Source organism: Salvelinus namaycush, chromosome 5 (assembly GCF_016432855.1).
Source record: "Salvelinus namaycush isolate Seneca chromosome 5, SaNama_1.0, whole genome shotgun sequence".
Lineage (NCBI taxonomy): Eukaryota > Metazoa > Chordata > Actinopteri > Salmoniformes > Salmonidae > Salvelinus > Salvelinus namaycush.
Window position 1 is genome coordinate 70,040,366 of NC_052311.1, and position 72,089 is coordinate 70,112,454.

At 42.5% G+C, this 72,089-nt stretch overlaps 3 protein-coding genes across 3 annotated transcripts in view; 1 reads left to right on the top strand and 2 right to left on the bottom strand.

Moving 5' to 3' along the window:
• The first annotated feature begins 12,777 nt into the window (after positions 1–12,777).
• On the top strand, positions 12,778–14,670 carry sp8b (sp8 transcription factor b). The gene is made up of 2 exons (XM_038992844.1): positions 12,778–12,798; positions 13,333–14,670. Exons 1-2 carry the CDS (start codon positions 12,778–12,780, stop codon positions 14,668–14,670), a joined length of 1,359 nt encoding a protein of 452 aa, XP_038848772.1.
• Positions 14,671–18,624: 3,954 nt separating this feature from the next.
• Positions 18,625–47,813, bottom strand: LOC120047322 (ATP-dependent translocase ABCB1-like). The gene is made up of 30 exons (XM_038992846.1): positions 47,718–47,813; positions 46,665–46,757; positions 42,045–42,160; positions 41,906–41,951; positions 41,559–41,709; positions 37,912–37,968; positions 33,889–33,898; positions 30,736–30,927; positions 27,674–27,845; positions 27,255–27,379; positions 26,952–27,129; positions 26,675–26,788; positions 26,415–26,525; positions 26,089–26,214; positions 25,179–25,382; positions 24,730–24,900; positions 24,318–24,479; positions 23,820–24,050; positions 23,085–23,240; positions 22,752–22,856; positions 22,481–22,558; positions 22,059–22,142; positions 21,653–21,856; positions 21,277–21,377; positions 21,034–21,174; positions 20,419–20,575; positions 20,113–20,310; positions 19,403–19,609; positions 18,991–19,137; positions 18,625–18,822 (listed from the first exon to the last, which is right to left on the bottom strand). The coding sequence occupies exons 1-30, from the start codon at positions 47,811–47,813 to the stop codon at positions 18,625–18,627; spliced, it is 4,131 nt and encodes a 1,376-aa protein (XP_038848774.1).
• A 5,841-nt stretch (positions 47,814–53,654) lies between these two features.
• The window catches only part of LOC120047323 (ATP-dependent translocase ABCB1-like), a 21,786-nt gene continuing 3,351 nt past the window's right edge, over positions 53,655–72,089 (bottom strand). The window contains exons 4-26 of the mRNA XM_038992847.1: positions 64,825–65,101; positions 64,253–64,424; positions 63,835–63,959; positions 63,532–63,709; positions 63,261–63,374; positions 63,001–63,111; positions 62,676–62,801; positions 61,768–61,971; positions 61,319–61,489; positions 60,903–61,064; positions 60,405–60,635; positions 59,078–59,233; positions 58,745–58,849; positions 58,474–58,551; positions 57,946–58,029; positions 57,540–57,743; positions 57,164–57,264; positions 56,921–57,061; positions 55,929–56,085; positions 55,623–55,820; positions 54,433–54,639; positions 54,021–54,167; positions 53,655–53,852 (exon numbers count right to left, since the gene is read on the bottom strand). Coding sequence (XP_038848775.1) covers positions 53,655–53,852; positions 54,021–54,167; positions 54,433–54,639; positions 55,623–55,820; positions 55,929–56,085; positions 56,921–57,061; positions 57,164–57,264; positions 57,540–57,743; positions 57,946–58,029; positions 58,474–58,551; positions 58,745–58,849; positions 59,078–59,233; positions 60,405–60,635; positions 60,903–61,064; positions 61,319–61,489; positions 61,768–61,971; positions 62,676–62,801; positions 63,001–63,111; positions 63,261–63,374; positions 63,532–63,709; positions 63,835–63,959; positions 64,253–64,424; positions 64,825–65,101 — 3,647 coding nt within the window. The remainder of the gene's footprint in view (positions 53,853–54,020; positions 54,168–54,432; positions 54,640–55,622; positions 55,821–55,928; positions 56,086–56,920; positions 57,062–57,163; positions 57,265–57,539; positions 57,744–57,945; positions 58,030–58,473; positions 58,552–58,744; positions 58,850–59,077; positions 59,234–60,404; positions 60,636–60,902; positions 61,065–61,318; positions 61,490–61,767; positions 61,972–62,675; positions 62,802–63,000; positions 63,112–63,260; positions 63,375–63,531; positions 63,710–63,834; positions 63,960–64,252; positions 64,425–64,824; positions 65,102–72,089) is intronic.

Genomic DNA, 72,089 nt, shown 5'->3' on the forward strand with positions numbered 1-72,089 from the left:
GACCTTACCGTGAAATGCTGAATACAACAAGTGTAGACCTTACCGTGAAATGCTGAATACAACAGGTGTTGACCTTACCGTGAAATGCCGAATACAACAGGTGTAGACCTTACAGTTAAATGCTGAATACAACAGGTGTAGACCTTACCGTGAAATGCTGAATACAACAGGTGTAGACCTTACCGTGAAATGCTGAATACAACAGGTGTTGACCTTACCGTGAAATGCCGAATACAACAGGTGTAGACCTTACAGTTAAATGCTGAATACAACAGGTGTAGACCTTACCGTGAAATGCTGAATACAACAGGTGTAGACCTTACCATGAAATACTTACTGACAAGCCCTAAACCAACCGTGCAGTTAAAAAAATAAAAAGAGTTAAGACAAATATTTACTAGATAAACTAATGTAAAAACTAAAAGAGCAACAATAAAATAACAATAACGAGGCTATATACAGGGGGTACCGGTACCGAGTCAGTGTGCGGGGTAGAGGTTAGTAGAGGTAATTGAGGTAATATGTACATGTAGGTACAGTAGGGGTAAAGTGACTATGCATAGACAATAAAATAATAAACAGCGAGTAGCAGCAGCTTTAAAAGAAAAGGGGGGGTTAATGCATATAGTCCGGGTAGCCATTTGTTTATCTGTCCAGCAGTCTTATGGCTTGGGAGTTAAGAAGCCTTTTGGACCTAGTTTTGGCGCTCTGGTACCGCTTGCCATGCGGTAGCAGAGAGAACCGTCTATGACTGGGGTGGCTGGAGTCTTTGGCAATTTTTAGGGCCTTCCTCTGCCTTCCTTCCTCTGGTCCTGGATGGCAGGAAGCTTGGCCCCAGTGATGTACTGGGCCGGTACGCACTACCCTCTGTAGCACTTTGCGGTCGGAGGCCGAGCAGTTGCCATACCAGGCGGTGATGCAACCAGTCAGGATGCTCTCGATGGTGCAGCTGTATAACTTTTTGAGGATCTGAGGACCCATGCCAAATAATTTCAGTCTCGTGAGAGGGAATAGGTGTTGTCGTGCCCTCTTCACGACTGTCTTGGTGTGTTTGGACCATGATAGTTTGTTGGTGAAGTGGACACTCTCAACCTGCTCCACTACAGCCCCGTCGATGAGAATGGGGGCGTGGTCGGCCCTCCTTTTCCTGTAATCCACGATCATCTCCTTTGTCTTGATCACATTGAGGGAGAGGTTGTTGTCCTGGCACCACACTGCCAGGTCTGTGACCTCCTCCCTATAGGCTGTCTCATTGTTATTGGTGATCAGGCCCACCACTGTTGTGTCGTCTGCAAACTTAATGATGGTGTGATGACTCATGGCTATAATACTATCTCTGTCTTCTATACTGATATGCACTGCACTAAGTCATGTGTATTTCTGCACTAAGCTATGTGCATAACTGCACTAAGTCATGTGTATTTCTGCACTAAGCTATGTGCATAACTGCACTAAGTCATGTGTATTACTGCACTAAGTCATGTGTATTACTGCACTAAGTCATGTGTATTGCTTCACTAAGTCATGTGTATTGCTTCACTAAGTCATGTGTATTACTTCACTAAGTCATGTGTATTACTGGTCTAAGTCATGTGTATTACTGCACTAAGTCATATGTATTACTGCACTAAGTCATGTGTATTACTGCACTACATCATGTGTATTACCACACCAAGTCATATATATATTATTGCACTAAGTCGTGTATTACTGCACTAAGTCGTGTCGTATTACTGCCCAAATCATGTGTATGACTGCACTAAGTCATGTGTATTACTGCACTAAGTCATGTGTACTACTGCCATATACAGTATAAATACAGTTTCTGACATGTTATTCTGTAATGCTGCCGTCAGACACTAGTCTTTATCCCAGTAGTTGTCAACATTGATAACTGGGGGTTAGGTTGGTTTGGAGATTATACAGACTGTCACAAAGGGGGACGACGGGCAGCATCCTCATCCATACCCTCTGAGACTGTGGCTGCATGTGTCAACTGTTGCAAACGACCATGGGGAGCACCTCAGACACACACACACACCACATACACCTCAGACACACACACACACCACATACACCTCAGACACACACACACACCACATACACCTCAGACACACACACACACCACATACACCTCAGACACACACACACACACCACATACACCTCAGACACACACACACACACCACATACACCTCAGACACACACACACACCACATACACCTCAGACACACACACACACCACATACACCTCAGACACACACACACACACCACATACACCTCAGACACACACACACACCACATACACCTCAGACACACACACACACCACATACACCTCAGACACACACACACACACCACATACACCTCAGACACACACACACACCACATACACGCGCAAAACGTGTTGCGGGAAGAGACCGCAGCAGGCGTGATGACATGTTAAATTACCCCAGTGATGTATAGCTTAATGAACCCCTTGTGTTGATCAGGCTCCACATTAATCAACAGCCATGAACAGATTCCCTTATTTTCTCAACGCTGCCTTGATAAACTGCAATTTCATTTAACCTTGGACAGCAACTTTAATAGCTTCCACAGGACAACTGTCAATACTTTCCTGGGTGTACAGTGATTAAATTGCAGGGCGAGAAGTGGGTCCCAGCTTCCTCCTCATACTCATCCCTCTATCCTCTCCCCTTCCTCCTCTATCTCTCCCTCCCTCCCCACCCACCCCCCTTTACTTCAAATCACAGTTTGTACTTCCACACTTGCACAGTCTGCATGTGTAGGTGCCACGTGAAGTGAAAACAGAAAACAGACATTTCGTGAAATCATCAAAATAATCCAAAGAAATGCATTGTGGGTTTCTCTTTGACACATAGATGACGTTGTCATTCTAGCAACAATCCATGAACATTACATGAATGTATTGCGCCCAAAGGAGTGAAAGAAAGCCAGCGAAACCTGTTCATGTTTTGGCAACCCACAAGATTGTGTTGCTGGGGTTACAAACCAACCTCACAGTTTATGTTTCTCTCAGCAAAGCAAAACATTGCTCCAAAATACCCCACACCACTTTGCTATTCTTCAAAGACGAAACACCAGAGACGTATTGGTTGCCACGGCAACAAATATCCTTGTAGAGAAAATATAGATGTACACCAGGATATGCTGTTTAAAAAGCACTGAAGCCAAAGATATTGACACCAGTGGCCTCAGCCCTGTCATAGTGGTTTTCAGAGGTATCCACCACCCTTGTCAATTTAGCAGAAATGATCAGCCTGGAGAGGCATGCTAGCTGATTAAAACCAATTGTCAGGGAAGGACAAGGCAACCTCTTTACTGCATGATAAACTAACTTCATGGAAGCAGACAATCTCCCCCCTCAGGGAAATCGCTCCAGTTCTTAATTAAAGCATTGTGTTTTCGCTCAGCTTTCTGTATTATCTCCACGTGTACGTACTTGAGAGAAGAATAAGGACGTTACCAGGAAACTAAGACATCAGATGAAGAGAGATGACAGCAGAGGACCGGCCCTGTTGTCTGTCAACGTAGGATTATAGAGAGGTGAAATGTTTAGTACACATTCAGTAATTAAAACGGAATAATGTTCTCGAAACGTGATAATTGTGTCACTGCTAACTCCCTCATACTAGAATATGTTCACAGGTTGTAACAATTGATCCTCCGTCACAATAGAATATGTTCACAGATTGGAAACTTTGATCCAATGTTCTGGAAAGATTGACTTATCTGAAAGATGTGTGACGTGGCGTTTCACAAGTTTATTATCACGTCCACAACGTTGTCTCCCTGCCGTCCTGCAGCTCTAAAGTCACAACTAAGGCAATGTGAACATCATCGTTGATATCGATTCATTGGCTACAGTTCACAAGTATAAAGAAACTACCCATTGGGCAAAAACTGGGTGAATCAATGTTGTTTCCACATCATTTCAACACAAACATTTTATGTGATGACGAAAAAGTAATCAACGTAAGGTAATTTCGTATGTTTTTCACCCAACTTTTAACCTAAATCCAACGACGTGACATTTTTGGTTGTTTTCATGTTGAATTCACGTTAGTTGACAACTCAACCAAATGTAAATCAAAACTAAACGTTGAACTGATGTCTGTGCCCAGTGGGTAGCTAAGTACTTTCTAAGCTAGCCATACTTCAGCCCCCATCCGTTCCGTTCAGTGAACTAACAAAACAAAGTAATGTGTATCTATTGTGTTCCATGGGTGACGTAACAAGGAAAGCAAACATTTCTCTCCTCTCGCTCGCCTTCTCCACCCACACTTGAGAGGTGATGGGCGAACACACAGACTTCCATTATTATCCCACACGGCCAGAATGCCTGCAGGCGGATAATTAGAGAAACTTGAAGAGCCAGGGCTAATCCTAGGTACTTGACTCTGTATGCCTGCCTGCCTCCCTCTCCGCCAGCCCGCCTGTCTCTTAGGCTGCCGCTCACACAGACAAAGTGTAACGCTTCGGCTCGCTGAATGCCAATAAGAGGACCTCGTGGCCTGCAGATGCACTAGTCAAACCAAATGGCAGCACAATATACTGTAAACTGCCTTATTGCTGGACGTGCCTCAGACGCAGCAATCTATCGTACCAATCACACAGCTGCTAGACATAGAAAAGAGTGAACGAGGCGTTATCAGCTAGGCCAACTGTTAATCAGGACTCGCTATAGGGATAACGCAACCACTTTGTATCTATCGTAGATGGCCAGTCATTTGCGTGAATTGTGAAGCGTATGTCAAATCAGAAGAAAACAAGACCATCACACTGAACACACTACTGGAGAAGCTGTCTGAGTGTCTCCCAGCAGTGATACGTATTGATCCCACAGTGAGAGTCAAACACACAGGCAGCTTGGGGAACAACAGCGAGTGGCTTCATAGATAAGAATGTAATTATTATTATATCATATACTGTATGTATGGACCATACAGCCGACATTAAAGCCTAAATACGACCTAAAAGTAGCAACTAAACTTCCATAATGTCTCTTTTGTTCCTTCTGCTCCTTTTCCCTTGGTTCCTACAGTTGGATCTGGGCCTACATGCCTAACAGCCCAGGCAGCTGGAGACGTGCATCTAGGCTGATGTACATAGTCCCAGTGACAGACAGGTGTTAAGAGTGATCATTAGCACACCATCACTGCCATCATGGTCTTACAGCCTCCACCAGCCTTCACTTCAGCCTCTGGGGACATGTGTTGTTTAGCGTACAATTAGCTTGATATTATACATAGGACCAATTATGTCCATGTAAATTACCCAGTAGCTCTCTTGGTGTTGAATCTTTTCCCTGTAAACTTAGAAACGTACTGCGTTGCGTCAGCAACACCTGTGCAGGGAACAGAGAATAAGGTGATGTTGTGGCTTGTTAAAACTCTAAAATAGAACCATTGAGGTAACTAGGACATGGTCCGCAAGGAAGTAAAGCATTTATCAACTATATTCCATTACCTAACATTGCATTGCCATAGAAAAGCTATTTAAAAAAAAAAAATGAAACCTAAAACATTTTATGACACTATTTCCCTCCAAAAGACGCTAAGATAAAAGGGGGATAAAAAGCCTTTGGAGGCCCCAGCCCCAGTCCATTCATCCCTGAACCAAAGAGGTCCTGCTAGACAATACCGCCAGCAGCTGGCTGATCGATATGCCACAAAAGATCAGAGGTTAAGGCAGTCAAAAGATTGTTAACTAGCCATTTTATCTGCCAGACATTTATATCATTGTTTATGGTCCAGTGCTTCTCTTCAGTACAGGCCATGCTGCACACCTGTGCCTGGAACACTATGAGGGAACAGTATTTTCCCACTGTTGATGACCTCCTGGCCTGGCCCAGAAAAGCTGCCTGCCACACCACTCTCTCTCTGACTGAAGTGACATCCCCAGATAAAGTAGATTCCTTCAAAACGTGTACAAAATAAATAAGGAGAGCTGCACGCTCTATAAAATCTCCCAATACTGTAATGGATCAACACCAGAGTTTCAGCACACAGTGTCTTGTTCAGAGTTTGTTTACATGAAAACAAACATTTTGCATGTCTTTGAGAGCTTTTAAAAACAGAATCATTATGATAGCTTTGCTTGGTTTTTCAGAATGCTAGCTACAGTTTCAATGTTATTTCATAACAATGTCTTCAAGTTGTCTGATGTCTGTAATGGCTATACGTAGGTAAATCTAGCCAACTCACCGTGATAAGATATTTAGGAGCTTTGAAATCTCTTCTGAGCGGAGCACCACCCACTGATACTAATTTACTGATACAGAGTTGGATGTGATGTGAAAGGCACTGAAATAAGCTCAATTACACTGTATGTTGCATTGTTGCATGACACTGTGATTCTAAAGTATATTTACTCTCAATCAAAATATGGTCATCTTGGTCACCCATTGGGGTGTGTGTGTGTGTGTGTGTGTGTGTGTGTGTGTGTGTGTGTGTGTGTGTGTGTGTGTGTGTGTGTGTGTGTGTGTGTGTGTGTGTGTGTGTGTGTGTGTGTGTGTGTGTGTGTGTGTGTGTGATACTTGAGTGCAACCATCTATACATGCATGTGAGTATCTCTGTGCATGTGTGTATGTGTTTATATGTGTTTATGTGTGCATGCATCTCTGAACCACAACAGTATACTGTGGAACACATGGGTTGTTTGATGCCCCGAATGTGTCCCTGTCTCTCTGTGTCCCTGTCTCTCTGTGTCCCTGTCTCTCTGTGTCCCTGGCTCTCTGTGTCCCTGTCTCTCTGTGTCCCTGGCTCTCTGTGTCCCTGTCTCTCTGTGTCCCTGTCTCTCTGTGTCCCTGGCTCTCTGTGTCCCTGGCTCTCTGTGTCCCTGGCTCTCTGTGTCCCTGGCTCTCTGTGTCCCTGGCTCTCTGTGTCCCTGGCTCTCTGTGTCCCTGGCTCTCTGTGTCCCTGGCTCTCTGTGTCCCTGGCTCTCTGTGTCCCTGGCTCTCTGTGTCCCTGGCTCTCTGTGTCCCTGTCTCTCTGTGTCCCTGTCTCTCTGTGTCCCTGGCTCTCTGTGTCCCTGGCTCTCTGTGTCCCTGGCTCTCTGTGTCCCTGTCTCTCTGTGTCCCTGTCTCTCTGTGTCCCTGGCTCTCTGTGTCCCTGGCTCTCTGTGTCCCTGGCTCTCTGTGTCCCTGTCTCTCTGTGTCCCTGTCTCTCTGTGTCCCTGGCTCTCTGTGTCCCTAGCTCTCTGTGTCCCTGGCTCTCTGTGTCCCTGGCTCTCTGTGTCCCTGTCTCTCTGTGTCCCTGTCTCTCTGTGTCCCTGTCTCTCTGTGTCCCTGTCTCTCTGTGTCCCTGGCTCTCTGTGTCCCTGGCTCTCTGTGTCCCTGTCTCTCTGTGTCCCTGTCTCTCTGTGTCCCTGTCTCTCTGTGTCCCTGGCTCTCTGTGTCCCTGGCTCTCTGTGTCCCTGGCTCTCTGTGTCCCTGTCTCTCTGTGTCCCTGTCTCTCTGTGTCCCTGGCTCTCTGTGTCCCTGGCTCTCTGTGTCCCTGTCGCTCTGTGTCCCTGTCTCTCTGTGTCCCTGTCTCTCTGTGTCCCTGTCTCTCTGTGTCCCTGTCTCTCTGTGTCCCTGGCTCTCTGTGTCCCTGTCTCTCTGTGTCCCTGTCTCTCTGTGTCCCTGGCTCTCTGTGTCCCTGTCTCTCTGTGTCCCTGGCTCTCTGTGTCCCTGGCTCTCTGTGTCCCTGGCTCTGTCCCTCTGGATGCATTCCAAATGGCACCCTTTTCCCTATAGGGCTCTGGTCAAAAGTAGTGCACTATATAGGGAATAGGGTGCTATTTGGAACACACAACCTCTGTGTCCCTGCTGGCTTGCTGGGAGAGGGGAGGCCCTCAGTGAGTGTGGCTCACCCAGGCGGAGACAGGCTTCCTGCACATCCTTTGTCACACCATTTGGGCCCTTGTGTCTGTGGCTCCCCTGCTTCAGACCTACTTGGCAGCTCACATGGCAGACAGACATCTGCTCCTCCTAACCTCCTGCATGGTGAACAGAGAGAGAGGAGAGGAGAGGAGAGGAGAGGAGAGGAGAGGAGAGGAGAGGAGAGGAGAGGAGAGGAGAGGAGAGGAGAGGAGAGGACCACCACTAGCCCACACCAGCAGTCAGTCAGTCAAAAACACTTGTGTCCCCATATCCTGTTCTGTCACTTGAGTTAACACCATGCTCTAGATATGATCACATCTATGGGCAGAGTGAGTAACAATAGTGGAATAGTGGAGTCACTCAAAAACACTGTCCTGAAATCCTATTATATCACTTGAGATATATTGCATAAAACAACTTAGCATAGGCTAAGTATGATATGGTTGAAACATGGGTTTGATAAGCATCTGTAAGCTACCCTAGGACACTCAACTCTTTATTTCTCTTGTAACTTAATTTAACAGTCCGAAGTGGAATGAGGTGGTGCCCCTAAACCCACAAACAATGGTTTCGTTTTTGTTATTCTTCCAAGACAATTATTTGCATGGTTTTATGCAAAAATCTAATTTCACCATGATAGTGGACTAATTGCTGTGGCAAGCCTCAACCTGCAGGTTACTTCCGAGCATGGATCTTCAGCAGTAAGACCCCGAGATGAACGAGTTGCTTTGTAATCACCACATTTAGAGTAAAGTTCTCCATCCCTTTCATCCGGCTACTTCCCCCTCAGACTCTCCTTCCCTTCATTTTCTATGCAGAATAATTCTAAAGAAGACAATATTGAGCACATTTTGTTCGTGCTCAGCGGCCCTGAATAACGCGGTCATTATGGCGGTGAAAGCGACAGGTTTGGAGTTTGATTTCATGATGGTAATATAGTCCATGCGTGTAGGAGAAAGAACGCCCTGAATGGGGACATCTGTTCAATGTGACGTACAGTTAGTGGGGAGATAGGCGATCAGAAAGAACAACCTGCGCCCGGCCTCACCATGTGAACTCAGGCCAACCCACCCTCACTGTGACTGGAAGGTTTATGGGAGAGAGTCTGTGCCCGGCCTCACCATGTGAACTCAGGCCAACCCACCCTCACTGTGACTGGAAGGTTTATGGGAGAGAGTCTGTGCCCGGCCTCACCATGTGAACTCAGGCCAACCCACCCTCACTGTGACTGGAATGTTTATGGGAGAGAGTCTGTGCGCACAACTAGCCGACAAAGGGAATTGTATTAATTGTAAAATACGGATCGGTAAAACCACCCTAGTAAACATGTGAAAGTCAATTGACCATTTGGAAGTGTCCAATCTCTCTCTACCATCAATGATGTAGTTGTCCATCAGTGACATGTTGAAACATGTTGCATGGGGAACTGTTATCTTGCTGACCTATCAAATCAGTCTGCTTGATAATTCAACCCAGCAATTTGTCAATGTGACATACCATGGTTTCCACACATGGGGACTTGTTTAAAAAGATAACCTCTACATCTTCCCCCATCATAGCAAAACGCAGCATCACATTTCTGCATCCCTTATGTTAGCTCTCATACCTACCTGGGATATTTAGGTCAGCACATGTTAGCTCTCATACCTACCTGGGATATTTAGGTCAGCACATGTTAGCTCTCATACCTACCTGGGATATTTAGGTCAGCACATGTTAGCTCTCATACCTACCTGGGATATTTAGGTCAGCACATGTTAGCTCTCATACCTACCTGGGATATTTAGGTCAGCACATGTTAGCTCTCATACCTACCTGGGATATTTAGGTCAGCACATGTTAGCTCTCATACCTACCTGGGATATTTAGGTCAGCACATGTTAGCTCTCATACCTACCTGGGATATTTAGGTCAGCACATGTTAGCTCTCATACCTACCTGGGATATTTAGGTCAGCACATGTTAGCTCTCATACCTACCTGGGATATTTAGGTCAGCACATGTTAGCTCTCATACCTACCTGGGATATTTAGGTAAGCACATGACTGCGCAGCCTTGTCAGTTGGCTTGAACACATGTTGTGATTAGACCACCGGTGGACGAGCAAGCCTCTCTCTCCTCAGTTATTCCTAATTAAATGCAATTCCCAAAGTACCATTTATCTTGCAGGAGACAGGGTCTACTGTTGTACCGCCTGCGGGTGGAGGGGATGCAGCGCTGCGCTCAGCCTCGTGCACTACAGACAGAAACATCGAGGGTCAATCGATATCAATATGGCGCCGAGTGGAGCACGGTATGTAAGCCTCTATCTAGGCTACACATTGTATTTTTCAAATAATTTGGTGTATCTGTTTAACGTTTTTTGACTTTTTGTTGTTGTTGTTGTTGTCGTCATTTGACCTAAATTGTTTTAGGGAGAAATGACGTCAACTAATCAACTGATTGAGTTCTAGTATAGCGTGTACTTCTGTTCTTATGGAAACTCTGTATTTCTTTTTTATGGTTATCATAAATATTAAATAGCATATTAGTGAGTTTTAAGTTTAATATTGGAGACCCAGTTTTCTCGAAATTATAAGCTAAATGAATGGGTTGCATTAATTAAGCTACAGGCAAGTTTTACAAATGTAAAGTTTGATTTATTTTCAGAGAAGGTTTCTATTTCAATATTTGCAGAAATTACAGTCAATAATAACCAATGATAAAATGTAAAACTGAGATGTGAAGAACTCAAAAGAGAAATACAAAGTCGTTTTTTTAACATAGGATAACTACAATTGTTAAACTATTTCTACAGTTATTGCATGAACACGAGAAATGATTGTCAATATTAGACAGGTGCATAGACATGATACAACTGTTACTTAGGCGATATCAACTACATGTATAGTAATCATTCTTAGTCCAATGCTCTCTGTTACTTAGGCGATATCAACTACATGTATAGTAATCATTCTTAGTCCAATGCTCTCTGTTACTTAGGCGATATCAACTACATGTATAGTAATCATTCTTAGTCCAATGCTCTCTGTTACTTAGCCTAGATATTTATTTATTTCATATTTGTTTTTCCAGCACTATGGACACATTTTGACTGCACCTTGTTCGCTCTAGCAGCGTAAATTAAATCCAAAAAGCTGTTGTCCAATCGAAGAAACAGAGGAATTAATCAGATAGTCCATCTATCACACAGTGTAATAAAGGAAGCGACATGGGTTAGGCAGATGATGTGATGAATAATCCCTGGTCGTTTTAATTAACTTTTCGCTGTCTTGTAATGACCAAGCTGGTCAACAGACCCGGTCAATAAGCATGTTAATATCAAACATATAAAACTACGCATGATTAAAAACCTCCTGCGTTATTAAATTTGAAATTCAAATGAAATGTATGCTGCCAATGCACACTGCATGCTAATATAGCGAGGGGAAGAGAGAGAGAATGATAGAGAGAGAGAGTGAGAGAGAGAGAGAACGGCAGAGAAAAATGAGAGTCCCCGGGTTGTTAAGGCCTTCAAGTCCCTGTTATGTAACGAACGGAAGCTATTATTATTATTATTATGTACATGTACTTAGCTACATGGGCTCATAACAGTTGAGATGCGATGGAACATATTCGATATTATCAAAATAGCTTTTAATTTTATATTTGATCGAATGTGTAAGATCCGCATAGGCTGTACGAAAACAGACAGAAATGTGCATTGTATCGCTGTAATGCGCCTGTAGGCTACACTGTTTAATCTAAGATCACATTGAGTAATTATCAACGATATAATGAGGCTAACCAGATCTCACCTGGACACACAACACAGGGAAAGGTAAGAATTATTAAATTAAATGAAGTTCATTTCCTTTTATTTTAGATGTGGTCTGTTCTCCTTTATGCCTCCTCCATCTCTCTTTCTACACACACACACACACACACACACACACACACACACACACACACACACACACACACACACACACACACACACACACACACACACACACACACACACACACTGTAACTCCATGGACTGATGTACCAATGTAAACGAACTAGTTAAATTAAGTGTATAATTATTTTGTCATACTATGAAGTTAATGATAAAGTCAGTCATCTATTTTCTGGAATGCAGTGCATTGTAGTTTTAATCAAAATTGTCAAAATAATTGAATGCAATTACAGTAAAGTGACATTTTCAAAAAAGGTAATATTGGTCCTGCATGTGAAAACAGTGGAGTCTTTTGTAGGCTTCATAATCGTTGTTCGCATGAATTACTTAAAAGTAATGACAACAACATTAATGTAAAACTTCGAAGGGAAATACGCCACAGAAGGTTAGCTAAGACATTTATGGCCTCAATGTAACACTGGTAGAAAGTGAAGCAAAAGTTTTGAAAAAAGGGATTGAAAATCTCCTAAATAGTCATATACAAATGTTTGATACCACTGTAATAACACCAAACTATAAATAACAATAACAGCAACAACGAATAATAACCTAATAACAATAATTACGATAACAATAAATAATAGCACAAGTAGTCTCATTTTAATCGTAAATAAATACAATTCCCAAATGTCCTCTTTCAGATTTCAATAAGTAATTATTTTCACTCTCATTTAACTTTACCTTCTTCCGTTCTTTTATTATGAAGAGGGTGGTGAAGGGGTGGAGAGCTGTCTGAAGTAGTCTACTGATGACCTCACGTTAGAATGTGGCAGTGTGGTGGAACAGAGGCGCTGATTGGTCGCCCGTGTCACAGCGGTACTTCAAAGCCGGAGAGGACCTACAATTGTGGTGGAATGGGCGGAACACATCATTGTATTGCACACCTCTAAAAAAAACACTGCTGTGATTCATAAATATAAAAAGATCCTCTGAGGAGGGCACTTTTTGTGATGGCAACTTCACTTCTAGGGGTGAGTCTAAGGGGTTTCTTGCTGGTTTAATTAGTTATTTTATTGTCCAGCGGAGGGGATTAACATTGCTTCCGTCACACTAGGAAAGACAGTTCGTTGATTATGTTTTAAGCAAGTGGGTCACGAGTAAAAAGCTGAGATTCATTTCGCAACGACAGAGAGACGCGCCCGGGATATAACTTTCTACTGATGTGCACAAGACGCGCATGTTGTTGTGCATGTCATGTATAACGTCATTTAATAGTTTTGTTATAGCTACATTTTGGTGCGTTCTATTTCATCTCAGTCTACAGGTATGTTATGACTCTGTTATGACTTGGAAAAGATGCCTGTTTAAACTGTCCCGCTAGTTGGTCTATTGCAAATGGAAATAGTTTACAAAGTAGCTTTTGCATTAGCACGGAATGAACTTTTCACCGACCAAAACATCATTGTTATTGTAGCTTACTATAGGAAAGGCTATTAGGCACCAACTGACCAAGCAAACTGAAAGGTTCGTTATCGATATCAACATGTTGTTTCTTGTCATTTCAGGAGGAGCCGAGGCTAGGATCCACTCCTTTAGCCATGTTGGCTGCGACATGCAACAAGATAGGGAGTCCGAGCCCATCACCATCCTCCATTTCGGATAATTCTTCATCTTTTGGGAAAGGCTTCCACCCGTGGAAGCGAGCCACCGCCAGCAGCTGCAGCCTTGGGTCCGGCCTGTCCGGGTTTGGAGTGTCCCGTAACGGAGCTGGTCTATCGGACTCGTTTGGCACCAACAGCTCTCCCGGATCCAGTGCCTTCTCCCTAACGTCCGGCAACTCATCCACGCCCCACTTTGGAAACGACTATTCTGTATTTCAGGCCTCCGTTACAAACAGTTCTCAAGAACCCAGCCATCAGCCCGTCTTCATTTCCAAGGTGCACTCCTCAGTGGACAGTCTGCAAGGCATCTACCCGAGAATGAGCGTTGCACATCCGTACGAGTCCTGGTTCAAGTCGTCCCATCATGGTATCCCCACAGGAGAGGTTGGCACCACCGGCGCGTCTGCATGGTGGGATGTGGGAGCGGGTTGGATTGATGTTCAGAACCCGAGTGGAGCAGCTCTACAGTCCTCGCTGCACTCCGGTGGACTCCAGACGTCGTTACACTCTCCTTTAGGGGGCTACAATTCCGATTACTCCAGCCTAAGTCACTCAGCCTTCAGTACAAGTCCCTCTCCACACCTTTTGACAACCGGACAACACCTGATGGACGGTTACAAGCCGGTGTTATCCTCTTATCCAGACTCCAGTCCGTCTCCATTAGGCGGAGCAGGGGGGACTATGTTATCTGGGGGGCCAACGGCCTCTCTAGCGGGGTCTCCCCGGTCCTCCGCACGGCGCTACTCTGGCAGAGCCACCTGCGACTGTCCCAACTGTCAGGAGTCGGAGAGGCTGGGGCCGGCGGGAGCAAGTCTGCGGAGGAAAGGGCTCCATAGCTGTCACATTCCGGGCTGTGGTAAGGTTTACGGCAAAACGTCGCACCTCAAGGCGCACTTGAGGTGGCACACCGGAGAGAGACCGTTTGTGTGTAATTGGCTGTTTTGCGGGAAGAGGTTTACGCGCTCTGACGAGCTCCAGCGACACTTGCGCACGCACACCGGGGAGAAAAGATTCGCCTGTCCGGTCTGCAACAAGAGGTTTATGCGGAGCGACCATCTGAGTAAACACGTAAAGACTCACAGCGCCGGGGGCTCCGCCGGGTCTGGCTCTGGCAGCGGGGGAAAGAGGGGAAGCGATACCGACAGTGAGCACAGCGCCCCGGGGAGTCCTCGATGCCATTCCCCCGACCTGTTGCAAGCTCCCGAATCTACCCCGGGAACGGGAAACGAACGGCCTTTCTAAACTCTCTCGACTAAGTATAATATCTGAGAAAAACATATGATCTGAGGGAAATGACTAAACTACAGTGGACATACGTCGAGTATGCGTAATTATGCTAATGTGTGCAAGTTGAGTTAATCAAGTGATTTAGACTACTGATCAAATGATATCTCCTAGTAGCCTATTGATGACGTGGGGTGTACAGGTCAAATACAGTACTGGTAAAGTAATCCTGAAGGCACACTGGAACACTGGGGCACAATGTAAACACATCAATGTTCTTCTAACGCACAGACTGATCCAACCGGGGAGGCCTATACTTTGGTGTATGTACCCTTTTTGAGTGTTTTTACGCAACATGGTTATTACATGGCTATTACAATAAGCAAGAAATAGACAACGTTGTTCTATCACTTGGTGATAATATGTGTCCTGCAATATCGTGTTACTGCTGTGCTGACGTACTTTTATTCAAAACCAAACTGTGGCACTTTATTAGCCTGTTGAACAGTGAAATGATCAGTACGCGTCCTTTTCGACGGCTCCTTTGTAAGAACAAATCACTGTAGCTGTCTATGTGCGGTGATCCACGTTTTCTTTATGTCCTAATCTACCCTATCGAACACATCCCCAGTTTATTAATAATGGAGGAAAAGTTATGTCGCCCGTTGATTAAACGCTCCACGGAAACTATCAGAAAGAGCCTGACCAAGTTTGTAATAAATACTTACTTATTTCACGTCACTGCGAGGCTGTATATAATGAGAAATGTAATAGCCTAGAAAATGATTCCGCACCAATGTAAAGGTGAGTTATGTATTTGTCCATGAGACGATTTTGTATAGTCATTTCTAGTTGTACATTTGGCTCTAGTAAATATCTGAACATGTACGGAAGTGTATTTTGACATTATTGTTTTATTTTGTTTTGTTTGTTTGTCAGGCTATAAAAAATGTTATTGTGGGGAGTTATATTTAACCACAAGTTTTACTTGTATTTCTGAGTCTTTTAATAGACGCACTTTGAATTTATTTGTAAGATGATTTCGAAATCATTCACTGTTTATTATTCTCATCTTTTAATTTAAGTAAGCATGTTGTAAAGTGACGTTAAATTCACAAGCATCATTTCTCAGAGACTGGCTTTCTAATTTAAGCCACTCAATAAAGTCGGTATGGATTCAGAATCAATTCGTTTAGACTCCGTTTGTTTGCTTCCTAATTGAAATTGAACACGTCATTGGCACAGTCGACGAAGCTATTCTCTGCAATTTAGAAGTAGGCTAAAATTGTTACTGGTAGAGCCCACCTAAAATGTTGCTATGCTGTGGCAATTTCATATATAGTTGACATAGGCCGATGCTGCACATGACCTACATGTACAATTACAAGTTTCATTCAATCAAATTGTCTTTGATTCTCCGATCTGCTGCTTCTTAAACAAATAAGACCGTTCAAACAAACTATTTAATAGAACATTTTCTTTCATCAGAATTTCATAGCCTAAACCATAGGTTTAGTTTTTCTTAATAAATTAGTATTAGCGCTGAACTTCCTTTCTGTGACGTTTTACATCCAGATGTGCAAAACATTTTATATAAAAACAAATGAAAATCTATATTTGAATGTATGTAATGAAATTGTAATTGCAATTATAATAAAAGTATAGAGAGAAATGTGTCACGCAGGTGACGTTTCCACGCCAAGATACGTGTCTGGAAGTTTGGGTAATTTGAGTAAACGAACATCCACATTAAAAACAAACATTTTAGCTGGATTGCATGACCATGATTGAAAAATAAATACTGTAACTAATATTTTAAGTATTATAATTTTCTTGTGGTCCTATCTCATTTTCTGAACATAAAAGCTCGCGTCCAGAGAAAGAAACTGCTGCGTCCGTAAAACGTGTTCCATATTTGGTTGCGAATGTAAGGGTCACTTTTACAAATAGGCAGAAGTAGTTTTTCTTTCTACTATGTATAACTTTACAGCACTTGTTAATTTGCCATAAGGTAATATGTATAGGATGTTATTAATATCAGCATTATTTTTTAAAAACAACAAATATAAAATGGGCAAAAGTCGGATGAAAAAGTTGAGGGGCAAAACTTTTCTAGATCCGTCAAATAATTTCCATCATAATACTTATTATATTTATTGTAGTGCAAAACTATCGTGGTGCAAAACTTCTCTAGATTCACAAAATTATTCCCACGAAATAATATATTATATTTATTGCTTTAAAAAAACTATAGCTTGCCTTTAGTATATATTTGAGTAATCTCGGCAGTGGCACCCAGAACCAAATCAGCTACTGGATTTGGGAAACAGTGGAGCGGTGCATGTTTCACCTGCTGTGGGAAACTTACTTACAAATGTAGGCTAAGTTCATTTATAAAACTCTTAGAACTCTTAATAAATAAAACAAATATGTAACGAAGTGAATACATTGGCGAAGAATAATACATTTCTTCCTAAATGTTTTAGGTTGACTTGACTGAGAAGGGCATGTACGATAGGGATAACTGGTTCATCGCTTCATGTTGGGCCTTTTGAAATAGGCCCACCTCGTTTAACACCAAGCCTGGAACTATCGCGATTTTATTATTTTAAGATGAGATTTTGATGACAACAAAAATGTTTTAACGTGTTTTTAAAAATCATTCTCTTATGGCCAGCTGTAGACTATTATTTCGGATTGAATTCGGGAGGTTGAAATACAATTAATGTTGCCGGCGTGCAATATAAGAATGTTACCGTTACACCATTTTTTTAGAATGTAAACCAAATAAGATAATTTCCATAACACTAGACTAAAACGATGTGGTCATATATTTCTACAATTTATTTCGCATAGGCCTAACACAATTATGCCACCTAGTGTTATTTAAATCTTCTTTTACAGTTGGAAAACAAGTGGCATTTTTATCGAAGTTAGCCTTGGTTGGAGATAGGCTACATTTAGTGGCATTTGAAATAGGCCTCAATCGAATTGAAGTCGTTTGAAAGTTCTAATACCCCACTAACGTGTTTCATTGGCAACGGGCGCCATCTTGTGTCCATCAGCCCTCTGCAGACTTCAGTAGCCTATTTAGTCGCATTTAAAATGAACGAGTTCCAAGTTTATTTGAAAATGTATTGACATATTCCCCACAGATGAATAGATTACAGATGAATCATTATGTCACTTTAGAATCATGTTAAAAATAACATGTTATGGGATCTAATGTTTTATTTGAATGCATATTTACAAACAAGTAACAGCCTTACATAGTGTACTAATTTAAATATATAGATATTCTTCAAACGCATACTTTGTCTTCTAGAGCATAGTGTCCCTGTTTAAAATAATCAAAATATCACAGTATACAATAACATACAACAGTCTTCTGAACATCAACCTCTCATATTTACAGGTATACAACCTTTCCCAATCACTGCTTTTATCCAGTCATTTAACTGTGATAATGTGTCTTACTGTTTTTCTTATAGAAATACATACTGTACTTGTTGTCTTCAGACAATGAAAGGTGCCATGGTCAAGAACAGTTCATTCATTCGAGGCAGCTTATCAAGACTTATTTACGCTGATGTCCGTGCTCAAGCATTACGCTAAAGTGAGTCATACAGTGAGGAACCCAATAGCACAGGAACCCAATAGGCTACATTTCAGTTTACCACCTACATGTGATCAAACCAACTGACACTGAGACAGTTTGTATCATGCAATTGAACATCATTTTAGCAGTCCATTCAAAGTGAGTTATGGCTACCATACCATTATCCATATAGATTCCTTATTCTTTATACATTTTTATATATAACCTTTATTTAATCAGGAAGTCCCATTATGGACAGGAGACCTCTTTCTCAAGGGGGACCTGGCTAAGAAGTGCAGCTCAATTAAAAGAGCTCACAAAACAACATTCAACAGAACAGTACATACGCTGCAAAACATCAATCTGAATATGAGTTAGTGGGTGACCTGTGCGTTGACCAGGGCATAGTAAGCCCCCCCTTTAGCCATGAGGTCAGTATGTGTACCCTGCTCTGTCACCTGACCATACTGAATTACCGCTATCTGGTCTGCGTTCTGGATGGTAGACAGGCGGTGGGCGATCACGATGCAGGTGCGGCCCTGCCGGGCGGCGTCTAAAGCCTGTTGGACAATCTGGGGGAGGGAGGGATAGGGAGGGAGGAAACAGAGAGACAGAGAGGTTATTTGGGAAGGAGGGAGAGGACATACTGTGTGAAGATAAGCTTTTGTGTGTGACCAGGCCATTAATGAATTAATAGGTAGAAAATGAGATGGCCGACACTCAATGTCCATGTGACTTACCTTCTCACTCTCTGTGTCCAGGGCGGAAGTGGCTTCATCCAGCAGCAGTACTTTAGGCTGCCTGACCAGTGCTCTGGCAATGGCTATCCTCTGTTTCTGACCTCCAGACATCTGGGTCCCCTTGTCCCCAACCCTGGTATTGTATTTCTGACAAAACAACAACACAATTTATAGTGTTTGTCTATATTGAACACTTTTAAAATACAAATTAAAATATAAAGTCATAACAGCCTGTCTTGGGCTAGTCAATAGCTATTCTATATGAATATCTGTAGAGAGACATTAGTTTAAGTTCTACTGTGACCTCACCAGTGACATTTTTTGGATCGCCTTTGAGAAAACTTCAAATATCATCCTACAGCTACAGCCTATCATGTCTCCTCCCATCTCCCTCACTATACTGTTACTATACCTCTGGCAGGCCCATGATGAAGTCATGGATGTTGGCGTTCTTGGCTGCCTCCTCTATCTCATCCTGGGAGACCTCTCTGCTGTTGTCCCCGTACTGGATGTTCTCTGAGATGCTGCAGTCGAACAGGATGGGCTCCTGGGACACCAGGCCCAGCTGAGACCTCAGCCACGACAGGTTCAGGGTCTTAGTATCCAACCCATCCACTAACTGAGACACCACAATAATACCACAGAGTTAGGTCAACCCCTTCGTTAACTGAGACACCACAATAATACCACAGAGTTAGGTCAACCCATCCACTAACTGAGACACCACAATAATACCACAGAGTTAGGTCAACCCCTTCGTTAACTGAGACACCACAATAATACCACAGATTTAGGTCAACCCCTTCGTTAACTGAGACACCACAATAATACCACAGATTTAGGCCAACACCTTCACTAACTGAGACACCACAATGATACCACAGATTTAGGTTTAGAATGTTTAAAATGTTCAGATTAAAAATAAGTAACATCTTGGAATACCAAAGGAATTAATAATCCACCAATGTTACAAATATTACATATTAAAATGCTGAAAAGTGGCCTAACAGTTTTACTATATTTGTTGCATTCCAGTTCCCAGTATACTGGTTTAGCACTTTGAAATAGTTTTGAAAAGCGTGCTTTATATGACATGTATTATGAGATTATTTTGGGTCTCACCACTTCTCCTTCAGCAGGGCTATAGAAACGCTCCAGTAGTTGTATGGAGGTGCTTTTCCCACAGCCACTCTCCCCGACCAGGGCCAGGGTCTGACCAGGCCCCACTGACACGCTCAACCCCTGGAGAACCCTCACGTTCTGACGGGTCGGGTACGCAAAGTGGATCCCTCGGAACTCAATGTCCCCGACAAAGTCCGTCTGGAAAAGACAACATTTTTGTTCCAGATCATCGTCCCATAAAAAACACAATGTGATATCATTGTTTTTTTGTTTATATTGGAGTAAGACACATTATAGCTCACTCACTGGCTTCTCTCCCTCCTCACTGTAAATGTCAATCTCTGGTTTCTTCTCCAACAAGCCAAGAATTCTCCCAGCAGCTGCTTTCGCTTTGGCAAAGTCAGGAGCAAAAGATGCTGATTCTCCTATGTTCATGGCAGCAAATGTGATCACAGAAAACACACTGTGAAAGAAAAGGACCATGTTGTACTATCACTGCCACTATATTGGCAGACCCTGGTCATGACCCAGCTCAACGAGGGTGTCTCAGGGAGATTTGGAATGTGCAAAAAACACACTTCCAAATCACACATGTGCATTAATACACATGTGTACATGTGTGAAATAGGACAAATATAAGCACCCACCAAATTAATGTTATAATTATATTATTATGTTTATATTACCGTATAGTGACAATGTGGCAGCCAAGGGTTCTAGTCGGGGTTGGGGTACATTCCATTTCAGTCAATTCAAAACTCAATTCCACAGTTTCCTCATTGAAAAGCATTAAAGAGAACTGGAATTGGAATTTCAGTGTACTTCCTGAATTGACAGGAATTGAAATGGAATTGACCCCAACCCTGGTGTGAATGTATTCATTTTAGATGAGGATATAACAGTACCAGTATGTATACTCACAGGAAAACATTTTCATATTCTGTGTGGCAGTGAGCAATAAGCCAGGACCCAAAGCGGAAGATTGCAGCCTTGACCATGTAAGGGATTGCTTGGGCAACGGCAAATGTTAGTCCGTAGATGGGAGCCTTCACCAAACCGTTCCTGATGTATTCAATTGAAATGTAATCAGTACTTGATTGTAGGTTATAAGGTCAAACAATCCAAAAGCTGAGTCTATAACAAAGTGAATGACTGTACTCTTACTGGTATGGTCTTTCTAGACTGTCCATGAACTTGTGAAAGAAGACGTCCTCCCGTGTCAATCCAACAACTGTCTTGAAGTTTTCAACGGTCTCAGTAGATATCTACAAAAGATTAATAAAGATATATTAACGTTTTATTTGAACACATGGTATCACACACTGATATAACCCACTGTACCAAAGTGTATTGCAATTATGGTTGCATACTAGCAGTAACCTTCCTGAAATTCCCTGGTTATCCAGATATCCTGTTTTAAGGTTTCCCTGATTTTCCTGATTCCGTAAAACCTATAACCGGGATTACTGGAAAATCTGGGAATTTTGGGAATATTACCGGAATTTTGCAACCCCGATTGCAATAGAAAGTTGATGTTTACCTTCCCAGACTGCTCCAGGGCACCCTGGTCTTTGGAGGCGTGGCCTGCCATGGCCCTTCTCTGAATGATTTTGGCTCCAATGAGGAAGGGCACACAGGCGAGGATGACGAGGGTGAGCTGCCAGCTGTGGATGAAGGCCACCACAATGGCCATGGTGAGAGCACAGACTGTGTTGGTGGCCAGACCCAACCTAGACCCAGTCGCCTGGTGGTGAGGAGAGAGGAAACAAGTAGGTTCCATCCATTATCAGACATTGCAACTCTAAAGAATGCAACTGTAAATACATAGAAGCATATGTACAGGTAGACATTTTTAAAGATTTGTACAGTAGAATGATTCTGAATTGACATTGATGTGATAGATTTTGATCGCTTTCTCAATGTGTAAATCAGAGCATTGTGCTTACCCCTTTAACCAGAGATGCATCTGTGGCCAATCTGGTGGTTAGAACTCCCACTGCATTGTTGTTGTCATCAAACCATCCAATCTCCTGTAAGGAATGCATTTTAGCAAGGTTCTGAGGCAGAACACCACAAAGTGGCAGTTCAGAATTGTAATTTTAGCAAGGTTCTGAGGCAGAACACTGCAAAGTGGCAGTTCAGAATCGTAATTTTAGCAAGGTTCTGAGGCAAAACACCACAAAGTGGCAGTTCAGAATTGTAATTTTAGCAAGGTTCTGAGGCAGAACACTGCAAAGTGGCAGTTCAGAATCGTAATTTTGCTGGTATTATCAATACAGTAAAGTAAATTAGCAATGACAAGTCAGTCTTTTCGAATTTATGTACAATTGCTGAAGTATATATTTTCCCGCATGACAGTTTGTCCTACCTGTCTCATCATGGCATGGAATACCTGCCTCCTCAGCCTCATGGTAAGAAGCTCTCCTGATTTTCCAAACATGTAACCCTGAAACATAGAACATACAGCAGAAATTTACCCAACCAGGCATCCCCACAACATATTAAGGGTTTGAGATAGATACAGAATTGTACTTTAAAGTGCGTCCCAAATGGCACCCTATAGGCTCTGGTCCAAAGTAGTGCACTGTATAGGGCATAGGTTGCCATTTGACACAGTTTAGATCTATAAATTAGAAAACCTTTAGGAAGTAGGTGACAAAAGCCACTCCTCCGATGAGAAGGAAGAGCAGGGAAAACATCATGGTTTTCTGTCGTTTGACTTCCGGGTCAACCTCGGAAAACACCTAGAGAAGGTCACGGGGCGGAGAGAAACCCCCCCCAAAATAGATAACAACAGAAAATGAAAAGCCAAAACCCACCAACCAACGACCATCAACTAAATTATGTGGAAAAATAAGACCACCTCGTTTAAATCAAACTCAATCGAGACACCAAGGAAATGTGAGTAGTCTGCATTATTTAACAATTCTTCATATTATGAACACAAGGAGGTGGTCTTGTGAAACACTTACTCCAATGATCTTGGCGAAGATGATGGCGACACAGGGATAAACGGCTCCCCCCACCAAGCTAGACAGGGTTCCTACCAACATGTACGGCCACTCGGGCTTGTTCAAGGCCAGGATTCTGGTGAAGGGGATGTCTGGAGCTTCCTCTGGTTTCTTTTCCTTCTGTCATCAAACATTGTCATCAATGACAAAACTAAATGACCAAGGACCAACATGATGTAACAGATATTATTTCTGATGACAATGAACTATCACTATATACAGTAGGGTGGCAGGTTCGAATCCCCGACTAGGTGAAAAATCTGTCGATGTGCCCTTGAGCAAGGCACTTAAACCTAATTGCTTCTGTAAGTTGCTCAAGATAAGAGCTTCTGCTAAATTACTAAAATGTAAATGAATGCAACCATACATTATATACCTTACATTATATACCATACATTATATACCATTCATTATAAACCATTCATTATAAACCATTCATTATATACACCATTAATTATATATACCATTCATTATAAACCATTCATTATAAACCATACATTATATACCATTCATTATAAACCATTCATTATAAACCATACATTATATACCATTCATTATATACCATACATTATATACCATACATTATATAATAGGTACGATGATAATTCAGCAATAGCACTATAACAAAGCTATGTTCCTATATAACACATACAGGACGTCATATTGCGCCCTAAAGGAGGATCTATGTAATAGTACCTTCTTGTCTTTCTTGGACTTCTTAGATTTCCTCCTGGTCGGTTTCATTTCCACACGGCCACTGCTGATTGAGTTCCTTTCAAAGCCGCCGTTTTCTATTCCTTCCTCGTTTACCACTTCCAGCTCATCCATGTCAGATGAGTCATATAGGACATCATCTAGATCCTCATATTTAGGAGGGTTATCCTCTTCCACAGGGTCCTCTTCATCTTCCTCTAGCTTCCCTTGACTCTGAACAACAGACAAGGTGTGATAGTGGATTTGATCATGTTACACACAGAGCCTGTTTATTACTGATCATTATTCATATAGACACAGGCTTGATAGGGTATATTGCTCTGATACTGATGATATGCGTCTCTAAATATGACTGATCAACATGATTTAGACGTTGACTGATTCTACTGTTGAGGCAGAGTTGGGGCCCTGGTGGTCAAAAGTAGTGCACTATAAAGGGAATAGGGTGCCATTTGGGATGCAGTGAGCGTGATACAGTACCTGCTGCATGACCAGAGAGTAGTAGACCCCCTTCCTGGCCATGAGTTCCCTGTGTGTTCCCTGCTCCACCACCTCTCCGTTGCTGAAGCCAGCGATCACGTCAGCTGTTCTGATGGTGGACAGGCGGTGGGCGATCACTATCGTGGTGCGGCCCGCCCTGGCCTATGGGAATGGGAGGAGACAATATAGTAATTTATCCCAAATTATTATTTTTTATTACCTCTTCATTTTCGCTGAGATGGATTCCAACAGGATCTCATCGATTCACTCTGATTCTTGACGTTTGTCAACTGCTGCAAACGTGAACTTGCAAGGCTGCAGTCAAACAAATCGAATCAGGCTGTTAAGGTGCACAAAACCAGGTTTGAGAACAACCTTAACCATGGGTCTGGTCCTCAGGGAGGGTACTGACCTTATCCAGAGCGGCCTGGACGACCGACTCACTCTGGGTGTCCAGGGCGGAGGTGGCCTCGTCCAGCAGGAGGATCTTCGGGTTTTTGACCAGGGCCCGGGCGATAGCTATCCTCTGCTTCTGTCCTCCACTGAGCTGGGCTCCCCGTTCCCCCACCATGGTGTTCAGCTTCTGTTAACGCCACATGAAATGGGATGGAGATGAAATAATCATGTTTAAATTTGTCCATTTGGATAACATCATCACTATTTGGCCATTTCCTTACACTGTATACAATTTCAAAACAAAACAAAAAAACATTTCATTTCAACACAGTCGCCATAGAAACAACAGAATATCTGCTGTCATACTCCAAATCATTTGTACACCATAGATAATTTAATATATAGTACATGTGAAACAGTGAAGCCATTGTATGTACTCATTTGTCAGTAATCTATCCCACGTACATCGGGGAGTTTGGAGATGAAGTCGTATGCGTTGGCCTCTCTCACGGCCCGTTCGATGTCCTCATCTGTGGCATCCTCTCTGCCGTAGCGGATGTTTTCTGCGATGGTTGTTCCGAATAGCACAGGTTCCTGACTGACGATACCCATATTCTCCCTCAGCCACTTCACATTCAGGGTCCGGATGTCCCGACCATCCAGGGTAATCTGACAACAAACCAGGGTCATATTCATTAGGCATGCAAATTTCTCTGCTTTGCTGACGAGTATTTTCTATGCTCATACAGGAGTAATAAATGTGGGAATGTTGTTTATTATTATTGTTGTTATTTTATTTATTATTTTGATTTATAAGGGGGTGCTGCAGCAGCCTCAGCACCCCTACTTCCCTCGGCTATGCAACCCAGACCAACAGCGTTCCTGACAAATTATATATCAACCTTCCACAAGAGGGCACTATAATACTAATTTACTTTTAACTGAACTGAAGTCAACACTAAACCTGATAAGCCAGAACTTGGGAATGAGTGTACGTGAGTGAATGTTTGCGTGTACATTACAAGTGTGTGTGTGTGTACATTATACGTGTGTGTGTGTACATTATACGTGTGTGTGTGTGTGTGTACATTACATGTGTGTGTGTACATGTGAGTCTCTGTATGAACTATGAGTCAGTTGTTTGAACTTTAATGCACTCGTGTCCTGCATACTTCTCCTGAGGTTGGATCATAAAGCATGTGTCCTTCACTGGAGGCTGGTGGGTGGAGCTATTGGAGGACGGGCTCATTGTAATGGCTGGAATTTATTCCGTCCTCTTATAGCTCCACCCACCAGCCTCCTCTGGAGTCTTTACAGTGGGACATGTGTCTCTTCTTAATGACTTTGAATAAACCTTGATCAGATTTGTTCATACCTCTCCTGAGTCTGGATCATAAAAGCGCTGCAGCAGCTGAATGGTGGTGCTCTTCCCACATCCACTGGCTCCAACCAGAGCTATGGTCTTCCCACGAGGAACTGTCAGATTCACTCCCTGAAGAATCTACAGCGACAGGGAACACATCCCACAACGTATTTAACATGTATTTTTACCGTCATTTTACAATTGTACGGCTTGTCATTTTGTTTTTGCTATTCCAACTGGAAAACTGAAAATTCATCTTAGCTTCTTCCTTATTGTGCATTTTTCAAATCATTTGGAGACAGGTTAGTGTCTGAATCTGATTCAAATCCACTACTTACTTTGACATCTTTCCTGGAGGGGTAGCTGAAGTGGATGTTCTTGAATTCAATGTCTCCTTTCACACAGTCTGGTTTGTGACCTTCCTTTGAACTGCTGTCTATGGGCCGCGGCTATGACAAACAAATCAACTCATCAACCGCGGCAGTAGGACAAATGTCTAAATTGGACTTGAGATCATGTTGTTCTGAGTGAGTTAGAGTGAGTTCATACAGTTTCAATGCTATGGTGATTCAGGGGTTAAACTGAATACTTCCGGTACCTGGTCAATGGTATTGTAGACTTCATAGGCAGCACCCCGGGCTTTGGCGATGGCTTCCAAGTTAGGCGCACCCTGGCCCAAAGAGAACGACCCAATCATCACTGAGAAGAAGACCTAAAAATAGCAGCAACAAAGAATGTAATGAAGAAAGGAATTCTATTAATGCCAGACAGAGTTACAGGTGTGAAGACATTGCAGAGGCCTCTTCACAATAACATGTCAATGTATCTATTGGAAAATAGTACATTCTTACTTAAAATCTTCCATAAAAGCTTACTGTAATGGTTTTTCCAATGGTGTAGTTTTCAGGCTCGTCTACAGAGAGCTTGGTCCCGTACCAGAAAGCCAAGGCGTACGTCCCAAATATGACAAACTGGGTGAAGCCCATGGCCACGTTAGTGGTGATGGCCTTCTTTATTCCAAAGTTTTTAGCATCCTCCAAGTTGTTTTCATACCTAAAATATATAGAAGAAATGCCTAAATAGGGGAATGTGTCTTGATTTTGGTAGATCGCATTAATAATTATGGAAAGAGATACACTGTTTTATGCAACACATTAATTAGTTAATAACTGACGAACCTTTCCACAGCTTTCTTCTGCCCATTGAAAGCCACAACTGTCCTGATAGCCACCAGTATCTCTTCAGCTACCACCCCTGCTTTGGCATAGGCAGACAGCTCCTTACTGGTCAGGGTGGCAAGTATCTGAAATCAAATACAACATGTTAATGAATACGGTATCTTACACTGCTGATGTAAAAATGTCTTTATAAAAGAAATGTGATTGTGGAAAACTGAGAGGATTGGATAAGTATAAACTAGGGGTGGATTTGGGATTGGGCACAAGAGCAGTGATGCAACCACTGTTTAGTGACACATGAAAACGATATGGCACCTTATTCCCTATGTAGCCTACTACTTTCAAGTAGTGCACTATATAGGGAATAGAGTACCATTTGGGATGAAGCCGTTGTCTTTGCAGGTCATTGGTAGTCTTACTTTGGACCAGACGGCAGCTGATCCTGCCAGGAGAGGACTGACGGCCAGGATGACGAGTGTCAGCTTCCAGCCGAAGATGAAACCAATGATGAACCCTGACAAGAAGGTGCAGAAGAACTGCACGAACACACAGATCTTGTCTCCAAGGCCTTCGTTGATTGTGTTGATGTCACTGTAGAAAGTAAAAGTATTATAAATGATTTATAATATAATAATTGACATTATTTAAACAATCTTAATAGCATTTTTTATATCTGTAGTTGCTCAATGTGATCATATATGCTAAAATATGACATTGTCTTTGATAAACAAATAAATCCCAATCATTCATCCAATGTATCACACTGACTCTGTCAACCTGACATTGAGAAGTCCTACCTGGTGTGTATCAACCTGACGTTGAGAACTCCTATCTGGTGTGTATCAACCTGACATTGAGAAGTCCTATCTGATGTGTATCTACCTGACGTTGAGAAGTACTATCTGGTGTGTATCAACCTGAGATTGAGAAGTCCTATCTGGTGTGTATCAACCTGACGTTGAGAAGTCCTATCTGGTGTGTATCAACCTGACGTTGAGAAGTCCTATCTGGTGTGTATCAACCTGACGTTGAGAAGTCCTATCTGGTGTGTATCAACCAGACATTGAGAAGTCCTATCTGGTGTGTATCAACCTGACGTTGAGAAGTCCTATCTGGTGTGTATCAACCTGACGTTGAGAAGTCCTATCTGGTGTGTATCAACCTGACGTTGAGAAGTCCTATCTGGTGTGTATCAACCTGACATTGAGAAGTCCTATCTGGTGTGTATCAAACTTACTCTGTCAACCTTACGTTGAGAAGTCCTATCTGGTGTGTATCAAACTTACTCTGTCAACCTGACGTTGAGAAGTCCTAGCTGGTGTGTATCAACCTGACGTTGAGAAGTCCTATCTGGTGTGTATCAACCTGACGTTGAGAAGTCCTATCTGGTGTGTATCAACCTGACATTGAGAAGTCCTATCTGGTGTGTATCAAACTTACTCTGTCAACCTGACGTTGAGAAGTCCTAGCTGGTGTGTATCAAACTTACTCTGTCAACCTGACGTTGAGAAGTCCTAGCTGGTGTGTATCAACCTGACGTTGAGAAGTCCTAGCTGGTGTGTATCAACCTGACGTTGAGAAGTCCTATCTGGTGTGTATCAACCTGACGTTGAGAAGTCCTATCTGGTGTGTATCTAACTTCCTCTGTCAACCTGACGTTGAGAAGTCCTATCTGGTGTGTATCAACCTGACATTGAGAAGTCCTATCTGGTGTGTATCAACCTGACGTTGAGAAGTCCTATCTGGTGTGTATCAACCTGACATTGAGAAGTCCTATCTGGTGTGTATCAACCTGACGTTGAGAAGTCCTATCTGGTGTGTATCAACCTGACGTTGAGAAGTCCTATCTGGTGTGTATCAACCTGACGTTGAGAAATCCTATCTGGTGTGTATCAACCTGACATTGAGAAGTCCTATCTGGTGTGTATCAACCTGACGTTGAGAACTCCTATCTGGTGTGTGTCACGTTCCTGACCGGTTTTCTGTTACTTTGTATGTGTTTGATGGTCAGGGCGTGAGTTTGGGTGGGTAGTCTATGTTATGTGTTTCTATGTTTGTTAAAGGGTGACCTGATATGGTTCTCAATTAGAGGCAGGTGGTTTTCATTTCCTCTGATTGAGAGCCATATTAAGGTAGGTGTTTTCACATTGATTGTTGTGGGTGGTTGTCTCCTGTGTCTGTGTTTGTCGTGCCACACGGGACTGTCTCGGTTTGTTTGTACGTTCGTTCTTTTGTGTAGTCATTTTCCTGTTCGTGAGTTCTTCGTTGTATGTAAGTTCGCATGTCCAGATCTGTCTACGTCGTTTGTTATTTTGTTAGTTATTCAAGTATAGTTCGTTTTTGTCTTGTTCAATAAATTCATTATGTCCTATGACAACGCTGCATTTTGGTCGAATCCTTGCTCCTCCTCTTCGGATGAAGAGGAGGAGGAAATCCGTTACAGTGTGTATCAACCTGACGTTGAGAAGTCCTATCTGGTGTGTATCAACCTGACGTTGAGAAGTCCTAGCTGGTGTGTATCAACCTGACATTGAGAAGTCCTATCTGGTGTGTATCAACCTGACGTTGAGAAGTACTATCTGGTGTGTATCAAACTTACTCTGTCAACCTGACATTGAGAAGTCCTATCTGGTGTGTGTCAACCTGACGTTGAGAAGTCCTATCTGGTGTGTATCAACCTGACGTTGAGAAGTCCTATCTGGTGTGTATCAACCTGACGTTGAGAAGTCCTATCTGGTGTGTATCAACCTGACGTTGAGAAGTACTATCTGGTGTGTATCAACCTGACGTTGAGAAGTCCTATCTGGTGTGTATCAAACTTACTCTGTCAACCTGACGTTGAGAAGTCCTACCTGGTGTGTATCAACCTGACATTGAGAAGTCCTATCTGGTGTGTATCAACCTGACGTTGAGAAGTCCTATCTGGTGTGTGTCAACCTGACGTTGAGAAGTCCTATCTGGTGTGTATCTAACTTCCTCTGTCAACCTGACGTTGAGAAGTACTATCTGGTGTGTATCAACCTGACATTGAGAAGTCCTATCTGATGTGTATCAACCTGACATTGAGAAGTCCTATCTGGTGTGTGTCAACCTGACGTTGAGAAGTCCTATCTGGTGTGTATCAACCTGACGTTGAGAAGTCCTATCTGGTGTGTATCAACCTGACATTGAGAAGTCCTATCTGGTGTGTATCAACCTGACGTTGAGAAGTCCTATCTGGTGTGTATCAACCTGACGTTGAGAAGTCCTACCTGGTGTGTATCAACCTGACGTTGAGAAGTCCTATCTGGTGTGTATCAACCTGACGTTGAGAAGTCCTATCTGGTGTGTGTCAACCTGACGTTGAGAAGTCCTATCTGGTGTGTATCAACCTGACGTTGAGAAGTCCTATCTGGTGTGTATCAACCTGACGTTGAGAAGTCCTATCTGGTGTGTATCAACCTGACGTTGAGAAGTCCTATCTGGTGTGTATCAAACTTACTCTGTCAACCTGACGTTGAGAACTCCTATCTGGTGTGTATCAAACCAGGACATCTGTTGGTGGAGGATGGCATGGAAGTATTTCTCCCGGATCCGTTTGGTCTGTTTGGTGGCTGTCAGCAAGAACAACATCACCTGAAAGGTCCCCAGCAGGAACACAGCACAACCGATCCCGATGAAGTAATAGGCATGTCTGGAAATTCAAATGTATGTATCACACAGTATATTTTAAAGCAATAAGCAACGGGGGGGGTGGTGGTATATGGCCTTTTCTTACCCACAACACAATGCAAGAGTGCCTGGATACAGCCCTTAGCCGTGGCTTATTGGCCATATACCACAAACCCCAGAGGTGCCTTATTGCTATTATCTAATTACATTGGTAATCAGTTTATAAGTAAAAATACATGTTTTGTCATGCCCGTGGTATACGGTCTGATATACCACGGCTGTCGGGCCAATCAGCATTCAGGGCTCGAACAACCCAGTTTATAATCATAAATAAAAGCGACATTGTATTTACATGAGGATATATTTATGATATAATATATTGATAATGTGTGTGTTATCTACTGTACTCATTATCACTTGCCGAGTCATTAGAGCCTGTATATCAACTCCAGGAATTTGAATACATCCGTCAGTTGAGTTCAATAAAGCGCTGATCTCCTCCACAGTGAAATTGGCTATGGAGAAATGACAATACCAGTAGTCAATGTTCACAATCTGGCGTGCCTAACATATGATATGTGTAGTATAAAACATAATTCACAAATCACCAAATATATGGTGAAGATATGCATAAACAATGCAACCCATAATAGAAATAATCACATATATGTATCTCATACTGTAATACATGGCCACAAAGGAGCCCTGCACTTTATAGCCAATACACAGATGTAAGATCTTAATTTGAGCCAGTTTGCTACAGCAGGAAAATAATCCCGCAACAACAGGACAGGTGAATTATTATGTGGATTATAATTAATGGGCATTTTTGTAGGGGTTGATACATTAAGAATGGTGCTGGATTGGATAGCGGCCGTTTTACTAGTTGCTGACCAATTCTGCTGTTTAGTGTGTATTTGTGTGTGTTTTTTTTGCATATTGCATCCCTGTTTTTGCCACTTTATTTTGTTAGGCTACATATACATTTCACACAAGTTTAACATACATGTCACTTTTTTTATGATCCTCAAACTATTTACATACCGTCAGGAGTCAATTATTTGAGTACACAATATGACATTTTACAGGAAGGAAGTAGAGTTTACAATACAATATATTGTATGTTATTCTCAGAAAATAAAATGTCGTCCCGCCACTCCCTCGCCGTGTAGGTCTGTCGCTTGGTCAAGAGTTGTTGATATCTGATACAGTGTTACATAATACATCCCATGCATCAACTGTATTTGCCCGAGCTTTGTTTATCACAGCCACTGATCGCTCTAAACGAACAATATCTTGGAAATATGATAAGCATATTTGTGGTGAGAGGATTGCAGGGGGTAATCGAATCACTATGGATAACTTGTTTTGCTGCTGTTAACCCCGCATAAATTATTATCTTCTGAACCAGTTGCAGTCATACATGGTACTTTTATACACAGTAATTACACAAAAAATATATCTATTTTTGGATAAAACACATGACATTTTGTATAGATACTGGATATGTACTCAGACATGTATATCGTGTTTTCAGTTATAACTATTACTTATCATGAGCTTTTTAATCCCGCCCCTCTGCTACACTCAGTCCAGCCCACCTAAATGTATCTCCGTAAGACCATCCTCTTTTCATTTCCACGTGCCATATATCTTTCCATTGTGCTGTGACGTCTTATATGAATTTCGAACCTTTCTAATCACATAGTATCCAAAGATTGTAAGTTAAAGATTAATATTTATAATATTATATATATTGTTGAATGATTGACTTTCCAAATCTCCCAACAGGGCTATTTGCAGAGTTAATTTTAGGTAAATGTAATGCTTTTTCAGCCATTCCTGAAACTGAGATCAGAAACAAGCTCCATTGTGCTGATCTAAACTTTTTGGTACATAATGTTTCCCCCATTGTTTGCTCTGACCGAAAAGAGCTTCTGGACATCAGAACAGCGATAACGAATCTCGTATTGGATGAAGATTTCTACTTCAACCAGTTGGCGGTGCAGGACATACTGCTCACCCCGGACCAGACCCTAATCCTCCGCTCCCGGAGGAGAAAGTGCAAGAGAGGCCGACGTGCGGGCACCCTGACAAAACTACAGTCGTGGCCAAAAAATGTTGAGAGTGACACAAATATACATTTTCACAAAGTCTGCTGCCTCAGTTTGTATGATGGCAATTTGCATATACTCCAGAATGTTATGAAGAGTGATCAGATTAATTGCAATTAATTGCAAAGTCCCTCTTTGTCATGCAAATGAACTGAATCCCCCCAAAATATTTCCACTGCATTTCAGCCCTGCCACAAAAGGACCAGCTGACGTCATGTCAGTGATTCAGTAATTCATTAACACAGGTGTGAGTGTTGACGAGGACAAGGCTGGAGATCACTCGGTCATGCTGATTGAGTTCGAATAACAGACTGGAAGTTTCAAAAGGAGGGTGGGGCTTGGAATCATTGTTCTTCCTCTGTCAACCATGGTTACCTGCAAGGAAACACGTGCCGTCATCATTGCTTTGCACAAAAAGGGCTTCACAGGCAAGGATATTGCTGCCAGTAAGATTGCACCTAAATCAACCATTTATCGGATCATCAAGAACTTCAAGGAGAGCGGTTCAAATGTTGTGAAGAAGGCTTCAGGGCGCCCAAGAAAGTCCAGCAAGCGCCAGGACCGTCTCCTAAAGTTGATTCAGCTGCGGGATCGGGACACCACCAGTACAGAGCTTGCTCAGGAATGGCAGCAGGCAGGTGTGAGTGCATCTGCACGCACAGTGAGGCGAAGACTTTTGGAGGATGGCCTGGTGTCAAGAAGGGCAGCAAAGAAGCCACTTCTCTCCAGGAAAAATATCAGGGACAGACTGATATTCTGCAAAAGGTACAGAGATCGGACTGCTGAGGACTGGGGTAAAGTCATTTTCTCTGATGAATCCCCTTTCCGATTGTTTGGGGCATCCGGAAAAAAGCTTGTCCGGAGAAGACAAGGTGAGCGCTACCATCAGTCCTGTGTCATGCCAACAGTAAAGCATCCTGAGACCATTCATGTGTGGGTTTGCTTCTCAGCCAAGGGAGTGGGCTCACTCACAAATTTGCTTAAGAACACAGCCATGAATAAAGAATGGTACCAACACATCTTCCGAGAGCAACTTCTCCCAACCATTCAGGAACAGTTTGCCTTTTTCAGCATGATGGAGCACCTTGCCATAAGGTGGCTCTGGGAACAAAACATCGATATTTTGGGTCCATGGCCAGGAAACTCCCCAGACCTTAATCCCATTGAGAACTTGTGGTCAATCGTCAAGAGGCGGGTGGACAAACAAAACCCCACAAATTCTGACAAACTCCAAGCATTGATTATGCAAGAATTTGCTGCCATCAGTCAGGATGTGGCCACGAAGTTAATTGACAGCATGCCAGGGTGGATTGCAGAGGTCTTGAAAAAGAAGGGTCAACACTGCCTTTGACACTTATGAATTCTTTGTAATTATACTTCAGTATTCCATAGTAACATCTGACAAATTTCTAAAGACACTGAAGCAGCCAACTTTGTGAAAATTAATATTTGTGTCATTCTCAGATCTTATGGCCACGATTGTACATAGATGAGTACATAAACTGCCTCTACCCTCTGTTCTATTAGCAAACGTGCAAGAGAACAAACTGGACAAGCTCTTTGAGACTATCCTTTCAATTGAACCTGAAGAACTGTCAGGACCTGGTTACGAACTCGGGTCTCTGGTGAGAGAAACAGTCACTTAGCAAACTGAGCCACTAATAGTCGGCAGAACCCAGAATATGAGGCAGACACAGCAGTACTTGAGACGGTGTTTTAATAAAGTAAAAAGGAAAGTACTTCAGGCAAAAATATAAATCCACAACGTCAAAAGTAATTCCAAGAGAAAAAAGGTAATCCTCCAAGACAAAATATAAATCCACAACGTCAAAAGTAATTCCAAGAGAAAAAAGGTAATCCTCCAAGACAAAAGGTAAATCCACAACGTCAAAAGTAATTCCAAGAGAAAAAAGGTAATCCTCCAAGACAAAAGGTAAATCCACAAGGTGGTAGATACCGCAGGGGAAAAAACTCAAAAGAATAATCAAAAATAAATAAACAAGAACAAAAACAGAGTACCTCAAGAGAATCCAACAGGAGTAACAAATGTTCACAGCATCGCTGGGGCTGGGTGCTAACATACTAACATATTTAAACTAAGGGTTTAAATACATTCAAGGGAAACGAGGCACAGGTACAAATAATAACTGGAAACAAGGGAAAACAAAAGGGTCAAAAAAGCACAATGGGGGCATCTAGTGGCCAAAACCGGAACAATGCTGGCCAAATCCTGACAAAGAACTGTAATATCCCATGTTTCTTAGAGTCGTGGCTGAACAAGAACACGGATAATATACATCTAGCTCGGGTAAGATCAAGGGGGGAGGTGAGTGTCTCTGTTAACAACAGCTGGTGAGTGATATTAAGGAAGTCTCGAGGTTCTGCTCACCTGAGTAAGAATACCTCGTGATAAGCTGTAGACTATACTATTTACCAAGATAGCTGTGGATTTAACACCACAAGCCTAGAAGATGGTGTGTACCCTCAGACATGGAGGGGGGCAAAGGTCATTCCGCTACCCAAGAATAGCATAGCACCCTTTAATGGTTCAAACACCTGACAAGTCAGCCTGTTACAAGTGCTTAGCAAACTTTTGGAAAGAAAAAATAGTTTGATCAAATACAAAGTTATTTTACAGAAAACAAATTGACAACAGACTTTCAGCATGCTTATAGGGATGGGCACTCAACATGCTCAGCACTGACAAATGGCTGATGATTGGCTGAAATAAATGAATAGTAAGAAGATGGTGGGAGCTGTTTTGTTAGACTTCAGAGCAGCTTTTGATATAATGATCCTGACATATTGCAGAGGATTTTCATCCTCTGCCTTATTATGGATTGACAGTTACCTATCTAATATAACACAGAGGGTTTTTGTTAATGGAAGCCTCTCTCATGCAAATTCCGTTGAGTGTGGTGTACCGCAGGGCAGCTGGCTAGGGCTATTGTTTTCTGTTTTTACAAATGACCTTCCACTGAACTTGAATAAAACCTGTTTGTCTATGTACGCTGACAAAATCAATAGTATACACGTCTTCTGCAACAGTAACATAAATAACTGAGACACTTAATATAGAGCTCCAGTCAGTTTTAGAATGGGTAACTAGCAAAATGGGTAACTAGTAACTAGTCTGGTGCTTAATATCTCAAAAACAAAATGCATAATTTATTTAACAAATCAATCAGTCAACGTTAAACCTCGTTTAGATCTATTATTGAATAATGTGGCTATTGAGCAGGTTGATGAGACTAAACTGCTGGGTGTAACCTTAGATAGTAAGCTGTCATGGTCAAAACATATAGACTCAATGGTTGCTACAACGGGAAGAGATCTGTCCATGATCGGGCATTGCTCTGCCTTCTTGGTATTTCAGTCGTGCAGACAGGTCCTACAGACCCTCGTTTTGTCGCTTCAGGACTACTGTGGTCATGTGCAGCAAAGAAGGACATAGGTAAATTGCAGTTGGTCCAGAACAAAGCAGCACATATCGCACTTAGATGTACTGTACTTGGAGGGTAAGTGTCAGTAACATGCATATCAGTCTCTCCTGGCTCAAAGTTGAGGAGAGATTGACTGAACCACTATTGGTCTTTGTGCAAGGTATTGATGTGTTGAAGATACCGAACTGTCTGTTCAAGCAATTGGAACAGTTCTGACAATCATCAGTACAACACAAGACATGAACTAGAGGTTTCTTCACCGTCCCCAGGTCCAGAACAGAGGCTGGGAAACGTACAGTATTAAATAGAGCTGTGACTACATGGAACTCTGCCACTCCAGGTAACTCAAGCTAGCAATAAAATCAGTTTAAAAAACAGGTAAAAGAACACCTTCCTGCACAAAGGGGACTGTGAAGATACATAGCCATTTTATATATTTTGTATTGTAATGTTAATTGCACTATGTTTTAGATCTAGATATTGTGTGTATGTACTGATACGTAGGCTTTGTGATGTTTCAAATGTATGTATTTCAGTCCTTGACTAATAATGTGCTGTACTATGTATGATGTTAGTATGTTTCATGTGGACCCCATGAAGAGTAGCTTATGCTTCTGCAGCAGCTAATGGAGATCCTAATAAATGTCAAATACCAAAACGATGCTGGCACTAAGACCGCACTCAACAAGCTGTATAGGACCATAAGCAAACAAGAAAATGCTCACCCAGAGGCAGCGCTCCTAGTGGATGGTGATTTTAATCCAGGAAAACTGAAATCCTACCAGCATGTCACCTGTGCAACTAGAGGCGAAAAAACTAAAAATCACCTTTACTCCACAAAGAGAGATGCATACAAAGCTCTCCCTTGCCCTCCATTCGGCAAATCTGACCATAACGCTATCCTTCTATGCTCGCTTTGAGGAAAGCAATACTGAACCATGCATGAGAGCACTGCCTGTTCCGGATGACTGTGTGATCACACTCTCCGTAGCCAGTCTGAGTAAGACCTGATGGGCTCTTTTGCTCTCAAAACAGCCTCAATTCACCGGGGCATGGACTCTACAAGGTGTCGAAAGCATTCCACAGGGATGCTGGCCCATGTTGACTCCAATGCTTCCCACAGTTGTGTCAAGTTGGCTGGATGTCATTTGGGTGGTGGACCAATCTTGATACACATGGGATACCAGCAGCGTTGCAGTTCTTGACACAGACCGGTGCGACTGGCGCCTACTACCATACCCTGTTCAAAGGCACTTAAATATTTTGTCTTGCCCATTGACCCTCTCTGAATTCATGTCTCAATTGTCTAAAGACTTAAAAACCCTTCTTTAAACCTGTCTCCTCCCCGTCATCGAAACTGATTGAAGTGGATTTAACAAGTGACATCAATAAGGGTTCACCTGTCATGGAAAGAGCAGGTGTCCTTAATGTTTTGTATACTCAGTGTACGGTCCCTCAGTTGACAGTGCACGTCAGAGCAGAAATTATACCATGAAGTCCAAGGAACTGTCTGTAGATCTCCGAGATAGATTTGTGATGAGGCACATACAGTATTTGGGGAAGGGTATAAAACAATTTGTAGAGTTTTGAAAGTTTCCAATAGCACAGCGGTCTCCATCATTGGGAAATTATAAAACATATGGAACTACCCAGAGTAGAGCTGGCCATCCGACCAACGTCTGACCAAACTGAGCAACCGGGCAAAAAGGACCTTGGTCAGGTAGCTGACCAAGAACCCAATGACCACTCTAACAAAACTATAGAGTTCCTAGCAGTTAGAGCGTTGGGACAGTAACCGAAAGGTTGCTTGTTTGAATCCCTGAACCGGCAAGGTGAGCAAGACAGTTAACCCCCACAACTGCTCCCCGAGAGTAATGACGTCGATTAAGGAAGCTTCCCGCACCTCCCTGATTCAGAAGGGTTAAATGCGGAAGACAACAGTTGTGCAACTGACTAGTGATCCCCTTTCCATTTCCTTGGCTGAGATGGGAGAAGGACAACAGTCTCTACAGCACTTCACCAATATTGACTTTATTGGAGAGTGGCCAGATGGAAGCCACTCCTGAGAAAAAGGCACATGACAGTTGGAGTTTGCAAAAAAAAGTCATGTGAAAGACTGAGATCATAAGGGAAAAACATGCACAGCTCATCACCTATTTAAAAGCTACACGGTAGGGATGGTGTTAAGTGGCAGGGACTGTGAGACTGGATAGAGGGAACAATAAATAGAGCCAAATCGTTGGTGTGAACATGCTTCAGAGTGTAAATTACCTTAGACTGGGGCGAAGATATCTTTTGGGGTGTACATTTGACCCCTTTTTCTCCCCAATTTTGTGATATCCAATTGGTAGTCACAGTCTTGTCCCATCGCTGCAACTCCCGTATGGACTCGGGAGTGGCGAAGGTCAAGAGCCATGCACCCTTCAAAATACAACCCTGCCAAGCCGCACTGCTTCTTGACACACTGCTCGCTTAACCCGTAAGCCAGCCGCACCAATGTGTCAGAGGAAACACCATACAATTAGCGTCACGAGTCATCATGCATGCGCCCGGCCCGCCACAAGGAGTCACAAGAGCACGATGGAACAAGGACATCCTGGCCGGCCAAACCCTCTCCTAACCCGGACAACGCTGGGCCAATTGTGCGCCACCTCATGGGTCTCCCCGTATCGAACCCGGGTCTGTAGTGACGCATATAGCACGGCGATGCAGTGCCTTAGACCGCTGTGCCATTTGGGAGGCTGGGGCGAAGATTTACATTCCAACATGACAATGACTGCTGACAGAACCAGGAAGCGCTGGAGTCAGTCAACATTCTCAGTGGGGAGGGGTGAAGTATAAACAGTAAACATTCACAAGGTGAGATACACTAGCAGTGGGGACAGGGTGAAGTATAAACAGTAAACATTCACAAGGTGGGATACACTAGCAGTGGGGACAGGGTGAAGTATGTACAGTAAACATTCACAAGGTGGGATACACTAGCAGTGGGGACAGGGTGAAGTATAAACAGTAAACATTCACAAGGTGGGATACACTAGCAGTGGGGACAGGGTGAAGTATAAACAGTAAACATTCACAAGGTGGGATACACTAGCAGTGGGGACAGGGTGAAGTATAAACAGTAAACATTCACAAGGTGGCATACACTAGCAGTGGGGACAGGGTGAAGTATAAACAGTAAACATTCACAAGGTGGGATACACTAGCAGTGGGGACAGGGTGAAGTATAAACAGTAAACATTCACAAGGTGAGATACACTAGCAGTGGGGACAGGGTGAAGTATAAACAGTAAACATTCACAAGGTGGGATACACTAGCAGTGGGGACAGGGTGAAGTATAAACAGTAAACATTCACAAGGTGGCATACACTGGCAGTGGGGACAGGGTGAAGTATAAACAGTAAACATTCACAAGTTGGGATACACTAGCAGTGGGGACAGGGTAAAGTATAAACAGTAAACATTCACAAGGTGGGATACACTGGCAGTGGGGACAGGGTGAAGTATAAACAGTAAACATTCTCTGCATTGTTGGGAAAGACCCGTGAGTAAGCATTCCACCGATAGGGCTCTGTTTTTGGCTGGCGTAAAAACATAAAACACTATATTTCCCCCCCATTTCATTTTATTTGATTAAAAACCAAGCATAGCCTCCGATTCTGTCATTGAAGGCTGTTTTGTTTTTGTCCTGCCCAATGCAATCAAGTAGGCTAGTCAAGATCGTATAAAGGGTTGGAAACAAATCTTAATCACCAAAGCTTTTTTAAAAGATCAAGTTTGAGAGGAGCAAAACAGTGAGCTGACGTTCCCTTTTTATCTATGTAATTGTAGGCAGGCGTACATTATTTTAGCCATGCTTTGAACGTGCATTAAACCCCCTCCATGATGTAAGCTACATGTGTCCATGCCCATCATGAAACGAAAGATGAGAACCTCAGTGAATGCTGGTAAACCTCATATTTAGAAGTTATTTTCCTGCAACAATTGCTTGTTTTCCGTTTTATATTTTGAAACCCCATCCCTCTGTAGGCTACCCTTACCCCAGGCCTACTATAACGAAGGCTGGTTCTACAGCAATGCGTCTGTCTTTTTTATCCTGGTGATTCTATGATATCTCTACATTTTACATGTATTTATTGTTGTTGTTGAAAAAAATAAAGATTGCTTGTTTTTAATTTGTAATTTTATTATGTATTTGAATTCTCCCAAATTTCAGTCTTGTATCATCTCTGCGACTCCCCAACGAGCTCAGGGGATTGAACCTGGGTCTGTACTGACACCTCAAGCACTGTGAGTGCCTTAGACTGCTGCGCTACTCGGGGTGCCCCTCACTTTCTCTTGATATTGGATCTCTGTCCAGCTACTGAGAAAAGAAAACCCTCCACAGTCTGCGTTGTTCTACTATTATATGCCCACCGGGAGTAATTATGGTGCCTGTAAGTGTATTTAGACATAGCCTATTTAATACAAGTTGTTGTTTCGTTTTGTTTCAAATGTGATTATCTCTCTTTTTAGGCCTTATCAATAATGAATTGTTTCTTGCTTATTGACAACTTTTGTCATGTCCCTGCTCAGCCATAATGCACTTTAAAGTAGACCCCTATATCAGTGTGAATGCTATGTATATCTGTCCACATTGACACCATGCAATTACTTAGAACAAAGCAAAGATAGGATAGGTCTACATTGTGTTATTAATTTCTGTAAGCTGTTTAACAAACTATAATGGACTAACTTTGGATTTGGAGTTGATTCCAAGGCGATACATAAAAGACCATAAATACACAACTTGAATACACCATGTATTTAGCCATGGAGCACTTTCTGATTGGCCAGTGAGGGGCCAAGCCTGACACACCCATAACTGGTTTAATTGTCAAAACTAAGCCATTTCTCGTCACCGTCAGCACTGCGCCGATCATTTTTGGTTGTGAAAATAGAAAAATATTTCTGACAAACTCCCAACCTAAAGCTCTACCGCCAGCGCTTAGATTTACCATTGCATTAGGTTTGTTAAAATAGAGCCCTTGTCCTGCAACAGAGTGATCAAATGAAGATGCTACATCTGTACCTTGTCAAACAGAATATGTACCTGTAAGGTTGAGCTGCTGTCCACTTTGTACAAAGCTGTCGGTCATCTGTCCAAACACAACACACATAAGGGGCAGGGCTATCCCGTGGAGAGCAGCACATAGCAGGCCGATTATCATTAGGAGCACCTCACAACCAGTAGCGTAGCGGAACTGCAACCACAACACACATAAAACCACAGTCAAATGCAGCGGACGTTGGAATGACTGGAGAATATGAATCTTGTCAAGATCACTTGTAACAAATTACCCCATTTTGACATATACTACAGTACTACAGTCTATGTGCAGATTGCCAAAAGATTCTTGTGTATTTCCTGCTATTTCTGAAACCAAAATCAGGACATACCAACTGGAAAAATCCCACTGCTTTTGCTGGTTCTTTTTTCTTCCTTCTTGAAAATGAAACATAGATTCATGAGCAAACCAAAATATATTTAACTGTAATAGGAGTAAAATAGGAATGCCATTATGGCAATTTTGCTTACCCGAGGCCCTTCTTTGGCTTGCGCTCCGTGCCAACGGTTGGCTGCCCCTCTGTCATCCGCTCCTGAGGCTTCGTATCCTCATGGAAGGCCAGGTTGGGGTAGCCTTTTGCAAATACCTCTTAATCAATTAAACATTTACCAATGATCAATTAAACATTACCAATGATCAATTAAACTAAACAATTAAGCTATCTGCCATCCAATGATACTGCCTGGTCTCATTGATTAGACATAACACAGTAAATGTACATTCGGGACACTCAAATTAGTATGTTAGCTAATTCTTCCCCTAACCCTAAATGTAATCCTTTTAGCTAAACCTTCCCCTAACCATAACCCTTTTAGTTACCCTTCCCATAACCATATGTCACGCCCTGACCATAGTTTGCTTTGTATGTTTTATGTTTTGTTTGGTCAGGGTGTGATCTGAGTGGGCATTCTATGTTGTAAGTCTGGTTTGTCTATTTCTATGTGTTTGGCCTGATATGGTTCTCAATCAGAGACAGGTGTTTTGCGTTGTCTCTGATTGGGAACCATATTTAGGTAGTCTGTTTTGTATTGTGGGTTGTGGGGTATTGTCTTTAGTTTGTTACGTGTGTGCATTGTAGGCTGAGGTGTAATTTTCTTTCTTACACTTGACACCCTATGGTTTTTGGGTTGTCAAGTTGTATGTTCTGCGCCCTGTATTGTTTGGGCTTCATTTTTTGTGTGCCTTAGTAAAGAGCACTAGACCTCAGTGGAACTCTCTCTGCGTCTGATTCCTGCACCCACCTAGTCCCGCGTGACACCATAACTCTAACCTTAACCCTTTAACCTAACTCCAAACTTAACCCTAACCTTAACCCTAACCCCTAAACCTTACCCCTAGCCTAGCTAACGTTAGCAAGCTAGCTAAAGTTAGCCACCTAGCTACCTAGCTAGAATTCGTAACATATCATACTTTTAGCAAATTCGGAACATATTGATATTTTTCTAATTCGTAACATATAATACAAATTGTAATTCGTAACATGTCATACGAAATGGGTGATGGACATCCACAAAGTAATACATACCATACAAAACTTAACATATCATACTAAATTGATTTTAAGATTTACGTAGAGAATAATACGAAATGCTCTGAGACCAGGTTGAATGACACCTCTCACTTTGGTGTACTGACTGTACAGAATTATTTTATTTCACTTACTGATTATATCAGTCAACCACAATTCCTTCTAATCTACTCTTAACTAGGAATTCTATGCTAATACATAAGACAGTAAATGATGTGAGACAGATATTACCCTCAGGGATGGTTGGTAGAGAGTCTGGCATGTCCCCATCCTCTCTCTCCATGGTGAATGAACTCAGACGCTGCCTTCCTGGAATTCAGAGAAAGCGATTTTAAACTGTAATTTCAATGTAGTAAATATGAGAATATTTGCAGACCCTAAATGAATGAGTTAATGTACATTTTGAAAAGTGAATAATGATTTCTGTACCAAACAATCTGTTGAATGCTATGCTAGGGTGAGTTGAGGTTTGCCTTCATGTATGTATGCATGTTGTAGTACATGTTTTTAGCTGCTTTTAACTAGACAAACTTGATTTACATACAAGTTAAGTTGTGTAACGTCTATAAACTGTGATGTCATTTAGCAAATAATTAAAGTCATCTATTTTAATGGAGGGTTCTTTCCGGAACCGGGGAGGCTGTACAAGGGTAATGCTCATCAACACTTGCTTTTCTTACTGCTTCTCAAGTTATTTTATATTTTCAATATTCATTATGAGAGCATTAAATTGCAAATATTGGCAAATGTAGTATTATAGTAATAATATCTTTACAATTCTAATACCGTGTTAAGCTACATATCAAAAAGTGCATATTGGCTTTTATATCTTGTGGAACTAAGTTCAACATTTAAAATGAATGAAGCACAATAAGAGGGGTTTGTCAACAACAACAAAATTAAAGCTATGGAATATTTTTTTTTTTTTACATGTTGTACCAAATATTGTAGTCTACAAACATGTATAAATAGACATAATGTGTGCAGATGTGGGCTACTTACCTTCAGAGAATCCAGTATGAGTCTTTTAGACAATCCACAAGCTATTCTCTCAACATAATACCACCCTTACTAATTGTCAGAGGAATGTAATCATTCTTTTGGGAGCTGGGAGATTTTATATCGCTATGCAGGACAGCATCATCATCAGGTGTCAGGTGTCAGGTTACCTCAAGTTCGGGATCCTATTGGCATTCCACACGGCTGGGGGAGGTGCGTCATGACACATTATACAATTCATCAATAATGACACTTCAAGTCCCTGATGGCATATTTCATAGACAGTATTTACAAAACAAGGTCATTTGACAATGATTTATTCTGCCTTTGATTAGACTCATGTCTAACACATCTTATAAACCTTTGCTCAATAAATTAAAGATAACTCCATTATTGTCTGAAGCGATTAAAAAAAACGTTTTATGGTGAAAATATTTATCTTTTCTATTGCCTCACATTTTCATATCTTACAATAGCATTGACCATAGCATTGACCGTAGCATTGACCATAGCATTGACCATAGCATTGACCATAGCATTGACCATAGCATTGACCGTAGCATTGACCGTAGCATTGACCGTAGCATTGACCGTAGCATTGACCATAGCATTGACCATAGCATTGACCATAGCATTGACCAACTATTCAGACCATGAGATCAGTGACTCATTCTATGCAGGCAGTCAGTCACTCAAGTGCAGATTTACATGATAAGTGTATGAACTTTTGTATTTAAGTTCCTCTGACAGGTGTACTGTCACACCTCAAAGTCATATGGTTGGCATCAGAGTTCAAATCCCCAAGCTGACAAACTAAATATCTGTTGTTCTGCCCCTGAACAAGGCAGATAAAACCACTGTTCCTAGGCAATCATTGAAAATAAGAATTTGTTCTTAACTGACTAAAGGTTAAAAAAATAAGAAGAATATTCAAACAGTGACTCAGGCAGTCAGTCACTCAAGGGCTGCTTTTGTGGGTGTGACAAGCAACTTTCATAACCTTTGAAATGCATCCAAGTGCTCACCTGAAATTGTCCTCAACTAGGATCCTGAAATCTCAAAGGAAAAGAGAGACTCATTGTCATTGTAAGCTTATTATTATAAATGTTGTTATTTATTTCATTAATGAATACATTTGTACCATTGTTCTAATGGCATGACACATTAATTCAAATTATATTTGCCAGGGCCTGCCAAGTGAAATCTGCCAAATTTGCCCTGGCAAATATAATTTGAAATAATGTGTCATGCCATTAGAACAATGGTACAAATGTATTAATTAATGAAATAAATAACAACATTTATAATAATAAGCTTACAATGACAATGAGTCTCTCTTTTCCTTTGAGATTTCAGGATCCTAGTTGAGGACAATTTCAGGTTAGCACTTGGATGCATTTCAAAGGTTATGAAAGTTGCTTGTCACACCCACAAAAGCAGCCCTTGAGTGACTGACTGCCTGAGTCACTGATCTCATGGTCTGAATAGTTGGTTAATGCTAATAACATGTTTGAATATTCTGCTTATTTTTTTAACCTTTAGTCAGTTAAGAACAAATTCTTATTTTCAACGATTGCCTAGGAACAGTGGTTTTATCTGCCTTGTTCAGGGGCAGAACAACAGATTTTTAGTTTGTCAGCTCAGGGATTTGATCTAACAACCTTTCGGTTACAAGTCTAACGCTCTAACCACTAGGCTACCTGCCGCCCCATCAATGCCATCCTAATATTCAAACAATGAGGATAGATGGGGCCATGTATCGCGAGATCTTGGCCAACAACCTCCTTCCCTCAGTAAGAGCATTGAAGATGGGTCGTGGCTGGGTCTTCCAGCATGACAACGACCAAAAACACACTGCCAGGGCAACTAAGGAGTGGCTCCGTAAAAAGCATCTCAAGGTCCTGGAGTGGCCTAGCCAGTCTCCAGACCTGAACCCAATAGAAAATCTTTGGAGGGAGCTGAAAGTCCGTATTGCCCAGCGACAGCCCCGAAACCTGGAGGATCTGGAGAAGGTCTGTATGGAGGAGTGGGCCAAAATCCCTGCTGCAGTGTGTGCAAACCTGGTCAAGAACTACAGAAAACGTATGATCTCTTAAATTGCAAACAAAGGTTTCTGTACCAAATATTTAGTTCTGCTTTTCTGATGTATCAAATACTTATGTCATGCAATAAAATGCTAATTAATTACTTAAAAATCATACAATGTGATTTTCTGGATTTTTGTTTTAGATTTTGTCTCTCACAGTTGAAGTGTACCTATGATAAAAATTACAGACCTCTACATGCTTTGTAAGTAGGAAAACCTGTAAAATCGGCAGTGTTTCAAATACTTGTTCTCCCCACTGTATGTCCCCAAAACCAGGGGAAAATAATAGAAAGCAAAATACGTATAAACAAAACAATGGCCTCGAGGACGACCCGGAGGGCGAGGTGCAGGGTGATCCGGATGGAGGCGGTGGAAATCACTCAGCAGTGATGGATCCAAGATGTCCTCCAACGGTACCCAGCACCTCTCCTCCGGACCGTACCCCTACCAATCCACGAGGTACTGCAGGCCCCTCACCCGGCGTCTAGAGTCCAGGATGGAACGTACCGTGTACGCCGGGGGCCCCTCGATGTCCAGAGGGGACGGAGGGACCTCTGGCACCTCACCTTCCTGCAGGGGACCAGCTACCACCGGCCTGAGGAGAGACACATGAAACGAGGGGTTTAGTAAGGGGAAGCTGTAACCTATAACACACCTCGTTTATCCTCCTCAGGACTTTAAATGGCCCCACACACCGCGGCCCCAGCTTCCGGCAGGGCAGGCGGCGGGGCAGGTTTCGGGTCGAGAGCCCCCATTGTGAACACGGGGGCCTCACTGCGGTGGCGGTCAGCGCTCACCTTCTGCCGCCCACCAGCCCGTTTTAGCAATTCCTGGACGGCTCTCCAGGTCTCCTTTGAGCGCTGCACCCACTCCTCCACCGCAGGAGCCTCGGTCTGGCTCTGATGCCACGGTGCCAGGACCGGCTGGTAGCCCAACACGCACTGGAAAGGCGACAGGTTCGTGGAGGAGTGAGTTTTGGGCCACCTCCGCCCATGGGACGTACCTCACCCATTCTCCTGGCCGAAACCTACCCACATCCTGGTTCATTCTCTCCACCTGCCCATTGCTCTCGGGGTGAAAACCTGAGGGCAGGCTGATCGAGACCCCCAGACGCTCCATGAACGCCCTCCAAACCCGGGACGTGAACTGGGGACCCCAATCAGAAACTATGTCCTCAGGCACCCCGTAGTGCCGGAAGACGTGGGTAAACAGGGCCTCCGCAGTCTGAAAGGCCGTAGGGAGACTGGGCAACGGGAGGAGATAGCAGGACTTCGAAAACCGATCCACAACGACAAGGATCGCAGTGTTCCCCTGAGAGGGGGGAAGGTCGGTGAGGAAGTCCACCGACAGATGTGACCAAGGCCGTTGTGGAACGGGGAGGGGCTGTAACTTCCCTCTAGGCAGGTGTCTAGGAGCCTTACTCTGAGCGCACACCGAACAGGAGGAGACATAAAACCTCACGTCCTTCGCTAAAGTGGGCCACCAGTACTTCCCCCTAAGACCCTGTCGCGAACACCAAGCGGCACGTACTTCCGGCCCGCTGGACACTGTGGTGGTGTGGGTTCTAACCGTGACGCCCGCTTGATGTCCGCGTCCACCTCCCATACCACCAGTGCCACCAGACATGAGGCCGGAAGTATGGGAGTAGGATCGGTGGACCGCTCCTCGGTATCATAGAGATGGGACAGCGCGTCGGCCTTCGTGTTAAGGGAACCTGGTCTATAAGAGATGGTGAACTGAAATCTGGTGAAAAACATGGCCCACCTTGCCTGGCGAGGATTCAGTCTCCTCGCTGCCCGGATGTACTCCAGATTACGGTGGTCAGTCCAGATGAGAAAAGGGTGTTTAGCCCCCTCAAGCCAATGTCTCTGCACCTTCAGAGCTTTTATCACAGCCAGCAACTCCCGGTCCCCCACGTCATAGTTTCGCTCTACCGGACAGAGCTTCCTCGAAAAAAAAGCGCAGGGGCGAAGCTTCGGTGGCGTGCCCGAGCGCTGTGATAGCACGGCTCCAACCCCAGCCCCGGACGCGTCCACCTCCACCATGAATACCAAAGATGGGTCCGGATGCGCCAATACGGGAGCATCGGTAAACAGCGCCTTCAGACGACTAAATGCTCTGCCCGCCTCCATTGACCACCGCAAACGCACCGACCCCCCCTTCAGCAGTGAGGTAATGGGAGCAGCCACCTGGCCAAAACCCCGGATAAACCTCCGGTAGTGATTGGCAAACCCTAAGACCCGCTGCACCTCCTTTACCGTGGTCGGAGTCGGCCAATTACGCACGGCTGCAACGCGGTCACACTCCATCACCACACCAGATGTGGAAATGCGATACCCCAGGAAAGAGACGGCTTGTTTGGAGAACACACATTTCTCAGCCTTGACGTACAGGTCATGCTCCAACAGTCGCACAAGTAATAAATCAGGCGGAATAAATCAGAATGTCATCGATATAAACCACCACACCCTGCCCGTGCAGGTCCCTAAAAATCTTGTCTACGAAGGCTTGACCAGCTAGTAGACCGGTGACGACGACCGCCGAGCGCCACCCAAACAGGGAGAGGAGCCCCCTTCGGTGGAAGTCGTGACATCCTGCAAAGAAACCAATACTAAAAGACACCAAATAGAAGAGACTTATCACGTTTAAGGTATGACCCAGATGCAGACAGTGTTGAATAAACAAAAGTTTATTCCTTAAACAGGGGCAGGCAAACGACAGGGCAAGGCAGGCAGGGGTCAATAATCCAGAGAGGGTGTAAGGGTCCAGAACGGCAGGCAGTCTCAGGGTCAGGGCAGGCAGGGGTCAAAAACAGGGAAAGACAAAACAGGAGAAAGAAACAGGCAGGAACAGGGAAACAAATGCTGGTAGGTTCTACGAACAAAACAAACTGGCAACAGACAAACAGAGAACACAGGTATAAATACACAGGGGATAATGGGAAAGATGGGCGACACGTGGAGGAGGGTGGAGACAAACACAAAGACAGGTGAAACAGATCTGGGCGTGACAGTACCCCCCCACCTAGGGGCGCCACCTGGCGTCCTACCTGGGAGCATACCTGGTTGACCGGGGTTCCGGCGTTGGAACTCAGAGATGAGGCCCAGAAACAGACGACAAAGGGCTGTGAGACATGAGTTTAACTGTAGACATTTGAAAAGTAGGAGGTATACAGAGGGTACGCGGCAACAGAAGATGAACAGCAGAGGGCTAATGATGTTGGAGCATGGGAGAATAGTCTTGGCTTCTGGGGGTGTAGTGGCGGGGCTATAGCGGCGTGCCTATAGCGGCGTGCCAGCACGTCTGGCTTGACATTCTTGGATACTGGTCGGTGCTGCGGAAGCAAAGTGACCCGGGCATTACTGAACCCATCCCGGGGGCCAGCTCTACAGCAGAGTCTCACAACTCAATCGCTGGTTGAAAACTGTTTTCTGCCCCTCCCAAAAGATAGAATTTGTAGATAATTGGCCCTCTTTCTGGGACTCACCCACAAACAGGACCAAGCCTGGCCTGCTGAGGAGTGACGGACTCCATCCTAGCTGGAGGGGTGCTCTCATCTTATCTACCAACATAGACAGGGCTCTAACTCCTCTAGCTCCACAATGAAATAGGGTGCAGGCTGTTAGCCAGCCTGCCAGCTTAGTGGAGTCTGCCACTAGCACAGTCAGTGTAGTCAGCTCAGCTATCCCCATTGAGACCGTGTCTGTGCCTCGACCTAGGTTGGGCAAAACTAAACATGGCGGTGTTCGCCTTAGCAATCTCAATAGGATAAAGACCTCCTCCATTCCTGCCATTATTGAAAGAGATCGTGATACCTCACATCTCAAAATAGGGCTACTTAATGTTAGATCCCTCACTTCAAAGGCAGTTATAGTCACTGAACTAATCACTGATCATAATCTTGATGTGATTGGCCTGACTGAAACATGGCTTAAGCCTGATGAATTTACTGTGTTAAATGAGGCCTCACCTACTGGTTACCCTAGTGACCATATCCCCCGTGCATCCCGCAAAGGCAGAGGTGTTGCTAACATTTACGATAGCAAATTTCAATTTACAAAAAAAAAGAAGACGTTTTCGTCTTTTGAGCTTCTAGTCATGAAATCTATGCAGCCTACTCAATCACTTTTTATAGCTACTGTTTACAGGCCTCCTGGGCCATATACAGTGTTCCTCACTGAGTTCCCTGAATTCCTATCGGACCTTGTAGTCATAGCAGAAAATATTCAAATTTTTGGTGATTTTAATATTCACATGGAAAAGTCCACAGACCCACTCCAAAAGGCTTTCGGAGCCATCATCAACTCAGTGGGTTTTGTCCAACATGTCTTTGGACCTACTTACTGCCACAGTCATACTCTGGACCTAGTTTTGTCCCATGGAATAAATGTTGTAGATCTTAATGTTTTTCCTCATAATCCTGGACTATCGGACCACCATTTTATTACGTTTGCAATCGCAACAAATAATCTGCTCAGACCCCAACCAAGGAGCATCAAAAGCTATAAATTCTCAGACAACATAAAGATTCCTTGATGCCCTTCCAGACTCCTGCCTACCCAAAGACGTCAGAGGACAAAAATCAGTTAACCACCTAACTGAGGAACTCAATTTAACCTTGCGCAATACCCTACATGCAGTTGCACCCCTAAAAACTAAAAACATTTGTCATAAGAAGCTAGCTCCCTGGTATACAGAATATACCCGAGCTCTGAAGCAAGCTTCCAGAAAATTGGAACGGAAATGGCGCCACACCAAACTGGAAGTCTTCCGACTAGCTGGGAAAGACAGTACCGTGCAGTATCGAAGAGCCCTCACTGCTGCTCGATCATCCTATTTTTCCAACTTAATTGAGGAAAATAAGAACAATTCAAAATGTATTTTTGATACTGTCGCAAAGCTAACTAAAAAGCAGCATTCCCCAAGTGAGAATGGCTTTCACTTCAGCAGTGATAAATTCATGAACTTTGAGGAAAAGATCATGATCATTAGAAAGCAAATTACGGACTCCTCTTTAAATCTGCGTATTCCTCCAAAGCTCAGCTGTCCTGAGTCTGCACAACTCTGCCAGGACCTAGGATCAAGAGAGACACTCAAGTGTTTTAGTACTATATCTCTTGACACAATGATGAAAATAATCATGGCCTCTAAACCTTCAAGCTGCATACTGGATCCTATTCCAACTAAACTACTTAAAGAGCTGCTTCATGTGCTTGGCCCTCCTATGTTGAACATAATAAACGGTTCTCTATCCACCGGATATGTACCAAACTCACTAAAAGTGGCAGTAATAAAGCCTCTCTTGAAAAAAACAAACCTTGACCCAGAAAATATAAAAAACTATCGGCCTATATCGAATCTTCCATTCCTCTCAAAAAATTTAGAAAAAGCTGTTGCACAGCAACTCATTGCCTTCCTGAAGACAAACAATGTATACGAAATGCTTCAGTCTGGTTTTAGACCCCATCATAGCACTGAGACTGCACTTGTGAAGGTGGTAAATTACCTTTTAATGGCGTCAGACCGAGGCTCTGCATCTGTCCTCGTGCTCCTAGCATTATTTAAAAATAAACAAATATAAAATGGGCAAAAGTCGGATGAAAAAGTTGAGGGGAAAAACTTTGTCAAATAATTCCGTCAAATAATTTCCATCATAATACTTATTATATTTATTGTAGTGCAAAACTATCGTGGTGCAAAACTTCTCTAGATTCACAAAATTATTCCCACAAAATAATATATTATATTTATTGCTTTAAAAAAACTATAGCTTGCCTTTAGTATATATTTGAGTAATCTCGGCAGTGGCACACAGAACCAAATCAGCTACTGGATTTGGGAAACAGTGGAGCGGTGCATGTTTCACCTGCTGTGGGAAACTTACTTACAAATGTAGGCTAAGTTCATTTATAAAACTCTTAGAACTCTTAATAAATAAAACAAATATGTAACGAAGTGAATACATTGGCGAAGAATAATACATTTCTTCCTAAATGTTTTAGGTTGACTTGACTGAGAAGGGCATGTACGATAGGGATAACTGGTTCATCGCTTCATGTTGGGCCTTTTGAAATAGGCCCACCTCGTTTAACACCAAGCCTGGAACTATCGCGATTTTATTATTTTAAGATGAGATTTTGATGACAACAAAAATGTTTTAACGTGTTTTTAAAAATCATTCTCTTATGGCCAGCTGTAGACTATTATTTCTGATTGAATTCGGGAGGTTGAAATACAATTAATGTTACCGTTACACCATTTTTTTTAGAATGTAAACCAAATACGATAATTTCCATAACACTAGACTAAAACGATGTGGTCATATATTTCTACAATTTATTTCGCATAGGCCTAACACAATTATGCCACCTAGTGTTATTTAAATCTTCTTTTACAGTTGGAAAACAAGTGGCATTTTTACCGAAGTTAGCCTTGGTTGGAGATAGGCTACATTTAGTGGCATTTGAAATAGGCCTCAATCGAATTGAAGTCGTTTGAAAGTTATATTACCCCACTAACGTGTTTCATTGGCAACGGGCGCCATCTTGTGTCCATCAGCCCTCTGCAGACTTCAGTAGCCTATTTAGTCGCATTTAAAATGAACGAGTTCCAAGTTTATTTGAAAATGTATTGACATATTCCCCACAATCTAATTTAGATTACAGATGAATCATTATGTCACTTTAGAATCAGGTTAAAAATAACATGTTATGGGATCTAATGTTTTATTTGAATGCATATTTACAAACAAGTAACAGCCTTACATAGTGTACTAATTTAAATATATAGATATTCTTCAAATGCATACTTTGCCTTCTAGAGCATAGTGTCCCTGTTTAAAATAATCCAAATATCACAGTATATAATAACATACAACAGTCTTCTGAACATCAACCTCTCATATTTACAGGTATACAACCTTTCCCAATCACTACTTTTATCCAGTCATTTAACTGTGATAATGTGTCTTACTGTTTTTCTTATAGAAATACATACTGTACTTGTTGTCTTCAGACAATGAAAGGTGCCATGGTCAAGAACAGTTCATTCATTCGAGGCAGCTTATCAAGACTTATTTACGCTGATGTCCGTGCTCAAGCATTACGCTAAAGTGAGTCATACAGTGAGGAACCCAATAGCACAGGAACCCAATAGGCTACATTTCAGTTTACCACCTACATGTGATCAAACCAACTGACACTGAGACAGTTTGTATCATGCAATTGAACATGATTTTAGCAGTCCATTCAAAGTGAGTTATGGCTACCATACCATTATCCATATAGATTCCTTATTCTTTATACATTTTTATATATAACCTTTATTTAATCAGGAAGTCCCATTATGGACAGGAGACCTCTTTCTCAAGGGGGACCTGGCTAAGAAGTGCAGCTCAATTAAAAGAGCTCACAAAACAACATTCAACAGAACAGTACATACGCTGCAAAACATCAATCTGAATATGAGTTAGTGGGTGACCTGTGCGTTGACCAGGGCATAGTAAGCCCCCCCTTTAGCCATGAGGTCAGTATGTGTACCCTGCTCTGTCACCTGACCATACTGAATTACCGCTATCTGGTCTGCGTTCTGGATGGTAGACAGGCGGTGGGCGATCACGATGCAGGTGCGGCCCTGCCGGGCGGCGTCTAAAGCCTGTTGGACAATCTGGGGGAGGGAGGGATAGGGAGGGAGGAAACAGAGAGACAGAGAGGTTATTTGGGAAGGAGGGAGAGGACATACTGTGTGAAGATAAGCTTTTGTGTGTGACCAGGCCATTAATGAATTAATAGGTAGAAAATGAGATGGCCGACACTCAATGTCCATGTGACTTACCTTCTCACTCTCTGTGTCCAGGGCGGAAGTGGCTTCATCCAGCAGCAGTACTTTAGGCTGCCTGACCAGTGCTCTGGCAATGGCTATCCTCTGTTTCTGACCTCCAGACATCTGGGTCCCCTTGTCCCCAACCCTGGTATTGTATTTCTGACAAAACAACAACACAATTTATAGTGTTTGTCTATATTGAACACTTTTAAAATACAAATTAAAATATAAAGTCATAACAGCCTGTCTTGGGCTAGTCAATAGCTATTCTATATGAATATCTGTAGAGAGACATTAGTTTAAGTTCTACTGTGACCTCACCAGTGACATTTTTTGGATCGCCTTTGAGAAAACTTCAAATATCATCCTACAGCTACAGCCTATCATGTCTCCTCCCATCTCCCTCACTATACTGTTACTATACCTCTGGCAGGCCCATGATGAAGTCATGGATGTTGGCGTTCTTGGCTGCCTCCTCTATCTCATCCTGGGAGACCTCTCTGCTGTTGTCCCCGTACTGGATGTTCTCTGAGATGCTGCAGTCGAACAGGATGGGCTCCTGGGACACCAGGCCCAGCTGAGACCTCAGCCACGACAGGTTCAGGGTCTTAGTATCCAACCCATCCACTAACTGAGACACCACAATAATACCACAGAGTTAGGTCAACCCCTTCGTTAACTGAGACACCACAATAATACCACAGAGTTAGGTCAACCCATCCACTAACTGAGACACCACAATAATACCACAGAGTTAGGTCAACCCCTTCGTTAACTGAGACACCACAATAATACCACAGAGTTAGGTCAACCCCTTCATTAACTGAGACACCACAATAATACCACAGAGTTAGGTCAACCCCTTCATTAACTGAGACACCACAATAATACCACAGAGTTAGGTCAACCCCTTCGTTAACTGAGACACCACAATAATACCACAGAGTTAGGTCAACCCCTTCGTTAACTGAGGCACCACAATAATACCACAGAGTTAGGTCAACCCCTTCGTTAACTGAGACACCACAATAATACCACAGAGTTAGGTCAACCCCTTCATTAACTGAGACACCACAATAATACCACAGAGTTAGGTCAACCCATCCACTAACTGAGACACCACAATAATACCACAGAGTTAGGTCAACCCCTTCGTTAACTGAGACACCACAATAATACCACAGAGTTAGGTCAACCCCTTCGTTAACTGAGACACCACAATAATACCACAGATTTAGGTCAACCCCTTCGTTAACTGAGACACCACAATAATACCACAGAGTTAGGTCAACCCCTTCGTTAACTGAGACACCACAATAATACCACAGATTTAGGCCAACACCTTCACTAACTGAGACACCACAATGATACCACAGATTTAGGTTTAGAATGTTTAAAATGTTCAGATTAAAAATAAGTAACATCTTGGAATACCAAAGGAATTAATAATCCACCAATGTTACAAATATTACATATTAAAATGCTGAAAAGTGGCCTAACAGTTTTACTATATTTGTTGCATTCCAGTTCCCAGTATACTGGTTTAGCACTTTGAAATAGTTTTGAAAAGCGTGCTTTATATGACATGTATTATGAGATTATTTTGGGTCTCACCACTTGTCCTTCAGCAGGGCTATAGAAACGCTCCAGTAGTTGTATGGAGGTGCTTTTCCCACAGCCACTCTCCCCGACCAGGGCCAGGGTCTGACCAGGCCCCACTGACACGCTCAACCCCTGGAGAACCCTCACGTTCTGACGGGTCGGGTACGCAAAGTGGATCCCTCGGAACTCAATGTCCCCGACAAAGTCCGTCTGGAAAAGACAACATTTTTGTTCCAGATCATTGTCCCAGAAAAAACACAATGTGATTTCATTGTTTTTTTGTTTATATTGGAGTAAGACACATTATAGCTCACTCACTGGCTTCTCTCCCTCCTCACTGTAAATGTCAATCTCTGGTTTCTTCTCCAACAAGCCAAGAATTCTCCCAGCAGCTGCTTTCGCTTTGGCAAAGTCAGGAGCAAAAGATGCTGATTCTCCTATGTTCATGGCAGCAAATATGATCACAGAAAACACACTGTGAAAGAAAAGGACAGTGTTGTACTATCACTGCCACTATATTGGCAGACCCTGGTCATGACTCAACGGGGGTGTCACAGGGAGATTTGAGATTCCACATGACCCAACTCAACGGTATAAGCACCCTGTCATGCCCTGGCCTTAGTTATCTTTGTTTTCTGTATTATTTTGGTTAGGTCAGGGTGTGACAGGGGGGATGTTTGTGTGTATTTGTCTCGTCTTGGGTGGTTGTAGTGTCTAGGGGGTTTTGGTAGTGTATGGGGTTGTGTTGAGTGTAGGTGTCTAGGTATGTCTATGGTTGCCTGAATGGTTCTCAATCAGAGACAGCTGTCATTCATTGTCTCTGATTGGGAGCCATATTTAAGGCAGCCATAGGCATTAGGCTGTTGTGGGTAATTGTCTATGTCTATGTTGCATGTTAGCACTTAGTCTGTATAGCTTCACGTTCGTCAGTTTGTTGTTTTGTTTGTTTGTATAAGTATTTGTTTCGTCTTCATTTTATTAAAGATGTATCATTATCACGCTGCACCTTGTTCCACTCTTCCTCATCAAGACGATCGTGACACACCCACCAAATTAATGTTATAATTATTTTTATATTACCGTGTAGTGACAATGTGGCAGCCAAGGGTTCTAGTCAGGGTTGGGGTACATTCCATTTCAATTGCAGTCAATTCAAAACTCAATTCCAATTCCACAGTTTCCTCATTGAAAAACATTAAAGAGAACTGGAATTGGAATTTCAGCAGGAATTGAAATGGAATTGACCCCAACCCTGGTGTGAATGTATTCATTTTAGATGAGGATATAACAGTACCAGTATGTATACTCACAGGAAAACATTTTCATATTCTGTGTGACAGTGAGCAATAAGCCAGGACCCAAAGCGGAAGATTGCAGCATTGACCATGTAAGGGATTGCTTGGGCAACGGCAAATGTTAGTCCGTAGATGGGAGCCTTCACCAAACCGTTCCTGATGTATTCAATTGAAATGTAATCAGTACTTGATTGTAGGTTATATGGTCAAACAATCCAAAAGCTGAGTCTATAACAAAGTGAATGACTGTACTCTTACTGGTATGGTCTTTCTAGACTGTCCATGAACTTGTGAAAGAAGACGTCCTCCCGTGTCAATCCAACTACTGTCTTGAAGTTTTCAACGGTCTCAGTAGATATCTACAAAAGATTAATAAAGATATATTAACGTTTTATTTGAACACATGGTATCACACACTGATATAACCCACTGTACCAAAGTGTATTGCAATTATGGTTGCATAATAGCAGTAACCTTCCTGAAATTCCCTGGTTATCCAGATATCCTGTTTTAAGGTTTCCCTGATTTTCCTGATTCCGTAAAACCTATTACTGGGATTACTGGAAAATCTGGGAATTTTGGGAATATTACCGGAATTTTGCAACCCCAATTGCAATAGAAAGTTGATGTTTACCTTCCCAGACTGCTCCAGGGCACCCTGGTCTTTGGAGGCGTGGCCTGCCATGGCCCTCATCTGAATGATGTTGGCTCCAATGAGGAAGGGCACACAGGCGAGGATGAGGAGGGTGAGCTGCCAGCTGTGGATGAAGGCCACCACAATGGCGATGGTGAGAGCACAGACTGTGTTGGTGGCCAGACCCAACCTAGACCCAGTCGCCTGGTGGTGTGGAGAGAGGAAACAAGTAGGTTCCATCCATTATCAGACATTGCAACTCTAAAGAATGCAATTGTAAATACATAGAAGCATATGTACAGGTAGACATTTTTAAAGATTTGTACAGTAGAATGATTCTGAATTGACATTGATGTGATAGATTTTGAACGCTTTCTCAATGTGTAAATCAGAGCATTGTGCTTACCCCTTTAACCAGAGATGCATCTGTGGCCAATCTGGTGGTTAGAACTCCCACTGCATTGTTGTTGTCATCAAACCATCCAATCTCCTGTAAGGAATGCATTTTAGCAAGGTTCTGAGGTAGAACACCACAAAGTGGCAGTTCAGAATCGTAATTTTAGCAAGGTTCTGAGGCAGAACACTGCAAAGTGGCAGTTCAGAATTGTAATTTTAGCAATGTTCTGAGGCAGAACATCACAAAGTGGCAGTTCAGAATCGTAATTTTAGCAAGGTTCTGAGGCAGAACACTGCAAAGTGGCAGTTCAGAATCGTAATTTTAGCAAGGTTCTGAGGCAAAAAACCACAAAGTGGCAGTTCAGAATCGTAATTTTAGCAAGGTTCTGAGGCAGAACACTGCAAAGTGGCAGTTCAGAATCATAATTTTGCTGGTATTATCAATACAGTAAAGTAAATTAGCAATGACAAGTCAGTCTTTTCGAATTTATGTACAATTGCTGAAGTATATATTTTCCCGCATGACAGTTTGTCCTACCTGTCTCATCATGGCATGGAATACCTGCCTCCTCAGCCTCATGGTAAGAAGCTCTCCTGATTTTCCAAACATGTAACCCTGAAACATAGAACATACAGCAGAAATTTACCCAACCAGGCATCCCCACAACATATTAAGGGTTTGAGATAGATACAGAATTGTACTTTAAAGTGCGTCCCAAATGGCACCCTATAGGCTCTGGTCCAAAGTAGTGCACTGTATAGGGCATAGGTTGCCATTTGACACAGTTTAGATCTATAAATTAGTAAACCTTTAGGAAGTAGGTGACAAAAGCCACTCCTCCGATGAGAAGGAAGAGCAGGGAAAACATCATGGTTTTCTGTCGTTTGACTTCCGGGTCAACCTCGGAAAACACCTAGAGAAGGTCACGGGGCGGAGAGAAACCCCCCCCAAAATAGATAACAACAGAAAATGAAAAGCCAAAACCCACCAACCAACGACCATCAACTAAATTATGTGGAAAAATAAGACCACCTCGTTTAAATCAAACTCAATCGAGACACCAAGGAAATGTGAGTAGTCTGCATTATTTAACAATTCTTCATATTATGAACACAAGGAGGTGGTCTTGTGAAACACTTACTCCAATGATCTTGGCGAAGATGATGGCGACACAGGGATAAACGGCTCCCCCCACCAAGCTAGACAGGGTTCCTACCAACATGTACGGCCACTCGGGCTTGTTCAAGGCCAGGATTCTGGTGAAGGGGATGTCTGGAGCTTCCTCTGGTTTCTTTTCCTTCTGTCATCAAACATTGTCATCAATGACAAAACTAAATGACCAAGGACCAACATGATGTAACAGATATTATTTCTGATGACAATGAACTATCACTATATACAGTAGGGTGGCAGGTTCGAATCCCCTAGGTGAAAAATCTGTCGATGTGCCCTTGAGCAAGGCACTTAAACCTAATTGCTTCTGTAAGTCGCTCAAGATAAGAGCTTCTGCTAAATTACTAAAATGTAAATGAATGCAACCATACATTATATACCTTACATTATAAACCATTCGTTATACACCATTCGTTATACACCATTCGTTATACACCATACATTATATATACCATACATTATATATACCATACATTATATACATTCATTGTATCCCATTCATTGTATCCCATTCATTGTATCCCATTCATTATAAACCATAAATTATATATACCATAAATTATATATACCATAAATTATATATACCATACATTATATATACCATACATTATATATACCATACATTATATATACCATACATTATATATCCCATACATTATATATACCATACATTATATATCCCATACATTATATATCCCATACATTATATCCCATACATTATATCCCATACATTATATATCCCATACATTATATCCCATACATTATATACCATTCATTATATACCATTCATTATATACCATTCATTATATACCATTCATTATATACCATACATTATAAACCATACATTATAAACCATACATTATAAACCATAAATTATAAACCATACATTATAAACCATACATTATAAACCATACATTATATACCATACATTATATACCATACATTATATACCATACATTATATACCATACATTATAATCCATACATTATAAACCATACATTATAAACCATACATTATAAACCATACATTATATACCATAAATTATAAACCATACATTATATCCCATACATTATATCCCATTCATTATATACCATACATTATATACCATACATTATATACCATAAATTATAAACCATACATTATATCCCATACATTATATACCATTCATTATAAACCATTCATTATATAATAGGTACGATGATAATTCAGCAATAGCACTATAACAAAGCCATGTTCCTATATAACACATACAGGACGTCATATTGCGCCCTAAAGGATGATCTATGTAATTGTACCTTCTTGTCTTTCTTGGACTTCTTAGATTTCCTCCTGGTCGGTTTCATTTCCACACGGCCACTGCTGATTGAGTTCCTTTCAAAGCCGCCGTTTTCTATTCCTTCCTCGTTTACCACTTCCAGCTCATCCATGTCAGATGAGTCATATAGGACATCATCTAGATCCTCATATTTAGGAGGGTTATCCTCTTCCACAGGGTCCTCTTCATCTTCCTCTAGCTTCCCTTGACTCTGAACAACAGACAAGGTGTGATAGTGGATTTGATCATGTTACACACAGAGCCTGTTTATTACTGATCATTATTCATATAGACACAGGCTTGATAGGGTATATTGCTCTGATACTGATGATATGCGTCTCTAAATATGACTGATCAACATGATTTAGACGTCGACTGATTCTACTGTTGAGGCAGAGTTGGGGCCCTGGTGGTCAAAAGTAGTGCACTATAAAGGGAATAGGGTGCCATTTGGGATGCAGGGAGCGTGATACAGTACCTGCTGCATGACCAGAGAGTAGTAGACCCCCTTCTTGTCCATGAGTTCCCTGTGTGTTCCCTGCTCCACCACCTCTCCGTTGCAGAAGCCAGCGATCACGTCAGCTGTTCTGATGGTGGACAGGCGGTGGGCGATCACTATCGTGGTGCGGCCCGCCCTGGCCTATGGGAATGGGAGGAGACAATATAGTCATCATTTATCCCAAATTATTATTATTTTATTACCTCTTCATTTTCGCTGAGATGGATTCCAACAGGATCTCATCGATTCACTCTGATTCTTGACGTTTGTCAACTGCTGCAAACGTGAACTTGCAAGGCTGCAGTCAAACAAATCGAATCAGGCTGTTAGGGTGCACAAAACCAGGTTTGAGAACAACCTTAACCATGGGTCTGGTCCTCAGGGAGGGTACTGACCTTATCCAGAGCGGCCTGGACGACCGACTCACTCTGGGTGTCCAGGGCGGAGGTGGCCTCGTCCAGCAGGAGGATCTTCGGGTTTTTGACCAGGGCCCGGGCGATAGCTATCCTCTGCTTCTGTCCTCCACTGAGCTGGGCTCCCCGCTCCCCCACCATGGTGTTCAGCTTCTGTTAACGCCACATGAAATGGGATGGAGATGAAATAATCATGTTTAAATTTGTCCTTTTGGATAACATCATCACTATTTGGCCATTTCCTTACACTGTATACAATTTCAAAACAAAACAAAAAAACATTTCATTTCAACACAGTCGCCATAGAAACAACAGAATATCTGCTGTCATACTCCAAATCATGTGTACACCATAGATCATTTAATATATAGTACATGTGAAACAGTGAAGCCATTGTATGTACTCATTTGTCAGTAATCTATCCCACGTACATCGGGGAGTTTGGAGATGAAGTCATATGCGTTGGCCTCTCTCACGGCCCGTTCGATGTCCTCATCTGTGGCATCCTCTCTGCCGTAGCGGATGTTTTCTGCGATGGTTGTTCCGAATAGCACAGGTTCCTGACTGACGATACCCATATTCTCCCTCAGCCACTTCACATTCAGGGTCCGGATGTCCCGACCATCCAGGGTAATCTGACAACAAACCAGGGTCATATTCATTAGGCATGCAAATTTCTCTGCTTTGCTGACGAGTATTTTCTATGCTCATACAGGAGTAATACATGTGGGAATGTTGTTTATTATTATTGTTGTTATTTTATTTATTATTTTGATTTATAAGGGGGTGCTGCAGCAGCCTCAGCACCCCTACTTCCCTCGGCTATGCAACCCAGACCAACAGCGTTCCTGACAAATTATATATCAACCTTCCACAAGAGGGCACTATAATATTAATTTACTTTTAACTGAACTGAAGTCAACACTAAACCTGATAAGCCAGAACTTGGGAATGAGTGTACGTGAGTGAATGTTTACGTGTGCATTACAAGTGTGTGTGTGTGTACATTATACGTGTGTGTGTGTACATTATACGTGTGTGTGTGTGTACATTACATGTGTGTGTGTACATGTGAGTCTCTGTATGAACTAGGAGTCAGTTGTTTGAACTTTAATGCACTCGTGTCCTGCATACCTCTCCTGAGGTTGGATCATAAAGCATGCGAGTCCTTTACTGGAGGCTGGTGGGTGGAGCTATTGGAGGACGGGCTCATTGTAATGGCTGGAATTTATTCCGTCCTCTTATAGCTCCACCCACCAGCCTCCTCTGGAGTCTTTACAGTGGGACATGTGTCTCTTCTTAATGAACTTGAATAAGCCTTGATCAGATTTGTTCATACCTCTCCTGAGTCTGGATCATAAAAGCGCTGCAGCAGCTGAATGGTGGTGCTCTTCCCACATCCACTGGCTCCAACCAGAGCTATGGTCTTCCCACGAGGAACTGTCAGATTCACTCCCTGAAGAATCTACAGCGACAGGGAACACGTCCCACAACGTATTTAACATGTATTTTTACCGTCATTTTACAATTGTACGGCTTGTCATTTTGTTTTTGCTAATCCAACTGGAAACTGAAAATTCAACTTAGCTTCTTCCTTATTGTGCATTTTTCAAGTCATTTGGAGACAGGTTAGTGTCTGGATCTGATTCAAATCCACTACTTACTTTGACATCTTTCCTGGAGGGGTAGCTGAAGTGGATGTTCTTGAATTCAATGTCTCCTTTCACACAGTCTGGTTTGTGACCTTCCTTTGAACTGCTGTCTATGGGCCGCGGCTATGACAAACAAATCAACTCATCAACCGCGGCAGTAGGACAAATGTCTAAATTGGACTTGAGATCATGTTGTTCTGAGTGAGTTAGTGTGAGTTCATACAGTTTCAATGCTATGGTGATTCAGGGGTTAAACTGAATACTTCCGGTACCTGGTCAATGGTATTGTAGACTTCATAGGCAGCACCCCGGGCTTTGGCGATGGCTTCCAAGTTAGGCGCACCCTGGCCCAAAGAGAACGACCCAATCATCACTGAGAAGAAGACCTAAAAATAGCAGCAACAAAGAATGTAATGAAGAAAGGAATTCTATTAATGTCAGACAGAGTTACAGGTGTGAAGACATTGCAGAGGCCTCTTCACAATCAAATGTATCTATTGGAAAATAGTACATTCTTACTTAAAATCTTCCATAAAAGCTTACTGTAATGGTTTTTCCAATGGTGTAGTTTTCAGGCTCGTCTACAGAGAGCTTGGTCCCGTACCAGAAAGCCAAGGCGTACGTCCCAAATATGACAAACTGGGTGAAGCCCATGGCCACGTTAGTGGTGATGGCCTTCTTTATTCCAAAGTTTTTAGCATCCTCCAAGTTGTTTTCATACCTAAAATATATAGAAGAAATGCCTAAATAGGGGAATGTGTCTTGATTTTGGTAGATCGTATTAATAATTATGGAAAGAGATACACTGTTTTATGCAACACATTAATTAGTTAATAACTGACGAACCTTTCCACAGCTTTCTTCTGCCCATTGAAAGCCACAACTGTCCTGATAGCCACCAGTATCTCTTCAGCTACCGCCCCTGCTTTGGCATAGGCAGACAGCTCCTTACTGGTCAGGGTGGCAAGTATCTGAAATCAAATACAACATGTTAATGAATACGGTATCTTACACTGCTGATGTAAAAATGTCTTTATAAAAGAAATATGATTGTGGAAAACTGAGAGGATTGGATAAGAATAAACTAGGGGTGGATTTGGGATTGGGCACAAGAGCAGTGATGCAACCACTGTTTAGTGACACATGAAAACGATATGGCACCTTATTCCCTGTGTAGCCTACTACTTCAAGTAGTGCACTATATAGGGATTAGAGTACCATTTGGGATGAAGCCGTTGTCTTTGCAGGTCATTGGTAGTCTTACTTTGGACCAGACGGCAGCTGATCCTGCCAGGAGAGGACTGACGGCCAGGATGACGAGTGTCAGCTTCCAGCCGAAGATGAAACCAATGATGAACCCTGACAAGAAGGTGCAGAAGAACTGCACGAACACACAGATCTTGTCTCCAAGGCCTTCGTTGATTGTGTTGATGTCACTGTAGAAAGTAAAATATTATAAATGATTAATATTATAATAATTGACATTATTTAAACAATCTTAATAGCATTTTTTATATCTGTAGTTGCTCAATGTGATCATAAATGCTAAAATATGACATTGTCTTTGATAAACAAATAAATCCCAATCATTCATCCAATGTATCACACTGACTCTGTCAACCTGACATTGAGAAGTCCTATCTGGTGTGTATCAACCTGACGTTGAGAAGTCCTATCTGGTGTGTATCAACCTGACGTTGAGAAGTCCTATCTGGTGTGTATCAACCTGACGTTGAGAAGTCCTATCTGGTGTGTATCAACCTGACGTTGAGAAGTCCTATCTGGTGTGTATCAACCTGACGTTGAGAAGTCCTATCTGGTGTGTATCAAACTTACTCTGTCAACCTGACGTTGAGAACTCCTATCTGGTGTGTATCAAACCAGGACATCTGTTGGTGGAGGATGGCATGGAAGTATTTCTCTCGGATCCGTTTGGTCTGTTTGGTGGCTGTCAGCAAGAACAACATCACCTGAAAGGTCCCCAGCAGGAACACAGCACAACCGATCCCGATGAAGTAATAGGCATGTCTGGAAATGCAAATGTATGTATCACACAGTATATTTTTAAGCAATAAGCAACGGGGGGGGGGGGGGGGGGGGGGTGGTATATGGCCTGTTCTTACGCACAACACGATGCAAGAGTGCCTGGATACAGCCCTTAGCCGTGGTTTATTGGCCATATACCACAAACCCCAGAGGTGCCTTATTGCTATTATCTAATTACATTGGTAATCAGTTTATAAGTAAAAATACATGTTTTGTCATGCCCGTGGTATACGGTCTGATATACCACGGCTGTCGGGCCAATCGGCATTCAGGGCTCGAACCACCCAGTTTATAATCATAAATAAAAGCGACATTGTATTTACATGAGGATATATTTATGATATAATATATTGATAATGTGTGTCTTATCTACTGTACTCATTATCACTTGCCGAGTCATTAGAGCCTGTATATCAACTCCAGGAATTTGAATACATCCGTCAGTTGAGTTCAATAAAGCGCTGATCTCCTCCACAGTGAAATTGGCTATGGAGAAATGACAATACCAGTAGTCAATGTTCACAATCTGGTGTGCCTAACATATGATATGTGTAGTATAAAACATAATCCACAAATCACCATTATATATGGTGAAAATATGCCTAAACAATGCAACCCATAATAGAAATAATCACATATGTATCTCATACTGTAATACATGGCCACAAAGGAGCCCTGCACTTTATAGCCAATACACAGATGTAAGATCTTAATTTGAGCCAGTTTGCTACAACAGGAAAATAATCCCGCAGCAACAGAACAGGTGAATTATTATGTGGATTATAATTAATGGGCATTTTTGTAGGGGTTGATACATTAAGAATGGTGCTGGATTGGATAGCGGCCGTTTTACTAGTTGCTGACCAATTCTGCTGTTTAGTGTGTATTTGTGTGTGGTTTTTTGCATATTGCATCCCCGTTTTTGAGACTTTTTTTTGTTAGGCTACATATACATTTCACACAAGTTTTAAATACATGGCACTTTTTTTATGATCCTCAAACTATTTACATACCGTCAGGAGTCAATTATTTGAGTACACAATATGACATTTTACAGGAAGGAAGTAGAGTTTACAATACAATATATTGTATGTTATTCTCAGAAAATAAAATGTCGTCCCGCCACTCCCTCGCCGTGTAGGTCTGTCGCTTGGTCAAGAGTTGTTGATATCTGATACAGTGTTACATAATACATCCCATGCATCAACTGTATTTGCCCGGGCTTTGTTTATCACAGCCACTGATCGCTCTAAACGAACAATATCTTGGAAATATGATAAGCATATTTGTGGTGAGAGGATTGCAGGAGGTAATCGAAGCACTATGGATAACTTGTTTTGCTGCTGTTAACCCCGCATAAATTATTATCTTCTGAACCAGTTGCAGTCATACATGGTACTTTTATACACAGTAATTACACAACAAATATATCTATTTTTGGATAAAACACATGACATTTTGTATAGATACTGGATATGTACTCAGACATGTATATCGTGTTTTCAGTTATAACTATTACTGATCATGAGCTTTTTAATCCCGCCCCTCTGCTACACTCAGTCCAGCCCACCTAAATGTATCTCCGTAAGACCATCCTCTTTTCATTTCCACGTGCCATATATATCTTTCCACTGTGCTGTGACGTCTTATATGAACTTTGAACCTTTCTAATCGCATAGTATCCAAAGATTGTAAGTTAAAGATGAATATTTATAATATTATATATATTGTTGAATGATTGACTTTCCAAATCTCCCAACAGGGCTATTTGCAGAGTTAATTTTAGGTAAATGTAATGCTTTTTCAGCCATTCCTGAAACTGAGATCAGAAACAAGCTCCATTGTGCTGATCTAAACTTTTTGGTACATAATGTTTCCCCCATTGTTTGCTCTGACCGAAAAGAGCTTCTGGACATCAGAACAGCGATAACTAATCTCGTATTGGATGAAGATTTCTACTTCAACCAGTTGGCGGTGCAGGACATACTGCTCACCCCGGACCAGACCCTAATCCTCCGCTCCCGGAGGAGAAAGTGCAAGAATGGCCGACGTGCGGGCACCCTGACAAAACTACAGTCGTGGCCAAAAATTGAGTGACACAAATATTAATCTTCACAAAGTCTGCTGCCTCAGTTTGTATGATGGCAATTTACATATACTCCAGAATGTTATGAAGAGTGATCAGATGAATTGCAATTAATTGCAAAGTCCCTCTTTGCCATGCAAATTAACTGAATCCCCCCAAAATATTTCCACTGCATTTCAGCCCTGCCACAAAAGGACCAGCTGACGTTATGTCAATGATTCAGTAATCCGTTAACACAGGTGTGAGTGTTGACGAGGACAAGGCTGGAGATCACTCTGTCATGCTGATTGAGTTCGAATAACAGACTGGAAGTTTCAAAAGGAGGGTGGTGCTTGGAATCATTGTTCTTCCTCTGTCAACCATGGTTACCTGCAAGGAAACACGTGCCGTCATCATTGCTTTGCACAAAAAAGGCTTCACAGGCAAGGATATTGCTGCCAGTAAGATTGCACCTAAATCAACCATTTATCGGATCATCAAGAACTTCAAGGAGAGCGGTTCAATTGTTGTGAAGAAGGCTTCAGGGCGCCCAAGAAAGTCCAGCAAGCGCCAGGACCGTCTAAAGTTGATTCAGCTGCGTGATCGGGGCACCACCAGTACAGAGCTTGCTCAGGAATGGGAGCAGGTAGGTGTGAGTGCATCTGCACGCACAGTGAGGCGAAGACTTTTGGAGGATGGCCTGGTGTCAAGAAGGGCAGCAAAAAAGCCACTTCTCTCCAGGAAAAACATCAGGGACAGACTGATATTCTGCAAAAGGTACAGGGATTGGACTGCTGAGGACTGGGGTAAAGTCATTTTCTCTGATGAATCCCCTTTTTGATTGTTTGGAGCATCCGGAAAAAAGCTTGTCCGGAGAAGACAAGGTGAGCGCTACCATCAGTCCTGTGTCATGCCAACGGTAAAGCATCCTGAGACCATTCATGTGTGGGGTTGCTTCTCAGCCAAGGGAGTGGGCTCACTCACAAATTTGCCTAAGAACACAGCCATGAATAAAGAATGCTACCAACACATCCTCCGAGAGCAACTTCTCCCAACCATCCAGGAACAGTTTGCCTTTTCCAGCATGATGGAGCACCTTGCCATAAGGCAAAAGTGATAACTAAGTGGCTCGGGGAACAAAACATCGATATTTTGGGTCCATGGCCAGGAAACTCCCCAGACCTTAATCCCATTGAGAACTTGTGGTCAATCCTCGAGAGGCGGGTGGACAAACAAAAACCCACAAATTCTGACAAACTCCAAGCATTGATTATGCAAGAATTGGCTGCCATCAGTCAAGATGTGGCCACGAAGTTAATTGACAGCATGCCAGGGTGGATTGCAGAGGTCTTGAAAAAGAAGGGTCAACACTGCCTTTGACACTTATGAATTCCTTGTAATTATACTTCAGTATTCCATAGTAACATCTGACAAAAATATCTAAAGACACTGAAGCAGCCAACTTTGTGAAAATTTATATTTGTGTCATTCTCAGATCTTTTGGCCACGATTGCACATAGATGAGTACATAAACTGCCTCTACCCTCTGTTCTATTAGCAAACGTGCAAGAGAACAAACTGGACAAGCTCTTTTTGAGACTATCCTTTCAATGGAACCTGAAGAACTGTAATATCCCATGTTTCTTAGAGTCGTGGCTGAACAAGAACACGGATAATATACATCTAGCTCGGGTTAGATCAAGGGGGGAGGTGAGTGTCTCTGTTAACAACAGCTGGTGAGTGATATTAAGGAAGTCTCGAGGTTCTGCTCACCTGAGTAAGAATACCTCGTGATAAGCTGTAGACTATACTATTTGCCAAGATAGCTGTGGATTTAACACCACAAGCCTAGAAGACGGTGTGTACCCTCAGACATGGAGGGGGGCAAAGGTCGTTCCACAGAGCACCCTTTAATGGTTCAAACACCTGACAAGTCAGCCTGTTACAAGTGCTTAGCAAACTTTTGGAAAGAAAAAATAGTTTGATCAAATACAAAGTTATTTTACAGAAAACGAATTAACAACAGACTTTCAGCATGCTTATAGGGATGGGCACTCAACATACTCAGCACTGACAAATGGCTGAAATAAATGAATAGTAAGAAGATGGTGGGAGCTGTTTTGTTAGACTTCGGAGCAGCTTTTGATATAATGATCCTAACCTATTGCAGAGGATTTTCATCCTCTGCCTTATTATGGATTGAGAGTTACCTACCTAATAGAACACAGAGGGTTTTTGTTAATGGAAGCCTCTCTCATGCAAATTCCGTTGAGTGTGGTGTACCGCAGGGCAGCCGGCTAGGGCTATTGTTTTCTGTTTTTACAAATGACCTTCCACTGAACTTGAATTAAACCTGTTTGTCTATGTACGCTGACAAAATCAACAGTATACACGTCTTCTGCAACAGTAACATAAATAACTGAGACACTTAATATAGAGCGCCAGTCAGTTTTAGAATGGGTAACTAGCAATAGTCTGGTGCTTAATATCTCAAAAACAAAATGCATAATTTATTTAACAAATCAATCAGTCAACATTAAACCTCATTTAGATCTATTATTGAATAATGTGGCTATTGAGCAGGTTGATGAGACTAAACTGCTGGGTGTAACCCTAGATAGTAAGCTGTCATGGTCAAAACATATAGACTCAATGGTTGCTAAAACGGGAAGAGATCTGTCCATGATAGGGCATTGCTCTGCCTTCTTGATATCTCAGTCGAGCAGACAGGTCCTACAGGCCCTCGTTTTGTCGCTTCTGGACTACTGTGGTCATGTGCAGCAAAGAAGGACATAGGTAAATTGCAGGTGGTCCAGAACAAAGCAGCACATATCGCACTTAGATGTACAGTACTTGGAGGGTAAGTGTCAGTAACATGCATATCAGTCTCTCCTGGCTCAAAGTTGAGGAGAGATTGACTGAACCACTACTGGTCTTTGTGCAAGGTATTGATGTGTTGAAGATACCGAACTGTCTGTTCAAGCAGTTGGAACACAGTTCTGACACTCATCAGTACAACACAAGACATGAACCAGAGGTTTCTTCACCGTCCCCAGGTCCAGAACAGAGGCTGGGAAACGTACAGTATTAAATAGAGCTGTGACTACATGGAACTCTGCCACTCCAGGTAACTCAAGCTAGCAATAAAATCAGTTTAAAAAACAGGTAAAAGAACACCTTCCTGCACAAAGGGGACTGTGAAGATACACAGCCATTTTATATATTTTGTATTGTAATGTTAATTGCACTATGTTTTAGATCTAGATATTGTGTGTATGTACTGATACGTAGGCAATGTGTGATGTTTCAAATGTATGTATTTCAGTCCTTGACTAATAATGTGCTGTACTATGTATGATGTTAGTATGTTTCATGAGGACCCCATGAAGAGTAGCTTATGCAGCAGCTAATGGAGATCCTAATAAATGTCAAATACCAAAACGATGCTGGCACTAAGACCGCACTCAACAAGCTGTATAGGACCATAAGCAAACAAGAAAATGCTCACCCAGAGGCAGCGCTCCTAGTGGATGGGGATTTTAATGCAGGAAAACTGAAATCCTACCAGCATGTCACCTGTGCAACTAGAGGCGAAAAAACTAAAAATCACCTTTACTCCACAAAGAGAGATGCATACAAAGCTCTCCCTTGCCCTCCATTTGGCAAATCTGACCATAACGCTATCCTTCTATGCTCGCTTCGAGGAAAGCAATACTGAACCATGCATGAGAGCACTGCCTGTTCCGGATGACTGTGTGATCACACTCTCCGTAGCCAGTCTGAGTAAGACCTGATGGGCTCTTTTGCTCTCAAAACAGCTTCAATTCATCGGGGCATGGACTCTACAAGGTGTCGAAAGCGTTCCACAGGGATGCTGGCCCATGTTGACTCCAATGCTTCCCACAGTTGTGTCAAGTTGGCTGGATGTCATTTGGGTGGTGGACCAATCTCGATACACATGGGATACCAGCAGCGTTGCAGTTCTTGACACAAACCGGTGCGCCTGGCACCTACTATCCTGTTCAAAGGCACTTAAATATTTTGCCTTGCCCATTGACCCTCTCTGAATCCATGTCTCAATTGTCTAAAGACTTAAAAACCCTTCTTTAAACCTGTCTCCTCCCCATCATCGAAACTGATTGAAGTGGATTTAACAAGTGACATCAATAAGGGTTCACCTGCCATGGAAATAGCAGGTGTCCTTAATGTTTTGTATACTCAGTGTACGGTCCCTCAGTTGACAGTGCACGTCAGAGCAGAAACTATACCATGAAGTCCAAGGAACTGTCTGTAGATCTCCGAGATAGATTTGTGATGAGGCACATACAGTATTTGGGGAAGGGTATAAAACAATTTGTAGAGTTTTGAAAGTTTCCAAAAGCACAGCGGTCTCCATCATTGGGAAAAATATGGAACTACCCAGAGTAGAGCTGGCCATCCGACCAACGTCTGACCAAACTGAGCAACCGGGCAAAAAGGACCTTGGTCAGGGAGCTGACCAAGAACTCAATGACCACTCTAACAAAACTACAGAGTTCCTAGCAGTTAGAGCGTTGGGACAGTAACCGAAAGGTTGCTTGTTTGAATCCCTGAACCGGCAAGGTGAGCAAGACAGTTAACCCCCACAACTGCTCCCCAAGAGCAATGACGTCGATTAAGGAAGCCCCCCGCACCTCTCTGATTCAGAAGGGTTAAATGTGGAAGACAACAGTGCAACTGACTAGAGATCCCCTTTCCCTTTCCTTGGCTGAGATGGGAGAAGGACAACAGTCTCTACAGCACTTCACCAATCTTGGCTTTATTGGAGAGTGGCCAGATGGAAGCCACTCCTGAGAAAAAGGCACATGACAGTTGGAGTTTGCAAAAAAAAGGCATGTGAAAGACTGAGATCATAAGGGAAAAACATGCACAGCTCATCACCTATTTAACACCATCCCTACTGTGTAGCTTTTAAGTGGCAGGGACTGTGAGACTGGATAGAGGGAACAAT

What these genes read in the sequence shown, in the direction of transcription:
- sp8b (XM_038992844.1), top strand. Translation starts at nt 12,778, where the DNA reads ATGGCAACTTCACTTCTAGGG. An exon ending in TGGCAACTTCACTTCTAGGG is followed by an intron (nt 12,799 to 13,332) that starts GTGAGTCTAAGG and finishes TTGTCATTTCAG; the next exon opens with GAGGAGCCGAGGCTAGGATC.
- LOC120047322 (XM_038992846.1), bottom strand. Translation starts at nt 47,813, where the DNA reads ATGTCTGGTGGCACTGGTGGTATGGGAGGTGGACGCGGACATCAAGCG. An exon ending in CAGAAGAAAGCTGTGGAAAG is followed by an intron (nt 27,130 to 27,254) that starts GTTCGTCAGTTA and finishes TATATATTTTAG; the next exon opens with GTATGAAAACAACTTGGAGG. An exon ending in AGTCTAGAAAGACCATACCA is followed by an intron (nt 21,175 to 21,276) that starts GTAAGAGTACAG and finishes TGAATACATCAG; the next exon opens with GAACGGTTTGGTGAAGGCTC.